This window comes from Quercus suber, unplaced genomic scaffold (assembly GCF_002906115.3).
Source record: "Quercus suber isolate HL8 unplaced genomic scaffold, Cork oak 2.0 scaffold_333, whole genome shotgun sequence".
Classification (NCBI taxonomy): domain Eukaryota; kingdom Viridiplantae; phylum Streptophyta; class Magnoliopsida; order Fagales; family Fagaceae; genus Quercus; species Quercus suber.
In genome coordinates this window covers 461,146-533,234 of record NW_027069786.1, presented here as the reverse complement: position 1 = coordinate 533,234, position 72,089 = coordinate 461,146, and the positions used below count along the sequence as shown (strand labels likewise).

Below are 72,089 nucleotides of genomic sequence, written 5' to 3'. Positions count from 1 at the left end.
ATCCCGTTATAATAAGGCCCAATGTTTATCCCACTACATATTATAATTGATTATTTTAAGTAAGATCTTATCAATTTTAAATTTGAAAATCTTTTTTTTTTTTTGCATAAACTGCTGGATATATTTCAACAATTTACTTTTACAATAAAGCAAAAGGAACAACGCATAGATCTAAGAATAAGCAATAACACAAATAGATGTGATAGACAAAAGCAATAAACAAATATTGAATATATATAGAAGAAGAAATCTACAAATAATTAAAAACTCATAGACTAAATGCGTGAAGAATGAATGATTCAAATCAAGTCTTGTATTTGACACAATCTCCTTAAAGCAGATTTCACCCCTCACACAATCACTGTGGTGCTTTGAGACTCATGGACGCCTGCCTCCCAAGATAAAATGATCTACAGCACGAAAACGAAGCACATAAGGTTGTGCTCTATGAACTACTCAATGTCTCTTTCTCTCTCTGTTTGAAACAAAATGAATGCACAAAATATTCTCATTTAGAGAGTTTTTCTGAAAAAATTAGTTTTTATGAATGAGGGACTATATTATACGTTACTGAAGAGGCACTCCATTTTAGTAATAACTGCTATGCACAGACTAACTGACTCAAAAATTAAAATAATAAAATATTATTATTTGGACAAGTAGGCCCAGTCCACATATGCTAAAGGCCCAACCCAATGTCCAACTCATGAGCATATAAACTCATCATATATTATCTATTTCTTTTCCTATGTGAGACTCATGATTTTTACTACTTTTAATAACAATAATAACATCTTCAAGTGAACATAGAAAACATCAATTTCTTATTCACTCTATGCTATTTTTCCAACAATCCCCCACATGAATAGAAATTGATAAACATAATGCAAATGATGATACAGACATAGAGAGAGTAGAAGAAAAGTTACTATATCGAGAGAAGTAGCTTGTGGCTTTGACCTTTCCTTTGTGAAAGACTATTGGATATACTAGCTAATCAGTGAACACGATGTTTTTGAATTGTCAGCCATTTTTGTATACCAAGACATTAGAATTCACACAGCTCCTTTTCGGACATATTTCGTTCTTATAGTTGTGTTCATTTCAGCCCTGAACATATCCTAGTAAATTCATAAAGTACTTTAGAGAATTCAGCTTAGAAACTTTCATGGAAGCGGCCCACTTCACACTCATATATATGACTCTTATTAAGAGTATTCTGCTATACCCCACTTGGAATTCCGAGATATAATAATCATTAAAAGCAAGGCTTACCTTGAACATCGCTTACAGGCATTACTATTTCATCATAGGAATGAGAGGGAGATGTTATCTCCATAGTGATAAAAATAGTCTCCACAATTTTGTTGTCTCTTTGAAAACCTAGATCTTGGGATCTCCAGTCAACTAGGTGGGGTTACCGCCATGGAAACTTTAGGTCATAGGCTTTAACTCCATTCCCCTCGATGAACATGCAGTTTATTTGCTCTCCACTCAAAAATTGATTACGGATCCATTTTATAATCTAGAAATACTTCCATTTGAGAGCAACTGTCTCGTGGTATTATGTCTCCAACAAATATGTTGAGACCTACCATAACTCTGTGCCCTACCAATATATACAAATAGGAGGCGCGAGTATCCAACAATGCATGTCTATTTAGATTTATTGACTTCCCAAAAAATACATATGCTCTTTGCATAAGGTGTTCGTACTAGACTATCGTCACATTTCTCATGTGATTGAGACAAGACAAGTCCAATAGATGTGTTAGAAATTTTCATTTCTTGTATCACATCTACAACACTTACATGAGCATATCCCATAACAACATAGCCTCTTGTGATATATTTCACATTACACACTAGTCACTTTAAATCTAAACTCATTTGACATCATCTTATTGTCAAATTTCTCATGTCATTGCATTGAAACTTGCTTCAATCTATACAAAGATTCAACAAGCCTACACACTTTGTTTCCTTGTACAAGAACCATAAACCCCTTTGGTTTATTGTGTACCAAGAAAACTCATATCTTCATTTCCTTTATAGCCTTCTACAACAAGTCTTTCCTTGTAATAGTCAATAATTCCATCAACTCTTAAACTCTTAGGTGGTAGATCCACCAATTACTATGCATAGATTTCCAAGATGGATTTATTGCACTATTAACAATCTCTTTTCCAAGAAGGCACTTTAGGATTTTGCTTTTTTGAAGCTTTAAGTTCATCTTCTAATATATAAATTAGAAAATTTGGACCAAACAACCATGACATTTGTCCTTTTACTATGCTTAGGCTCAACCTCTCTTTCATCAACTCTTGATCATGAGAGATACTAAACGTAGACTCAAACTTTCTTTAAGAAAGTTTAACACTTGAAAAATATTCTAATTAATTGTTATGCATATAAAAATAATACATTTATAAATTAGAAAGCACTATGCACTACTGTTATGACTATAACCAATGAAAACACAATCAATGGTTCTTTATCATTAAGGAATAGGAACTACAACCTTCATTAAACACCCCCACATTTAAAGAATTTATAGAAAGGCGATCACTCTTTCCATAATTCACAAGGTGTCTTAGTGGTTTTCTTTTTAAGGCATCTCAATGAACAAATAATTAGTGGAAATAATTGCTCCCCCCCTCCCCCCCCCCCCCCCCCCCAAGTTCTATGGTAATCAAGAGCTTATTACATTCATTGAGTTATTTCTCAACTTCATTCTTATAATGAATGAAACTCTGATACCTCATCCTTGCTTACTTATAAGCACTCATAATAGACTCCTATGCATTCCAAACATTAGACAACTTAAACATATCAACTAAGGCATGTAACATATACTTCAACCAAAGAAATATTACAAACATATATTAGGATTAAACATATTAATATCCTATCAAGCTCACACATGCCCAAAATATATATACATGCATGTTCAAATAAGGCTATACATACTCAAAACAAATTAAAAGGCTATACACAACAATCATGTATTATTCATATCAATACAAACAATTGAGCTTTAAAATTTATAAATAAATAACACATTTGGCCAATGGGTGAACTATACACTCTCTAACTTAGAGTAAAACCCCATAATTACAGCCCCACTAGTGTGCAATTGGTCTCATTCTTGGGCTTATTTCCACACATTTGAAATTATTAATAATAGCTCTCATAATACCATTTTAATTATCAAATAGAGGACCACTTGATGAATTAGTAAAAGCTAACCAAAAACTAAAAAATGGCATCCACGCCCAAAATTGAATGCATTTAAATGGAATAAAATAAAATAAAAATTTCCTCCATCAAAATTTCCAATTTCCTTTATTCATCTAGCTCATACACCTTTGCACATAAAAAGGCCAAGAACACCCTTTTGAACAAGCACCACCAAACGTGGTCATCATTATAAAGTTTAAGGTTAGATATCAATATAAATAATTCATCTAACAAATAATCATTGAAATATCTCGTAAGCAAATGCCAAATGAAAATAAGCATGTCATCATTTATATATACCAACATATATGACAATTTGAAACAATTTTAAAAAAAAAAAACGCATCTCTTAATCAAACTGTTAAATGCCAAAAATTTATCAAATATCATTATCCTCAAAGATTTACAGCACAGTATCTATATCTCCAACCAAGATTTAAAATACCGTATTGCAGGCATAATTCATACAATGAGTGAACAAATGTAAACAAACCTCAGCCAAACAATGATTCAAGGAAGACAAATTAGCCTATTATAATATAATTTAGGCAAGAAAGCAAATTCTTTAATAGACTATGGACTCTATACTAACAAATCAGTATATAAAAGGTTCAATTGTCAAACACGAAATTCAACGTTTTCTTCTTCTTCTTTTTTTATTTTTTATTTTTGAGAAAAAAAATTCAACGTTTTCAAAATATTGAAGTTCACAATTTTATAAGAGAGATATACACGTAAAACCAATTGTCGATAAAGCGTTTTTTAACAATCACAAAATTCCTTTAACCGTGAATCACAAAAATAAATTAAGATATATTTTGATTTTGCTTTAAGAATGTTGGTTATATTTCAACAATTTACTTTTTTGATAAAGCAAAAGGAACAACACACAGATCTAAGAATAAATAATAAAACAAATAGATGTGATAAGCAAAAGTAATATTGAATATATATAAGAAGAAATCTGCAAATAATTAAAATTAAACTCATAGATCAAATGCGTGAAAAATGAATGATTCAGATCAAGTCTTGTATTTGACAAAATCTCCTTAAAGTAGATTTCACCCCTCACACAATCACTGTGGTGCTTTGAGACTCATGGACGTTTGCCTCCCAGGATAAAATGATTTACAGCATGAAAACAAAGCACACAAGGTCGTACTCTTCGAACTACTTAATGTCTCTTTCTCTTTCTTTGACACAAAATGAATGCACAAAATATTCTCACTTAAAGTTTTTTTGAAAAAAATTAGTTTTTATGAATGAGGGACTAAGAATTATTATACGTTACTGAAGAGGCACTCTGTTTCAGTAATAACTGTTGTGCACAGCCTAATTGACTCAAAAATTAAAATAATAAAATATTATTATTTGGACAAATAGGCCCAGTCCGCATATGCCAAAGGCCCAACTCAAGTCCAACTCATGAGCATAAAAACTCATATATTATTTATTTCCTTTCCTATGTGGGACTCTTAATAACAATAATAACATCTTCAAGTGAACATAGAATACATCAATTTCTTATTCACTCCATGCTATTTTTCCAACATAAACCACTACAATAAATTTTGTCAATAGAATATTATAAGAAATATATGTATTTATAAAAGGATTTAGTATTTATTTATAATCAAGAATTTTTATTTTACATCTTTAAACATTATTATGATTATTTTAATTTCTATCTTTCTGTTGTACTATTTCAATATATTTTAAAGTTTGTTTTTAATGAATTTCTAATTGTTTGTGAGATTATATATATATATATATATATTAATAATAACTTTATTAGGAGATTCTATTGGAGATTCAATTAAAATTTTTATTTCTTCTCTTATTTTTCCTAAATTTTCATATCCAAATTGATATTTTTAAGTAAGAATTCGTAATTAAAATAGTTACTAATAAAATAAACCTGGTCTATGATATAAAATTATGATATGATAAGATTAAAATAAATTATACAAAATATTAGAATCTATTTTATCACGACATCACTTAATAAAGAATTTCCCAACAATGTCAACCTATCCAGATAAAAATTTCCCAATAATGTCAATCTACCCAAATAAAGACGAATTAATATTAATAAAACAAAGATGAATTTTATATATAAAATCAAATATCACTATTACTTTACAAAAAAAGAAGAGATGAAAATTATAATTTTTATATATAAAAAATAGACTTTTAATTTACCTTAGTTAAGGGCTATGCAAGTGAAGGAAAGCTAAATTCTAATTTCCAATTTTGATTTTGGTGGAGAGGAAGAGATTGTTTGGTATGTGGTCATATGGTAAGTTGTGTGGAAGACTTGTCTATAAAAATTGAAACATTAAGTTTTATTGGATTTTTTTTTTTTTTTTGGAGAAACTATTGGAAATTATTATTAGTGATGACTCAATATACTTCCATCAATTTTTTATTTTTATTTATTTATAGTTTTGGATTTCAATTATATTTTTTGATAAGTGAAATTATAACCTGAGGCATTCCAAGATTTAACTCTTAGGTTTTGCTCGTGGAATAGGTCTACACTTAAGCTGACGAGTAAATTATGAGAGAAACGGAAGACCCAAAAAAAAAAAACTGAGAGCAGTGACTTGATAGAAGGAAGTTGTGAAGCTCACCAAGGGGGTAAACCATAAAAAAGCTACGCCGTTATGGCTGAAGGGAATAAGACAAGTTGAGATCCTAAAGTAACGGTCTTAGTGAAACTTTGGCTTGGTCACCAGATGAGTATATAAGGAAATGACTTTATCTCACGCTTAATGTTAGTATCCTACAAGGAAAGGATTCCGTAATATACGCTCATTAGGTTTCCTATAAGGAAAGGACTTCTAGCCAAGGAAGAGATGGTCAACCTTTACTACTATAAAACTCCAATACCTTCACAAATCAGGGTACTCATAATTAAAACCTCTCTAGCACTCTAGAGTTGTAAGAAGTTCTAACTTACTTTCGGAGGTATTTGGCCGGCACCACATCGGTGCTCTCTGTTAGGTTTCTCTTTTCTTTGTGCAGGTGACGTTTTGATGTACGAGCATTGTGTGGCTCACTGGTGATATTTTCAGCATCATCAGTTGGGCCTCTATGGGAAACACTTACGTAACCATACTATAGTTTCCCGGACAAGAGAGTTGCATGGTGCTCACCCGTCAATGTAACTGCAAACGACTTCGAGAAGAGGAACCACCCACGACCGCCCCGAGAGACAAGTTCAAACTCTGTCGCTGCCATGGAAGCCTCACAAGCAAAACCACGACTTGGAAGAATAGTTGGGTAGAAGAATGCACACCGAATAACCAGAAGATGATAAGAGGGGACCAGCACCGAGAGAAGGAACTAGGGGGGACCGAAGGCAGAATGCTCCAACCAAAAGAACAACAGGAGACCAGCCGACCCTTCGTTTTGACACGGCCCCCCTTACTGGTCGTGGAGATGCAATTGATGAAGGAAATGATGGATCTTATGATGAACACCTTTAAAGGACGGGTGTCTAGCACCTTGAAATTTGGTTCACCGAACCGATTCCCTTCACTACCTCTGTCAACTCCTTCCCCCTCCACAGAAGTTTCGCATGCCGCAGATTGAAGCTAGATGGAGCAAAGGACCCGCTTGATCACCTAGAACCTTCAAGACCTTGATGCTCTTCAAGGAGTAGCGAACGAATCATGTGTAGGCCTTCCCTACACTTGAAGGGCCCTGCGAGAATTTGGTTCAGCTGGCTGACACTCAACTTATAGCACCTTTAAAGAGCTAAGCACCCAATTCACTTCGCCTTTATTGGAGGGCATGGTACAAGAAGTCTACCCATGCTTGATGAGTATAAACAACGGAAGGATGAAAGTTGAGATCTTACATACCCTTTAATAAGGAAGTACTCTCGATTGATGAGGCCGACGACAAAATACTCGTGGCAGCTTTTACAATGGCTTGAGGAAGGGAAGTTCTTATTTTCACTATATAAGAATGACCCGAAAACTATGTCAAACGTACTTTAAGGGCCACCAAGTACATGAATGCCAAAGACGCTTACTAGCTCGCGAAGAAAAACCTAAGAAGAGAGAAAGGCAGGAAGATACCGACAGGAAAGAGGGGGAAGATGGCAAACCGAAGAGCAAAAGGATGATAGGCGCTCTAAGCCCCCTACGGGGAGGTTCACAAACTTCACCCCACTAACCACCCAATCAACCAAGTCCTAATGCAAATCAAGGACGGGGGCATTAACTTTCCCTGGAAAGCTGAAGGGAGATCCCAACAAGGGTCCGAGATAAATATTGTCGCTTCCACCGTGACCACGGACATGACACAGAACTGTTTTGACTTGAAACAGAAGATTGAAGCCCTCATTAGGCAAGGAAAGTTCAGAATTTGTTAGCAAGGAAGGAGCAGATCTGCTCCCTCAAGACAAGCCCCTCGACAAGACAATGAGCTCGAGACAGCCCTTAGGAGACATAAGGATGATTGTAGGAGGGCGGTGCAACGGCTTAAAAAAGGCTCGAAAGACTTATCTTAGAATGGTCCAGAAGTTTAGCTCACGGCGTCACCTCCAAGATGCCGCGAGTCGACAACCCCCTCATCGCTTTTCGGAAGAAGATGCCCGACGCCTCCACCATCTCATGACGATCGTCGTCTTAGCATCAAGTAGGGGACTATAACATGTACCAGGTCTTAGTGACAAAGGAGCTCATGGATATTCTCTACTACCCAGCATTCCAACAGATGCGGATCAAACAAAGCAACTAACCCGGCCAATCTCCACTCTTCGGGTTCGGAGGAACTAAAGTGTACCCCTTGGCGCGGTCACATTGCCAGTTACCATTGGAAATTACCCTCAAAAATCACTAGGGATGTTAGTTCCTTGTGGTCAATTGCTCCTCTCCTACAATGCCATTATAGGGGACCTACCCTTAACTCCTGAAGCCGTAGTTGACCTATCACCTGATGATCAAATTCCCCACTGAGTAGGAGTAGGAGAATTGGAGAGGACCAAATAGCCGCGCACGAATGCTATATTGCAATGCTGGAGATGGACGACCATTTGCAAACCATGAGCATAGAAGAACAATGAATAGGGGCAGAACCCGTAGAGAGGCTCGAAGAGATACCCCTCGATAGCTTCAGGACGGATAGGACCACTAGGCTTGGTACTCTCACTAGCTCGATGATTCGCTTAGCACTCGTAACTTTCCTTAAGGAAAATCAAGATGTGTTCGCCTGGAGCAATGAGGACATGCCAGGAATTGACCCTTCAGTCATGGTGCATAGGTTGAATGTCGCCATCCTGTCCACCCGTCCGATTGAAGAAGGGAGTCTTCGGCTAAGAGCGAGACCGAGCGATAGCAGAAGAAGTCAGTAAGCTACAAGAGGCAGGCTTCATTAAGGAGGTGTACTATCCCGACTGATTAGCAAACGTGGTAATGGTCAAGAAAGCCAATGGGAAGTGGAGGATATGCGTGGACTTCACTGACTTGAACAAAGCTTTCCCCAAAGATAGCTATCCCCTCCCACGGGTCGACATTCTAGTAGACTCTACGGCCCAGCACAAGCTGTTAAGCTTCATGGACGCTTTCTCTGGTTACAATCAAATTCGAATGCATGAAGTTGATCAGGAGAAAACTTCATCGTAACTAGTGACTCTTCTATTATAAGGTGATGCCATTCGGCTTAAAAAATGTGGGCGCGACGTATCAGAGGCTTATGAATAAGATGTTCGTGTAGCAAATTAGGAGAAATGTCCAAGTCTACGTTGACGATATGCTGGTGAAAAGCCGAAGGGAGGAAGACCACTTGGAAGACCTCAAGGAAACATTCGACTCTCTTTGCTCTTACAACATGAAGCTTAATCCAAGAAAGTGCTCCTTCGGAGTGACGGTAGGAAAATTCTAGGATTCATGGTGTCGCAGAGAGGCATCGAGGCTAATCCAGACAAGATTCAGGTCATAATGGAGATGGCACCCCCAAAGAATGTGAAGGAAGTACAAAACCTCAACGGCAAAATAGCCGCGCTGAATAGGTTTATGTCAAGGGCAACAGACAAATGCTTGCCTTTTGCACACTGAAGAAATCTTTCGAGTGGACTATCGAGTGTTAGCAAGCATTTGAGGAGTTGAAGACTTATCTCTCTTCCCCGCCATTACTAAGTCCTTCGCAACTCAGTGAGGAGCTTTTCCTCTACCTGGCCGTCTCCCCTGCCGCCGTCAGCGTCGCCTTGGTTAGAGAAGAGAAAGAGTGCAGAAGCCCGTGTATTACACTAGCCGGCACTTCGCGATGCCGAAGAAAGATACCCGCCCATGGAGAAACTCGCCTTCGCACTAGTCACCGGCGGCACATANTGGGGGAGCTGGCATCGTATTACTGTCAGCCGAAGGGGACGCAATCGAGTGTATAGTCCGCCTCGATTTCTCTACCACCAACAATGAAACGGAGTACGAGGCTTTAATAGTAGGGCTTGATCTCGCCAAAGCTGCAGGAGTTGCAAACATGGTCATTTATTGCGATTCTCAAATGGGGACTATGAGTGTCGGGGCGAAAGAATGAAGAAGTATCTGGACCAAACAAAAAAGAGGGTAGATGAGCTGCAAGCCAAAATCATACAAATCCCCCAGGGAGAAAACGAGCAAGCCGACCGCCTGGCCAAAGCCGCCTCAACTAAACATATGACCACCCTGGATAATGTACTTTCTTTTGTTTAGCTCTATCTGCTGATAGATTCCATCGATATGCAGGAAATAGGCTCTGAAAGCAATTGGACCATGCCATTAGTCTTTTACTTGAAGAACAGTGTATTGCCAGACGGAAGGGAAGCCGCAAGAAAGCTGAAGGTCTACGCAGCGAGATTTGTCTTGAAAAGAGACGTCTTGTACAAAAGAGGTTTCTACCACCCATACCTAAAATGCTTAGGACCTGAAGAAGCAGACTATATCATGAGAGAGGTACAAGAGGGAATGTGCAGAAACCACTTAGGGTCGAGATCATTAGTGCACAAACTAATGCGAGCAGGGTACTTTTGGCCCACCATACAGAAGGATGCCGAGGCTTATGTCAAGACCTGCGATAAATGCCAAAGGTTCAGCAATATCATTAGATGACCAACCAAAGAGTTAACCGCAATAACGGCCCCATGGCCGTTTGCTCAATAGGGACTAGATATTATGGGACCATTCCCTACAGCGGTATGATAGCTAAAGTTCCTGATAGTAGGCATCGACTACTTTACAAAATGGGTGGAAGCTGAAGCCTTGGCCACCATCACGGAGAAGAGCGTGCGGAGTTTCGTCTGGAGATGTATCATATGCAGGTTTGGCATCCCTAGATTCTTAGTCTCGGACAACGAGAAGCAATTCGATAACGACTCCTTCCGAAACTTTTGCTCGTAGTTGGGGATATGGAACCACTACTCCTCCCCAGCCCACCCTTAAGCTAACAGACAGGTCGAAGTCACAAATCGATCCTTGCTCAAGATTATCAAGACTCGGCTTGAGGGGGCAAAGGGTATATGGCCTGAAGAGCTGCTAAGCATACTTTGGGCATATAGGACAACGACGAGGATGCCCACAGGAGAGACACCATTCCGAGTAACATATGAGAACGAAGCGGTCATCCCAGCCGAAGTCAAACTCACAAGCTACAGGGTGCACAACCATAACGAGAGCAAAAATGAAGAAGCTATACGTCTATAGCTTGATCTAATAGACAAAGTTAGGGTGACAGCGGAACAAAGGCTCGCGAGTTACCAGGACCGCATGGCCAAGCATTACAATTCCCAGGTCCAACACAAAAACTTCTAGGTTGGAGATTTCATTCTAAGGAAAGTCATGGGTGTTGTAAGAGACCCAACCCAAGGAAAACTCGGTCCAAATTGGGAAGGACCTTATCGAGTCACGGTGTGGTAGAGAAAGGGCACCTAGCACCTGGAGACACTAGATGGACGGAAGCTGCCACATCCTTGGAATGCTGAACACTTACGGAAGTACTACTAATAGAGATGACGACAGGAAGAACAACACCCCCTTTCATTTTATAGTTTACCGCAGCAAATTTTAGTTATACTCCTCAAATTTATCGTTTTAGTTTTTGCTACAATAAGCCTAAAAGGCAGTTTTTTTTTTTTTTTTAAAAACTACTTTTTTCTATAAATGCATGGCAATAAGAGGAGTTTATTCAGAACGGTTGATGTTTTTTAGTTCGCAAAAAAGTAGACGACCTCAAGTCCATAAGAAGTGAAAAGATTCTAAGTCCCTAAAAATGGACGACCTTAAGACAGCGAAAGTATGTGACTATGAGCCTATGAGGCAAACGGATCCATCCCAAGAGGATGAAGCATGGCTAAAGCCCTTGAATGGACAAGAAACCAAGTCTAAACACAGACAAATCCATAAGAAGCAAATGACTTCACTATCCAAAAACTATATAGCACCAATTTATCCCAAAGGGATGAAAAAATGTCGGCTAGCTAAGCTAATGGGCTCATCAAAGTGACGAGTTCACCAAGCCCATATTGTAGTTATAAAAGCCAAGTCCCGTAAAAGTGACGGTCTTGTCAAAAGAATGGGATTATAAAAAGGATAAGTCCAGGGCATAAACAAGAAGCCGACGGACGACTTCACCTCAAGAGTGAAAGACTGATTAAAAATCCCTTAAAAGGACAAAAACGGTAGTCAAAGCTGATGGCTTCACTAAGCTGACGGCTCCACTAGAATACTCAATACAAAAACGGTAGTCAAAGCTGATGGCTTCATTAAGCTGACGGCATTAAAATAGACGGGTCCGTAATCATGTATAAAGATGGCAAATCGGTGCCATAAAATCATAACTCACGATTAGGCTGACGACCCCAGCCTACGACTAGGAAGTAGATTTAAAATCTATGAAGCAAGAAAACGAAGCACATGGACAAATGGCCATACATAAATGTTCAAAAGCGAGGGGTACTATGTATCACAAACAAAAGTAAATTACTTACAAATAACAACCCAAGAAATTAAGGGGCACTTAAAACATTGTTTGCAAATGCGACAAAATATAGCAGTTACAAAAAACAAAACTATGGCTGGGTAGAAGGAGCGTCACTTGAAGCCTTTTTACTTTTTTGAATGGGAGGGCCTTCTATGTTTAGGTCCTCCATAGAAGGATTGGAAGTAGTGACAAGAGGGTTCGCAGTAGGCTGGGCTAAAACAACGCCGCTGCCTTCAGGAGGAGAGGCATCCTCGAAGTCGTCATCTTTGACAATGACGGTGTCGTTAGTAGGCGTCACTGGTTGGGGATCATCCATAGTAATCCCAGATAGGTCCAGCTCAGGAAAAGCTGACGCAACCTGCTTAAGGCAATCGTTAAACCCTATGTCGTAGTATGCACCACAAGAATCAATGAAGGAATCTAATGCCGTGAATTTCTAGACCGCGTCAGCCCCAACCTGCTCCACCTGCTTACGAAGGGCCGTCAGCTCTTGCTTTAAACTCTCCTTCTAACGACCCGCCTTTTCCAGCTTCTCCCTAACCTCCTTCAAATCGACGTTCAGAAGACGGACGACCTCCTTGTACTGAGCCTGTTGGTTCAACAAGTTGACGTTGTGCTTTCTAACTCGAGTAATAACACCCTCCTTGGCCACACACCGGTCTTGGAGTACTTTCACACGTACCAAGGCCTAAGAAGGACACAGCCGTCAGTCAATAAGCAAGAAAAGATAAAAAAGAAAGATAGCTAGGAAAGGCAACTTACCCATGTTAGGTCGAAAATGGTTGACGCCCCTAAATCCTCCGTCCCCAACTGAGCACAGGGATCTATATCCGTCGGTTTATGAGTGACTCCACTTCTTCGACAGCATAATCCTTGTGTATCAATAGGCAATGGTGCCCCTCAAGGACAGGACCAGAAGAATTCATCACCCCCTTTCTAGCCCTATGGCCTGATTTGGGGGATGACTTCTCTGAGGGCTCGTCCCCAGGAGTAATGGCCACTTTATTAAAGGGACGGACATCTTTCCCGTAGGTTTTCCTCTTCAACAGACCCTTAGTGACGGTCTTGGGAGCTGACGAAGATGTTAACTCCCCCTTTGCCCTCTTCTCCTCCTTTTGACAGGCAGCAGCAACCCTTATCCGTTGCTTAGCTGCATCCATCTCTGCAAAAATATCAAACAAGTATAAGAAAAATTGATGGCAAAAGGCTAAAAATGATGGGACTATAGGAAACAACTACTCACAATGGCAAGAAAATTCTTCCAACTTGCAAGCTTTAGGCGTCAGTTTTGGCCCCCCGCAGTATGTGTAAAGAGCGTGAAGAGTAATTAAATCTCGACACTTTCGCTCCCCTAAGGGAATCTCTAGAACCCGACGGATAAAATCCCTCTACCCTTCAGTTATAAGAGGACGAGCATTGGTTGAGGAGAAAAACAAAGACGTTAAGACACTTTAAATAAATAAATAAATAAATAAACATAAAAACTGACGGGGTTAAAAGCTGTCGGCTAAAACTTGAATCCCTAACAAAAGCCAAAGTGTTATCAAAATAACCACGGGGCATCGTCTCCCATTCTTCCTGATGGCACACTTAGTCTGTCCCTTTAACAAAAAAGAACCTACTCTTCCAGTCTCTATTTGAATCTGGCATCTCAGACACTAATCTCAAATCCCTCTCCCTAACGGCAAAATGGTACATCCCCTTAGAAGAAGCAAGGTGCTGGGGCCTATAGCAGTAAAAGAACTCATCCAAAGAAAGTTGACGGTGTCCTCCACTCAGACGACCCCACAAGATCTCAGTACCTACAAAGATCCTCTATGAATTTGGAGCAATTTGGCTAATGGACAACCCTAGAAAGTCAGCCAGTTGACGGTGTAAGGCCATCAGAGGTAGTCTGAGCCCCGCAACAAACATAGCGTCGTACATACCGACGTCCGCGGTTCTCCCCGTATAGCACTTTTCGCCTTTCTTGGGGAGACGGATGGGGATATAGTTTGGGATTTGGTAACGGCCGCGCAACTCTTTGAAGACCCTGTCACTCATTTTTGGTAAAAATTTATTGACAGCCCATTCCTCGGGAAGGATGAAGGGACGACTACCACCAGGACTCCTTGAAGTTCCCTCATAGGACTTCTCGTCACCTTCATCTCCGTCACTATACCTCTCTTCTTCCACCTCAACTTCACCCTCCTCATCTACCATTTCCTCCTGACCTTCATTTCCGTAACTCCCTACCTCATCGTCAGGAGACTGGGCTGAAGTCTCCCTTTCTGACGACCAGGAAAAGCTCCCGGACTCATAACCTAAACCAAATACCTCATCGTAGCCTGCTCCATCACGGACCGACGACTGATCGCTCGACGCGTCACTTGACATCTGACTACCTACAAGTGATGGGTTTATTCTAAGCACCTAAGATGATGCCTCGTTATAAGGAAATCAATCGAAATAAAAGCATATACAAAGAAAGACAAAAGAAATTACAAGTTTCTTAAACGGGTGACAGTTTTGAAATTGACGGCAGCAACACAGGCGACGATGTGGGTGAATTGACGGAACAAAGGCGACGGATCTTCTCTCAAGAATCAGTAAAGATGAAATAGGAGAAATGAGGAGAAGAGATGGGTTATATATAAAGAGGTAATGCACAGAAGACGAAGCGACGCCCTTGTTTAGAAGCGGAGCCAACCAAAATGTGCCACGTGTCCAAGCATTTAGTAATGACTACTCGAGGATCGCCTATGAATTATTTTCTCTCTCTTGGCCAAAGTGGAAGTTAGCAATGAAAAAAATAACTCCATAACCCGTCAGTTCAAACTGACGGAGATATGGAGTAGGGGGCAACTGATAAGTGAAATTATAACCTGCGAGGCATTCCAAGATTTAACCTTTAGGTTTTGCTCGTGGAATAGGTCTACACTTAAGTGAGGGTAAATTATGAGAGAAAAAAGACCCAAAAAAAAAAAATGACGGAAGTGACTTGATAGGAAGGAAGTTGGAAGCTCACCAAGGGGGTAAACCATAAAAAGCTGACCGTTATGGCTGAAGGGAATAAGACAAGCTGACGATCCTGAAGTTGACGGTCTTAGTGAAACCTTGGCTTGGTCACCAGATGAGTATATAAGGAAATGACTTTATCCCACGCTTTATATTAGTATCCTACAAGGAAAGGATTTCGTAATATACGCTCATTAGGTTTCCTATAAGGAAAGGACTTCTAGCCCAAGGAAGAGATGGTCAACCCTTACTACTATAAAAGCCCAATACCTTCACAAATCAAGGTACGCATAATTAAAACCTCTCTAGCACTTTAGAGTTGTAAGAAGTTCTAACTTGACCTTCGAGGGTATTTGGCGGCACCACACTGTGCTCTCTGTTAGGTTTCTCTTTTCTTTGTGAGGTGAGTTTGATGTAGAGCATTGTGTGGCTCACTGGTGATATTTTCACATCATCATTTTAAATCATCAAAGTCACTATTAGAGAATTTTAGTTAATAATAGAATCATATAGAAGCATCAACTTGTTTAAGTAAAGATGGATTCAAACATAACAACTACCATTTACTTTTTCATTCATTCTTGGGATATGTAAAGAAAAAAATAAAAAATAAAAAATAAAAAATAAAAAATAAAATAAAAAATGAATAATGCTACTGTAAATATTACATGGTGACTTTATATTTTTACATAACTTTATATGAACGTATGTGGGTGAATTTTGAGAATTAGCTAAAATGTGATTTTTTTTAGGCTAAAATGTAAATTGCATTCTCCAAGTTTAGTTGAAATTCATGTTAGTTGTCAAACTTACTTTTGTTCAATTAATCCTCTAAGTTTCAAATTTATTTAATTAAGGTTTTTTATCCAATTTTGATTAAAAAAATTGGCATTAAAAAAAATATTATTTTCACCTAAAAATATATAAAATTAATAAAAATATTTAATGTGAGAATTTTTAATTTTTTTTTCATTAGTGAATTGCATAATTTTTTTAAAATAGAATTAGACAAAGGGAAAAGTTTTGCTGCATATAGGATTATGTAACTATAAAAAGAAAAGTGACAAGTGTTTAAGGATTCACTTGATCATGTGCATTGCACATCACCCTTGGGCACATGTTACTTTATTTTTGCTACTACATAATCATGTATGTAGCAATATTTTTCCTTTATACAAAGAGAAATGATACGCCTACAATAATTTTACAATATTTTTATAATAAATTACAGGTGGTTAGTTAAAGAATTAGTTGAACTAAAATAAATTAAAATTTTGAAATGAATTTTGATCAAACTTTATTTTTTTTTTAATTTTTAATTTTTTATAAATGATATGGGAAGTAAAAAAAAAAAAAAAAAAAAAAAAGAAGAAGAAGAAAAAAAAAGGGCCGTGAATGTGAATGTCGTGGTTTCCACTTCAACGTGGCCTTTTGCCTCCATAATTCAAAAGGATAAGATTCAAAAAGTGCAAATGGGAGTAGAACTTCTCCCTCGCCGACTCGACCCAAACTCAATCCCAACTCACAGAGTCAACTCGTTCCCCATGCAACTCACCAATCTCCTATTCGCCTCCGTCGCCCTCAAAGCCCCTCCAGTTCTCTTCCCCAAAGTGAAAGCGCTCAATTCCAACTCGCCCGAGTCACTCACTCTCTCACAGACCCTCCAATCCGAAACCCTCGAAACCCTAGAATGGCCCTCACTCTGCAAACAACTCTCATCGTTCACGTCCACCACCATGGGATTCTCGGCCGCGCAGAAAGCCAAGATCCCCTTGGGCCAAACACCGGAGGAGAGCCACATGCTTCTCGATCAGACGGCGGCGGCGGCGGCAGCGTCGGCGATGATGGATTCTCCGCCATTGGATTTCTCGGGGATCGAGGACGTCTCGGGGATTTTGAACTCGGCTGTTTCGCGCGAGTTGCTCTCGATTTCGGAGCTCTGCGCGATTCGGCGAACGCTCCGAGCCGCGAAGCTCTTGTTCGAGAACTTGAAACAGTTGGTTAATACCGGAGATTGCTCTGAAACTGAAAGGTACTTTACTATTATTATTATTAGAATTAGAGAAGGATTTAGTTTAATTTAGCTTTAATGAAACCCTAGCTTTACACCATCTAATTCTAATTACAATTTTGCCACTTCAATTTTTACAACTTTTATAGCATAAACAGCTTCATACTGAATATTAGGGAAAATTTGCAAAATAATAATATGTCTTAATTTATAATAATTATTTAAATCGGCAAAACAGTTATTTGGGAATATGGCCTTTTCTTTAGAATCATATTTCTACGATTTCAACTAACTTAGCTGAGCTGAATTATAAGCGTCAAAAACACAATTTCAACATGAAACATGATTTTAATAAAAAGGCTAGATTTCCAAATAGTTTAAAAACAATGTGAATTTACATAATTATTACTAAAATGATATTGTTATGCAAAATTTCCAATGAATATTATCCTAATAATATGACTCCCTACTATTGGGTTCCAGTTAGCTCAATTACACTATCATCGAATAAGAAAACTAGGATCGACTACACCATAGGTTCAATTTTTTTTTTTTCTTTTTTTGCCACTATTGTTGTGTGTGTGTGTATGTGTTTGGGTATTTGTTTGGATTTTCAGCTCAAAGTCAAACCAAATCATTTATACATTTTTGGTTTTCCTGACTTAAAATATGCGTGGTGCTTAAAAATTCATTTTTATTTTAGATGTTATAGTAGGGGCATGCACTATTCTTAGGGTTTGTTTAAAAATAAGACCCTCTTATTTTGCTGAAATTGAAATTTTTTTGCTGAAAGTACCATAAATAAAAGTAAAAGTTAGCTAAAATAGTACAGTGAAATTCATGAATAGTACCAAAAAGTGCATCGAGGTCTATGCTATGTTGCACGGACACTGACACGGACACGGACACGACACGGACACGGACACGGAGATACGGCAATTTTTGAAAAATAAGGACACGACACGGCGGGGACACGGCGGTTAAATAATTAATTAAATTTTATATTTAGGCATATTTTTTAATATTTTTAGACATAAAATACGTTTATGTCTAGAATTTAAATTATGTAAAAATTACAAATAAATAAATTAACACCCAAATTAATACAATAATGTACATAAAGTATTTATATTACAAACCAAAAATTTAAATAAACTACGTTTAAATACTAATAATAATACTAAAAATAATAGTCAAAATAATAATATAAATTATTTTCTCTTGGACCAATTGCATATTAATGACACCTTGGCATTGATATATGGTGCTCAAACGTTTAAATTTGAAGTTGAAACTTTCACGTGAATTGGCAGTTGACACACAAAACAAAGAGGTAATATATAAAAAAGTATTATAAAAGTTTAAATGAATAGAAGAAGACAGAAGGCAGTGGTTCTGCGAAGAAAAAGAAAACGAAAAAGAAGCAGAAGAAGAAGAAGAAGGAGAGAGGAGGAGCTCGTCGATCGGAAGGGACAGGGTACACCGGCACAGCGTCGACGTCTATGGAGTTCTCCGATCGGCCCGATCTAGCTCCGGCGAGGGCAGCGGCAGCGGGCAGAGGTCAAAGAGAGGGTACGCCGGCACAGATTTTTTTTTTTTTTTTCGTTGCTGGCGTGTCGGACGCGTCGGATCCGCGTCGGCGCCATGTCGAAGCCGCGTCGGCGTCGTGTCGGAGCCGTGTCGGAGAAGCGAAAAAAAAAAAAAAAAAAGGGACACCGCCGGACACCGGAATCTGGCGCGTCGTGGCCGTTCCGGTGTCCGATACGTGTCGGACACCGACACGATGCCAAAAATGGCGTGTCCGTGCAACCTAGGTCTATGAATGTAGCAAAAATAAGCTGGTTTTTTAATTTGGAGCCAAATACATACTTAATGTCTTTTGAGAATAGTTTATTTAGTTGAAAATGAAAACTTTTTGCTGAAAGTATATAGATAAAACAAAAAGTAATTGAAATAGTATAGTGGGGTTCAGGAATAGTACTAAAAAGTGTAATGGGACCCATGAATAGTAAAAAAATAAGTGAATAGTAAAAAAAGTTGGCTTTTTAAGCCAATGCCAAACACACATTTAGTTTTGATAGTTTGCGGTATATTCATAGATTTTATATTTTAAAATTTTACATAGGATGCTGTTTTAGAGATTGAATAATAAATAATATTCAATTGACTTGAAATTTGAGAGAACATATAATCCAAGTGTGAGATTTTGAAAATCCTATAAAATGCTATTAAGCAATAATTCATTTTTTTGGGTAATTCAATAGTTGGGGGTGCGGGATTTGGATTGGGATATCTTTGTTGGAAACACCAAGAGGTGTCAGTTAATCTTACAAGGCTCTTGGCATTAACAAAGAGTTATATCATTTGGAACTTGAACTTTATCCAATAATTGTATTGAGTCTATTGACTATTATCATCAATATATTTGTAGTTGGAATTGATATTTTGGTCTGATGAGTTTGTATGGCATGTCATATATTAGAGAAACAAAATGCAGAAGCAATGGTGATTAGAGTAATTATCCTAAAAGTTGTAAAATTTTAACTTTGCGAAAGATGGAATGTGAGAATATGATGAAGCTGAGTGCAAATGTAAGAAAATAAATAGATAAGTGATATAACTTATAAGCTTTATAAGAAGTGGGACTTTGAGAGTGGTGAGAGGGGGAGGGGGTAATGGTGGAGATTATTAGGAGAGCTATTTGTGGTGTTGCAAGTTCATAATGAGTATTGTATTCCTGATGTATGGATGCTTTTTTTTTTTTATTATAAATTTTCATATATTTGTCTGATCTTTTTGATGAGTAAGTAAAAACTGATTGGAGTTAATTTTGGTTTAAGTGGGAGGTCTTGGTTTTATTGGTCTTCTTTAGTTGGTTTTTGGGTTTTGTTGATGTGTCTTTGTTTTGTTCTTTGGGTGTTATGGTTTGCATTCTGATTATAACAAATAGATGCATTTTGAGAATTTATTAGTAACCAAGCTGTTGATCTAAAAGGTAATAGATTTTGGAAAGAGATATGGTAAAAGCATGCTATGGATTGATTGTTAATCTTTTTCTGCTAGATATATTCCAGAAAGCCTAGAGGTAGAATCTTAGAGGTTAGGAGGTCCTGCATTGACATGGTTTGCTGCATCAAACAGTGCCTAGAGTTAGCCTTTATTTTAAAATGGTTCATGAGTTTGAATCTTCACAGTTATTTTTTCGACTTGGTTCAAGACAATAAAGAGGATATTGTTTTTTTTCCAAAATAGGTGTCTCAAGGCTCTGAAAGCTGCTGCTTCTATGTTAAACAATTTTCTTTGCTACATCCCTGGATAGGTTGTCCTTATTGGTTGGCAGTCGGGGAGAAGCATTTATCATAAGGTAATGAGTTCTCATGTCACAGTAAGGGTGTCAGTATAAAAATTTGTTTTAAGGGGACTGTCACATATATAGTGCTGTGCTTCTTTTTCTACACTTTCATACAACTGAAAGCAGGAGCTTCCTGCATGATTTTGATGTTATAATAAGGAAATGAAAATTTATGTTTCTATTTGCATTCAAACAGGTACTTGCCTCTGCTTGAAATACTTAAGCACTGCAATTTCCAAGTGGAGTTAGAGCATAAAATAGGATTTTGCATTGATTGCAATTTGTTAATGATCCTTGATAGAGCTAGCGAAGATTTGGAGATCATTAGGTTAGAAAGGAAGAGGAACTCAGAAAGTTTGGATTCTTTGTTGAAGGGAGTGTCATCTCAGATTTTTCAGGCTGGGGCAATTGACAGACCTCTCATAACCAAGCGTCGGTCTAGAATGTGTGTTAGTATTAGGGCTTCCCACCGACATCTACTTCCAGATGGTGTAATATTAAATGTTAGTGGTTCTGGTGCGACATACTTTATGGAACCCAAAGAAGCTATAGAGTTGAACAACATGGAAGTGAAGCTTTCAAACTCTGAGAAAGCTGAGGAGATAGCAATTTTGAGCTTACTTACATCTGAAATAGCGGAATCAGAAATAGAGATAAGGTATTTGTTGGATAGAATTTTAGAAGTTGATCTTGCTTTTGCAAGGGCTGCCTATGCTCAGTGGATGAATGGGGTCTCTCCAATTATCACTTCACAGGGTTGTGAGGCAATAAATTTTAGTGAAGAAGAAGATTATGCTCTGTCAGTAGATATTGATGGTATACAACATCCTCTGCTCCTTGAGTCCTCTCTGAGAAGTTCTTCAGATGTCATCACATCCAACTCTGGCAATTCAGTTCACTTGGGTGATGGAAATGGCACAATGACTTCTTTAAGTATGTTAAGAGGTGCATCTGATTATCCTGTGCCAATAGACATTAAAATTAAATGTGGAACCAGGGTGGTTGTGATATCAGGGCCAAATACAGGAGGGAAAACTGCTTCCATGAAAACCTTAGGTGTGGCATCTCTTATGTCAAAGGCTGGCATGTTTTTACCTGCTAAGAACCGCCCACGAATTCCGTGGTTCGATCTTGTTCTAGCTGATATTGGAGATCACCAGGTATTTGTTTACCTTGTTTATGGCGTATAAATTCTCAGTTCTTTTAGTTGTTCCTGCTTAGTCTTACTCTGGTTTTTTATTTTAGTCTTTGGAACAAAGTCTCTCAACTTTTAGTGGTCACATAACACGGATCTGTAACATCTTAGAAGTGGCCTCAAGAGAATCACTTGTCCTCATTGATGAAATTGGTAGTGGAACAGATCCTTCAGAAGGTGTGGCCCTTTCCACCAGCATCTTGCAGTATCTCAAAGACTGTGTTAACTTGGCCGTTGTGACCACTCATTATGCAGATTTGAGTCTCCTGAAAGAAAAGGATAGTCAGTTCGAGAATGCAGCCATGGAATTTTCACTAGAAACATTACAACCTACTTATCAGGTCCTCTGGGGAAGCACTGGGAATTCGAATGCCTTGAGTATTGCTAAATCAATTGGTTTTGATCTAAATATAATTGAACGTGCGCAACAATGGGTGGAACAATTAAAGCCTGAAAATCAGCAAGAGCGGAAAGGTTTGTTATATCAATCACTAGTAGAGGAAAGAAACAGATTAGAAGCTCAGGCCAGAAGAGCTGGATCTCTTCATGCAGAAATTTTGGATCTATATCATGAGGTATTTTTAGAAGTTCATATCTGTCAGAGAATGCTTAAATTTCTAGATAGGGTCAAGGTTAATGTTTTTAAGTCTAACCTAGTCCTTGCAAGGTTCTGAGCACTGACAGTGGGAATCAAATAATTTATTAGGTGCACCAATGGCTTTGCTAATATTAGCACTGATGGCCCACAGTAGGGCCATCTGCTGTGCCTCTTTGTGCAGGCATTGAACCCAGGACCAGGTTTTTGTTTTGGTGTTTCTTGTGGTTGTCAAATTATCTGTAAGTTCCCATTTAAATGGTTGAGAGTTAATTTAAGTAGGGTGCCAAACTACAGTGAGGAGAAACTAGGATGAAGTAATTGGGTTATTTTTTAAGAACTTGCATTTTAAAAAAAAATTGTCGAATCAAGGCTATTCTATTCCTTTATTAACTTTTTCATATTTCTATAAAAAGAAAATTTGAATTTTTAATAGAACTTAGTGGTATTGTCAAAGTTAGACTACATGTCAAAATTCAAACGTAACTCTTTTGTTTCTAATCGCAGCAACTTGGATTTTGAATGATTTGCCATTCTTGAATTAATTGTTGTGATAGTTGTTTGATAATATTTTCTGCTCCCCCCACCCCCCAAATAATTTTATGGGTGTAGATCCAAAATGAAGCAGAGGATCTTGGTGGGCGTGAGACAGCTCTTAGGGCAAAGGAAACCCAACAGGTCCAGCAAGAATTAAAGACTGCAAAATCTCAGCTGGATGTTGTGATACAGGAGTTTGAAAATGGACTCAGAATTGCCAGTGCTGATCAGTTTAATTCACTGATCAAGAAATCAGAATCAGAAATCGCCTCTATAGTTGAAGCTCACTGTCCTCGTGATGCTTATTCTGTCAATGATACAGATACCAAATCTTACACACCTCAAATTGGAGAGCAAGTCCAGGTGACGGGATTGGGACGTAAGTTAGCTACTGTGGTTGAAGCACCTGAAGATGATGAAACTGTTCTAGTACAACATGGTCAAATAAAGGTCCGTGTAAAGAAAAGCAACATCAGATCTATTGCAAGTAGCGAAAGGAATACTGAAACTAGATATGCCCCACGTTTGAAAAGGCAGGTATGTACTAAGTAGTGCTTTGCAGAAGTTAAGACATTTCTCATCTAGATTAGTTGTTAACTGAGCATAAATTGTAGGGCCTAATCCCTTTTGCACATAAAAGGATTTGGCTAAGCAAGTAGGGGCATTAGGCGAAATGATCCCAATGAATTTGATTAGTTTGACTTTGCCTGAGGAAGTTAGGCCCCTTTGTACACAAGCACATTCTTCCATGGTTCCACCTTGACATCAAGGGTTTCCATCTAAGCTTACTTTCACATACCATCCTCCTGTCATGGGTGGCATGCCGCTACAGTCATTTTCTACTTGTTTATAATGAATTATGTGTATTGCATTTGCATCAGTTGAAGCTTTATGAAACTGTAACACTTGACTGTCTCTTTCTCTCGACGAGTTTACTACTTTGCATAAGCTATTCCATGTTTTTTCCAGGCTCTTGTTTCATTGGAGTATAATCTTCTCATATTTATAGTCACACTTCTAATTACCCATCAATTTTATACTCTCAATACCACTCAACTCACCACAATCCAGACTGCATGAGTTCTCCTATGTGAAACCCTTCGTGCAATCCTGTTTTTTCTAGAGCAATGTATATAAGGCCTTGGAAATGATATTTTTTTTTCACTGTTATTATTATACATTTTTTCTCGGGTGTTCTTGTCCCTCTAATGCCTTTTACATGAAGGAAGTCTCTTCTCTGCACACCGCACTGTATAAAATTAACGGCAGTCAGTTTCTGTTCTTGTAGACATTTGTTTTCAAGTTATTCCTACCATTTTTACTTTATTGGTGAAACCTGAACGATAAGTTCCTTCCACAAGCCAAGTTAAAGTTTTAACTTCAGTTCACATAATTGAGTACAGTGTGACATTTAATCATCGCGTTTAGTTCTCTTCAAGTTCTAACCCAGAATATGGCAGTATTTTTTTATACAATTACACATATTGCACTTCAACTTGTTGGATCCTATTCCTTTTAGTTAAGACAGATCTTAATCATGATGTAAACACATAATCCTACTTTAACTGTTTATTCTGAAACTTGAAAAAAAAAAAAAAGATTTATCCTTGAACATTGGTTGGGATTGTGTGGCAATTGTTTGAACTAGTCATCTTCATTGACATTTTACTGACATGAATCTGATTGCTTACATCAAATACTGTAGGGTCAGCAGAGCAAAGAGCTCCAGGCTCTTCCAGAGCCAAAAAAGGGCGAGGAGGTTTCATATGGCCCATTGGTGCAGACATCAAAGAACACAGTGGATTTACGTGGTAAGCGAGTGGAAGAAGCTTCGTACCACCTTGAAATGGCCATCTCTGCAAGTGGACCATATTCGGTTCTGTTTGTCATACATGGGATGGGCACTGGGGCTGTTAAGGAGCGTGCACTTGAGATATTAAACAACCATCCACGTATAGTCAAGTGTGAACAAGAAAGTCCAATGAATTATGGATGTACAGTTGCTTATGTTAAGTGAAACCTCAGTTGCTTGGTCCAATGAAGTATGTCATACTTGTGACCAGTTTTGAATTGTATATATACATGGGTTGAATGACTCACAGTCAGTAATCATAGTTCATTGAGTTTGATTCCTTCATGCCACTTCTAATTCTCTACCTTTTGTCTCCACAACCTTCATGAACTTGTTTCATCTAGAATTAAAGCCAATATGATCACCACAATATGTATTTAATCAGCATCTAGGTATGTACAGCTCTGGTCCCGAAAGAATGTTATCATGTTTGGATGATACACAGGTCATTCTTTGATGTTATATTTGTAGGTAAAAAGATGGGAAGAATAAGAAGGCAAACGAAAAAGGACCAAAAATGTATGTACCTATCCTTCTGTTTTCCAGAATAGTTCATTCATTTTACTATTATTCGAAACCGTTAATTGAGTTTTGTCTTTATTTATCCGATGAACATTTGACTGTTGAATTTAACAGACACCTCCTGATCCTGAAGCATAAACTAGAGACTTTTGGTTTTGGCACTATGCATGCTGCATGTCACAGGCATAGCAACCTTGGCTAGACACTTGCACATTACACGTATCACTCGAGCAAACCTTACAGCTGCCACATGCATTACTACCAACACAGCACTCTTGTGAGGTAGCAAACTTTGAATCAAGTACTACAACAAATAATGATAAGTATAAAAAAGAAAAAATAATAAGAAGAAATATAAAAGCATCTATGAAGCTCACCTCTATTTAATTCACCGAAGTATGTGTATTAGTTTCTATTCAGAGCAATAGCTGTTTTTGAAATTTTTCTCGGAAGTTTTGCTTGAAAATGTTGGCTGTTTTTGAGAAAGCAATAGGGAACCCACCAGAGGAGCTGAAGCTTCCTTCAATGGGGTTAGAAACTATGAAATCCCGGCAAGATATAGTTGAGATTGTTCGGTCATTGTGGCCAGACTCCACGGTTTACAGCCTTGCAAATGGGAATTATATGGCTTCATCACAAGAAAATGAAAGTCCATCACAGCCCAGGTATTACATAACAATATTGTTATTATTATCAACCAAAAAAAAAAAAAAAAAATTCAACATTCAACATTTGCTAAGGTGGTAAGTTTGGTAAATTATGATTGACTGGTGTAAATTACTTTTATAAGAGCCCACCATCGACACTACTTTTATTTTACACTAACTTAATTTGTCATCATTATGAAAAAAAAAATTATAAAAATTTTATGTTACTAGATTTATTATTTTACAAATATAGTTGCTACCAAATTGGGTAGTAAAATCCATGGAAGAGACTTTATTGAAATCTTTATAAGGACCAACAGTGTCACCTTATCACATCAAATTATCAATTTTATAAGGAGTTTTGAAAAATTAGATTGAGAAAGTTACATTTTCAACCTCATAACTTAAGGCTGATTTCAAATTAAACTATATATTTTTAAAAACCATTCAATTCAATTAAAATTACACGGTGACGTAGTTAATGGAAAATGCTTATACAAAACAATGATAGAGTGCTTTTCTTGCTTTTGAAAATAAAAGTTAACCTTGTAAGCTTCTCAAAAAAAAAAAAAAAAAGAGTTAACCTTATAAAAGCAAGCTTGAAGTTTTGCTAGAGATTGTCAAATTATCTGAAACTTTAAAAATGAGTATGCCAAAAGTCTTATAGTTCAACTGATAACTTTCAGTGTTTTCAATGGAGATATCTAATTTCAAATTCCCTATACCCATTGTAACTATTGAATTATTTAAAAAAAAAAACAAAAAAACAAAAAAGAGTATAAAATAAATTTAAGTGCACTAAATTAACTGGCTCATTTCTATGTTATAAGGTCTACTGTAGTCACAGATGATATCTTCTGCATTATTACTGGGGCTCTAGAGAACACAACTGTACTAAGACGACATTATGGTCTTCCAAGACAAGCCACGGATGCCATGGTTATAGTTGAAGCTTATAAGGTTCTAAGAGATCGAGCACCCTACCCATCTGATCAAGTCATTAAAGATCTTGAAGGAAAATTTGCATTCATTCTCTTTGATGCTAGATCTGGAACAATTATTATAGCCCGGGTGAGTTCAAGCCTATATTACTTAATTTGTATTGGTTTGTAGATTAACTTCAACAACATTAGAACTAGATTACATAAATTATATTTATATATAGCGATTCATTTTGGAATTTTTCTACAATATCAACTTACCTTGTTTTCTATTCAACTTTTTTTAACTCTGAACATGACATTGTCAATGTTTTGGACCTAGCATGCATATGCTTGTACAACACTTTCGAGTGATGTTTCCTCTTCTCTTACATGAATGATGTATCCTATCATGAATTTTATTAGTGAGATCTTCTATTACGTGAGAGGAGGGAGTGTTTCTCCCAAAGTATAGAATAAGTTCTCTAGTAGAGATGGAATTGAATCACTGCATTGTACTTGAACAATGAAATGAAAGTTAATCTCTGACAAAGACAGACCATAAAAAACGTGGTCATCACCAAATTTTAAATGCAAAGGGAACAATAATGACTTATCATCGATTGCGATGGTGGATGCTATGCTATAATTTCTATTAAATGCCATTGTATTACGCTTGAATCACTTTTTTGGGGGGTCGGAATGTTTAATTCACATTGGAGTCCTTTGCTTCACATGAGATGTCCAAGGCAGCACACCCTTTGTAATAAGAAATGCTAGATACTAAAGAGAAAAATATTATGTGACAATACTAGTAATTGTTGCTACCATTTTTAGGACCGTGAAGGATGCGTAGAACTTCACTGGGGAATAACCGGTGATGGATCCTTGGTTTGCTGCAATGATCTCAATATTACAGGAGAGGCCTGTGGAAAATCTTGTGCACCTTTTCCTCCTGGTTAGTTCAGCTCACTCTTTTTTGCATATTGCTCGCTTGGGTAGCACCTAGCAATTAAAAACTCAAGGAAATTGCTAAAAAAATAATCTCAACCAAGCTTAAATGATATCTTGTAAGTCATTTCATGAATTCTTAAGTTTTGTAAAGTTCTTTCCTCTACAGGTATAGGCTACATGTGCTATTTTGATATGCTGACAAGTGGTTTTTCCTAATGGCTAATGCATGGCATAACAGGGTGCATTTTCATGAATGGAAGTGGGCTTAAAAGCTTTGATCATCCACTTTACAAGGTTAGAGCAATTTCTCGTGAAGATGACAATGGCCTCATTTGTGGAGTTATGTTTCAGGTGGACTTGTACACAAGGCTCCCTAGCATTCCACGCACTGGAAGTGCAGCAAATTGGGCAGAAAATGCTGCTGTCCCTGGGGAAGAAAATATCTAAGATTTTGCAAGCTGGTAATCAAACTGTGTTGTAATAATGCCAATGTTCTAGAAATGTGTTAAGAGTTCATGTTTGATGCAAAAAGGAAGGACTACATCATGTTAGTTTTCATTGAAATAATGCTATAGACCCAATAAATTTCACAGTTAGTTTTCATTGAAATAATGCTATAGACCCAATAAATTTCACAACTTGTTAAGGTGGTTGCGATTGGTACAATATCACTTTTACATGAATTCACCTCTAACATGATTATTGTATACTAGACAACTTGCCAACTTAACAATTATGAAAAAGTTGAAAAATTTATTGTGTAAGTAGACTTACTACATCTTTTTTTGCTCTTTCCACCAAGTGAATATTTAGAACTTCAAAAGGCTTTCTTTAAATTGTTTGGTAGTTTCACCCGTGTCCAATAATTCATGCCTGATTCAGAAGTTTACACTAGACAGTAGACACCATTTTTCAAGAAGGAAAGGGCTGCTTCTTGTACTATTTCTTTTTCTTCTAAAGCTAATCTTTATGATCCTAGGCTAAATGGTTACTAATTAAAGTAATTTAAGTGGCAATTGATTTAAGAGGACCAAACAATTTACACATAGCGTAAATGTAGATGTGGGCATATTGACAGTTGTCCTGTTATCTTACAACATGCTTTTAGGATTACACCTTACCTTAAGAAACATGTGATTTAAAATTTCGGATTTCAAGTAACATAGGTCTAAATATCTAGGGGAAGTATGTTGTAATTCATCCAACAATCGACTCAGATTTTGCTTTAATTTAATTCAGAAATTTATTGGTTTTTTTTTATTTTTTATTTTTATTTAAATGACATTATATATTCCTAAATATATATATATATATATTATTTTTTTTTTTGAAGAGATATATAAGGATATACAATATTTCATTTTTTAAATGATTAGATTTCAGAAACTATAATATTCAGTCATCGGTTGGATGTATAGTAAAAACATGGTTTGAAGATTTTATTAAGAGATAAACAGCAGTTAATGCTTACAATAGTTATGTTTAGCTAACACACTTATTTTGGTTATATTATTTGCTGAGAGGCCTAGCTAGCTAGCCCCTGGTCCAACTACCCTGACTCTTTGGCTATGGCATCCTCAGTGGTAGTGTGCTTTTGATCATGATGATGATTAATTATGTCCTGAATCCTTGCCAGTGCTTCCATGAGTGAACCCTTTAGGCCACTAAGATCCTCACCATCATGGACCTTAATTGAACCAAACACAGGTGTATAGTTCCCACAATCAACGTACAGTTTAATTGAACCAAATTCAAGACGACTCACTAATGTGTATTGTGCATAGTGGTGGGCCATCCAATCCAGAGCCAAAACCAGGAAGACCTACCAATGGGATTGTCCCCCAACTCACATAACCACCACCACTTCTAGACCCAGTGTCAAAACCAGTACCAGAAGAACCAGAACCACTGTCTGCACCATTGCTAGAACCTTCATGACCTTAAACTTTTCCACTGTCAGAACTAGAACCAGAATCAGTACTACTAGTTCCACCTCCAGCTGAACCACTAGCTTGACCCCCAGAACCACCAGGTCCAGCATCTACACCAACCCCAGAACCCTGACCACTACGAGGACCAAAGATAGTACCACTAATCCCACTTGGACTATACCCAATGCTGCCACCACCACCATTTCCCCATGACCATATTCCTTCAAATCTTTTTTGGATGCCAAGACCACCTGATTCATCAGCTACTGGTTCATCCTTGAAAGTAAGAACTGGTCTATGAGCACTGCAAAATCCCTAGCTTAGGAGAAAGTAGGCTAAGCATACTATCTAATCGCTACCATTTTTAACTAATTCCTTGCTCAAACTGCTCTGGCTCGTGCTCGTGAAGGGTACTATATAGTGACTGGTATGCAAGGGTGGTTGATTTGCTTTGAGTGAACAAGGCGCTCTTAAAGAATGAAGTTTTTTTTTTTTGATGAGAAAGCTGAATTCATTCAAACCGAAATTGGAGTACAACAAGGATGAAATACACATAAAGACTCAGCTCAAGATACAATCAAAGATGGATGAGAATCTACATTACATTCAAGATGGAGGAGGTGTTTCACCACAGGTGGTGAGACTCCTTTCCAAACCTGACTGTAGGGTTGTCCACGGGTCAGGCCAAGTTGGGTTTGTGCCCAACCTGGACTCGACCTGACTAATTCGGGTGGTTGAAAATTTGACCCGAAATCGACCCGCATGATCTAGTCGAATTTTCAGTTTGAGTCTCATCGGTTTCGGGTGGTATCGGTTCGGGTCTCGGGTTTCATCGCCGAGGACGAAATCTGGCCGGATCCGTCGAGATCTAATCGAAATTTGGCCAGATCCATCAATATCGGACAGAAATCTGGCCGAATCCATCGAGATATGGCCTAGATTTCGTCGGATAATGGTGAGATCTTGCCGGATCTCGAAGGATCTCGCCGGATTGGTCCAAGATTCCTAATATTTCGCTAGAGAAGATGATTGTTTTGGTTCAGGTCGGGTGTCACGGGTTTTGAAACGTAAAACTGGCAACCAACCCGCGTGGGGGTCGGGTTAGAGAGTTTGGACCCACGTCTGACTGTCGGAGACGTCAGATCGGGTGGCGGCAGGTCGGGCTCGGGCGGGTTGGGCGGTTTGGGCGGGTGACCAGGTGGGTTGGACAGCCCTACCTGACTGATTCCATTACGCCTAGCATATTGAGCAAGATCATGTGCAACCTTGTTGTAGTCCCTTTTCAAATGCTTAAAAATCCAGCTTCCAAAAGAGTCCGTGAGGTTTATGATACCTTGGCAAAGATGGCCTAGACCCCCATCAGTATTAAGAGCTTGTAGACTTTTGATAGCCAAGAGAGAATCAGACTCAATGATAACTTGGTGTAGCTCTAATTCTTTGGCCAGCAAAACTCCCTCTTGAATTGCTATAAACTCAGTTTCAAGACTCGTGTACTGTCCAGGGAGCATTTTACTAAGGGTTGCCACTACTTCTCCGCTACTATTCCTGATTACAACCCCAATGCTTAACCTTCTGCCATCATCTGATGAAGCTCCATCCACATTTATTTTATGGAAATCCAGTGGAGGGCCATCCATCTTGATCCTTCATGGGCATGTTTCCCATTGATAGAAGCAAAGACTTCTTTATGTTCAGAGATCATTCTCCTTGTGTGGTACCAGACCTGGTTAGGCGAGTGGATCTTGTCTTCAAAACATTTTTGATTCCTACTATACCAGATGGACCAAGCAGCTACAATAAAGAGCTCCAAATCCCGGGTAGCACCTTCATTAAGGATTCTCAAAGCGGCTTCAGAGAAATCTATACAGTTATCACCCAATTTCACTGGGTAGTCCTCCCATTTATTCCAGACTTGCCTAGTTGAGCTACAAAGCATCAGAGCATGAGCAACCGATTCAGCCTCCTAATCACACATTGGACACAACACATCTAAATTCACTCCTCTTCGATGTAAGTTCAGCCTAGTTGGAAGTGCGTTCATGCATGCACGCCAGGCAAAGATCCTGATTTTTGTCGGGATCTTTAGATGCCACATTCTTTCCACAATGGTGCTCTTACATCTCCTCTAGAGCATTTCCCTTCCTCATTGGTCTCTACCACTTTGAGAGCAATGTAATAAGCGTTTTTTTACAGTAAACTCTCCCTTTTTATTGCCAACCCAAATGATCTTATCTTCAGGCAAATTGTAACTCAACGGCATATTTAAGATAGTATTAGCTTCAAAAGGAAGAAACAGAGACCTTACCAAATCAGCATTCCAGCTTCTTGTTTCATTATCTATTAAAGTAGAAACCATCGGAAAGTCATCAAGAGGCCGAGCTGGGGATATAACTTTGTAAGTTGAAGGAGTGGGTACCCATTTATCCTTCCAAGTATGAATTCTTCTTCCATTACCAACCTTCCACCGAGTCCCTCTTCTTATGACATCCAAACTATTAAAGATGCTACGCCATGCATAAGACGGATTACAGCCCAGTTTCGAATTTAGGACGTCTCCATGAGGGTAATACTTGGCTTTATAGATGCGAGCAACCAAAGAGTGTGGATTGGATAGCAATCTCCAACCTTGCTTAGCAAGCATGGCCAAGTTGAAAGCTTGGAGATTTCGAAACCCCATGCCTCTGTTTAATTTTGATTTGCACATACTATTCCAACTAACCCAAGCTATTCTATTCTCTTGCCTCCTCTGTCCCCACCAAAACTTTCTCATCATTCATTCAATCTCCTCACACAACCCCTTGGGAAGTTGAAAACAACTCATGGTATAAGTCGGGATGGCTTGGGCTACCGCCTTTATAAGGACCTCTCTTACACCAATGGATAGGAGTTTCTTTTTCCACCCCATTAGTTTTTTTGCAACCCTTTCTTTTACTTCAGCAAAAACATCTTTTTTTGACTTCCCAACGATTGAGGGGAGGCCAAGGTATTTTCCATGTCTTGTATCTTGCATTGGTCCTAATAGCTCCATAACTTCATCCTTACTTTCATTTGGTGTGTTTTGGCTGAAAAACACCGAGGATTTTTCCACATTTATTTTCTGACTAGAGGCAGCCTCATAAAGTTCAAGGATCTCCTTAAGTTTTTGGCCCTCTTGCCTACTTGCTTTGCAAAAAAGGAGGTTGTCATAAGCAAAGAATAGATGCGTGACCATAGGACATCCTCTACATATTGACACACCATTGAGCATTTTATTCCTAGCTGCCTCATTGATCAATGCTGAGAATCCATCTGCACATAATAGAAAGAGATAAGGTGATAGGGGGTCACCTTGCCGCAGCCCTCTAGTTGGAATAATACTACCAAAAGCCACTCCATTGATTAAAACTAAATAAGTCACAGTTGTAATGCAATGCATGATAAGGTTGATCCATCTTTCATGAAACCCCATGCGTTCCATAATTTTTTCAATGAAACCCCATTTGACCCTATCATAGGCCTTACTCATGTCAAGCTTGACAGCCATGTTGTAATCCTTCCCCTCCCTTTTTTGATCAAGATAGTGTAATAGTTCAAAAGCGACCAACACATTATCAGATATAAGGCGTTTAGAGAGAAACGCACTCTGGTTTTCTGAGATAATTTGGGGAAGGATAGTTTTAAGGCGATTGGCTAAGACTTTTGAGATAAGCTTATAAATAACATTGCACAAACTGATAGGCCTAAATTCAGTCATCTTATTGGGATTTTTTGTTTTTGGAACAAGAGTTATATTGGTTCTATTTATTTCAGCCATTGACAAGTTTGAATTTAAAATATTTAGAACCATACAGTTAACATCATTACCAACAATGTCCCAATACTTTTGGAAAAAGATTGCAGACATACCGTCTGGTCCAGGAGCTTTGGTAGGGTGCATTTGATGGAGTGTTGCTTCAATCTCTTCCCTTGTGAATTCATAGATCAGGCTTTGGTTCATCTCCTCAGTTACTTTGGTGGGGATGAAGCTTGTTACCTCAGCAATCCTAGTTGGGAAGGAAGTAGTGTATAGCTTCTCAAAATATGAAATGGCAGTATTAGCAATATCTTCAGTAGTCTCACACCACCTGCCATCCTCATCCCACAAGCCCATTATCATGTTCTTTCTCCTTCTTTCTGACGCCTTAGAGTGGAAATATCTAGTATTTCGATCACCAAGTTCCAACCATCGTGTCTTGGCCCTCTGCTGCCACATTATTTCCTTATTATCTAGCAATTCATTGATTTCTTTTCGGAGTTTGTCAGCTTCATTGCCCCTGCTTCCATCCTTGTCTTGAAAAACAAGCTCACTTAGTGCTCTTCGTTTCTTCTGAATTTGCTTAGGGATCAGCCCAAACACATACTTATTCCACATGGTCAAGTCAGATGCACACCGCCTTAAACCTTCATCCATACCACCAGGGATGTTCAAATTTGCCCCGTTTCTCCAGCATGCTTTTATAACCTCTCTACAATCCTCCCTCCTCGTCCACATTGCTTCTAAATGAAACCAGCGTTTTCTTGAGGACTGTGGGCCAAAAGAATCAAAAATTAGGAGAGCACAGTGATCGGAAGTGGAATCTACAATATGATGAACCTGAACATCCTTGAAATAATCAATCCATCTAGTGGTGGCTAAGGCCCTGTCAACCTCAGATACACTCTATCTTCTCCTTCCTGCATATTGCACCATGTGAAGTCTGGACCTGTGTATCCCAAATCCCTGAAGCCACAACAATCAAGAGTAGCAACAAAATCATCAATCTGTTTTTGAGGTCGTCTGGCTCCCCCCATTTTTTCTCTTGTTGAGGATATCTCATTAAAATCACCAAAACAAATCCATGGCAATTGAAACTTCCTATTCAATGCTTTTAATTGATCCCAAGATTCTTTTCTTCGATACATTTCCGAATGCCTATAGAAACCTGAGATTCTCCATTTGAAGCCCGATTGAGATTCCACAATGATAGCATCAATGAAATTCCTAGCATAACCCATAATCTCTAGCTTGATATCTTTTTTCCACAGCATTGCCAATCCCCAACTTCGATCTAACTTTGGGATTATCAGACTATCAGTGAAGCCAGCTTTTTCTTTTACTTTCTCCATACCTTTTTTATTTAGCTTCGTCTCCGATAAAAAGACGATGTTGGGATCCTACCGCTGTACCAGCTCGCGCAGCGCCTTTATTGACCGGAGGTTCCCAAGCCCCCGGCAGTTCCAGCCAAGGGCAATCATTGCTCCTGGTGGGGCTGTGAGACAGCCACCGCCGATATCTCATTTGCTTCTTTTTCATCTGAGAAATGCGCTTCGCAAACTCTTTTCTGAACTCTGCCTTCACTTTCTTCTAAGCCTTCAATAACACCAGCCCTTTTCTTACCTCCAATAATAACTTGGGCCTCCTTGTTTAAATATTGACTCTTACCCATTTCCCTTGCCACTTTTTTCAAACTGCCTTTGGCCTTGGCCTTTTTTCCCATGTCTGAGCTCAACACTTGGGCTTTGTTTTTTATTTCCTCCGTTGTCCCACTCTTTTGTATTGTTGGGCTTTTTTCTCCATAACTTTCGGAATTGGGCTTTTGGGGTAGGCCCGCTAAAGAACAGCCTTCCTCATTACTTTTGAACAATTCCTTGACTAGATCAGGTTTAGTTCCCTTTTGCTTATCACATATTTCCTTTACATGCGCCAGAACTTTCTCCACTTTTTCCATATTGTCCCATCCATCCTGCACAGTCCGCTCAATGGTGTTTGACATCTCAGTATTCATATTTTCAAGATCCTGATCCCTTGTCCTTGCCTCGTTTCTTGCCTCGTTTCTACCGCTTACCGTTTGGACGGATGTGTCTCTGTTTTTTGGCACCCTTCCTGATCTTAGTTCTGCACCTTCTTCCACCATTGATTCAAGGCTTCTGCTACTCATGGATCTTGCTTTATCAGCACTACCTTTTCCCTGACCACCTGCCCTTATCCACTCACCATATTGTTGATTTATTTGCTGTCCCTCTACATTTTGTGTGCAATGTTTGATGTCATGTCCAAGTTTCCCACAAATGAAGCAGAAAGTGGGAAGTCTCTCATACTTAAAATTGATCCAAAATCTCTCACCTTTTGCATTAGTAATATGGGCTCCTCTTCTTAGAGATTTTTGAATAGGAAGGTTTACCCTTATCCTCATAAATTTGGCTTGGTCAGCTTGCCAAGAATGTTTATCAACTTCTAGAACTTCACCAAGTTTACCTCCTATTTCTTTCCCTACATCCTCAAACATAAATTCAAATGGTAGACCCCATACTTGGACCCAAAAAGGACTGTGAGTGAAGGTGATGTTCGCCGTTGTCATTCCTTTTTTCCATCTGCTCAAGAGAAGAAGGTTGTTTTCGAAGTTCCATGGGCCACTTTTCTCCACCCATTCCATTTGGTACTTGGAGTTGAACTTGAATTGGAATATGTTGTTTCCCACCTCTACAATTCTTACCTCAGATCCCATCTTCCACGCTGACCTTAACATACTCTTGAGTGCTCGTTGGTTTTGCTGACGTTCAGACAGCAATCGTCTAAACAGGCTGAGGTGACATTCCTCAAGAAGCTCCTACCTACTTGCTACAGTAATGGGGATGTCTTCTTCTTCTTCCTTAGTCAGTTGAAGTTTATGAAGTTCTTCCATTACTAGTTGATCCATTTTTGGATTTGGGAGATATTTTTTCTAGAACCTGTTGTAACCACAACTATGAGTGTGCCGAGAAGAGATCCCTAGAAAAGATTCTAGGGGAGGGAAAGAGCTCTTACTACAGAGAGAGCGACAAACTCCTACAGGGGAGAGTAAAGACCTATAGTTTAAGAGGATTGATGTTGGGTTTCTTAAAGAATGAAGTTGGTTGTGGAAGAGTGAGATAGGGCAAATAATGAGGTCATATATATACATCATGCATTTTGTAATGGAAATCAGGTGTCACTCATGATGTTTGTGTTGAGTGACTCAAGAATTACGTATTGTTAATTGCACTATTTTCTTTTAGTTTATGTTTGGTTAGAGGGAATGGGAGAGAAGGGAGGAGAAAAAAAATTTCTTTTTTCTTCGTTTGGTTAGAAATAAATTAAAGAGGAGAGATAAAGGAAATGTGGATACTAAATCGAAACGAAATGGTTTCAAGTGATACCACAAATTTTTTTTTTTTTAAAAAATTGCTCTAAATCCATAAAATTAGTTAATTACTCTGATATCCTTGAAATTTATTGAATTTTTTTCAATTTTTTTTTTATATTTTTATATTCTTGTAATTAATTATTAATTTATAATTTATAACAAAAATAGTAAGATAATATTTTTAGTTTTCTTTCTCTTCTTTATCTTTCCATCTACATCCCAAATACACATAAGTATAGAGTATGGGGCATTGACTTCCTTCAAACCAAACATGGTCTTAGTGAGTGCAAGATCATGAGGGAATTTGGGGACTAGCATAGTAAAGGTCTACAATATAGTAAGTTAACACATGTTTGAAATGTTTTAGCAAACTAGCATTTCGAGTTTTAGAAACTCGAGATCTATATAAAACTTGACTCTCAAAGACTAGTTTTGTATTGGATGACTTGGACAGAAAATGCCACATAGATCTCGAGTCTTAAAGACTCATTTTCTATAAATAAAAATCGAGTTTTAGAGACTCGATTTTCTTAGGAAAAAAAGTTTTTACAACACATAGATCTCGAGTCTATAAAACTCAAAATTTAATTTAAATTTACTTAGATCTTGAGTCTTATAGACTCGAGTTTTGATGGGAAAAAATTTTATAAACACAGATACACATCAGTCACTAACTCAGCCCTCACTCTCTCACCCATAACACTCAGCCTCACACTCCTTACTAACTCACTGCCTCACTCACCCATAACTCTCACACTTCTCACACCACATTGCCTCTCACTCTCAATCACCACACTGCCTCTCTCACTGCTCCTCCCTCTCAACAAATTCATATCTCAGGTAAGGGTTTTTTGATTTGATTGTCATTATAGTTGGGTATTATTTGTTGTGGGTGTGGGTTAAAGAGTTTGACTATTTATTTTGTAGGTAGTTAACATAACTTAGTTAAGATACCAATATTGTGAATTATAGAATTTTGTTTTGTTAGTGTTAATTTTTTGTGTATTTATTTGCCTGGTTTTTGTTATCAAAATTTATTCATCATTTCTAGGCTCTTATTTTTATTATGATATTATTTTGACTTTATTCATCATTGTTTTGGGTACGAAATAGGTAATGAATGAATTGTAATGAAATAGGTATGTAATTCATGCCCTTTGAATGGGTATGATATGGGTATGTAATGAAATGAGTGACTTACTCATGCTTTTCGAATGAATTGTAATGAAATGGTTTTTTTGTTTTTGTTTTTGTTTGTATTGGGTATGTAAATGTTATGGGTATGTAATTAGATAAAATGTTGTATATTTTTACAAGGATTTTGGGTTTTTATTATTATTATGATTATTTTTTTATTATTTATTTTTTTGTATTTTGGGTATGCAATGGGTAGTCTTAGCATGACAGAAAAAGGATTTGGGTATGAAATGTGCAATGAAATTCATGCCCTTTGAATGAATTGGAATTTGTATTTTGTGTAGTTTGACTAGATAAAATATATATATATATATATATATTTTTTAATTGAAATGGTTTTTTTTTTTTTTTTGTTTGTTTGTATTGGGTATGTAAATGTTATGGGTGTGTAATTAGATAAAATGTTGTATATTTTTACAAGGATTTTGGTTTTTTTTTATTTCTTTTATTTTATTTTATTATTATTTATTTTTTTGTATTTGGGTATGCAATGGGTAGCCTTAGCATGATAGAAAAAAGGATTTGGGTATGAAATGTGCAATGACATTCATGCCCTTTGAATGAATTGGAATTTGTACTTTGTGTAGTTTGACTAGATTATATATATATATATATATATATTTAACTAACATAGTAACTTGACTTTAACAGGTTCATAATGACTGTAATTGATATAAACCTATACCACGGTGGTCCGATTAAGAATGTCAATGCGAACAAGGAATTGTCATTTGAAGGGCCGGGTATAAAGTGCTAGTATACCCAAATTGATCGTAGGTTGAAGACCCTTGATGAATTGAAGATGATAGTTATGGAAGAATTGTGTGTAAATCCTGCTGTGCACAACATACACATTACTTATCGTTTGCCACATGAAGTCTTGAAGTATTGGATTAATTACAAGTATATGGAGATAGAGGTAGACAAACATGTAAAGATCATGTTTGACAAGTTGGAGAGAATTCCTGAAATAAATGGTATTGAGTTATAAATACAGTTGGAGCCACGTGCAAAAGTTGATATCAAGGAAATCCAACAAAAAACCACAAGTTTACAGGTTACAATTCCGGATGCTTAATATGAGTATTCTACACGTGTAGAGGATGATGATGGTCATGACGATGATGTTGAGGATGATGATGACGATGATGACGACAATGATGATAACTATATTAATGAGACTGCCATTAACGGTGAAGATTTTGTCAATAGAGATAAGTATAAAGAGAGGATTGAACAAGGGGACTTTGGGGACTTTGAGAGGGACATTGAGAGAGACAGTGATGACGATGAGAAATTTGACCGTATTGAACCTGATAATGTTATTGGTGTCCAAAACATTACGAACACAATCCTTGCCTACGCACCTCTTGCCTTGTCATTTTCTGCAAATACTTGGGAAAATATAGTTGATCCTTCAAATATTGAGATACCATTTGTGTCTACTTGGAGAGAGAGGATGAATTTATGCCCTCAAGGAAAAGTGGAGAGAGAGGATGACTTTTGCTAATAAAGTGGAGGTGAAGTGCACATTAACAATTTGTGCCCTCAAGGAAAACAAACATTTTATGATCAGTACGTCGACGAAGGTCAACTTTGTGCGAAATGTGTGGATGAGTCATGCAAGTGGTATGTCGTGGCAGTCATGAAGCCCAATCTCCATGGGCTATGGATGGTCACCGCGTATGTGGGTCCTCACACGTTTATACCGATTAGGGTGCGAAATGACAGTAGAATGATGAATTGTAATTTTATTGCATCAGACATCCTTAAGAAGTTATGTAAGGATCACACTACCCCAATTAAGCATCTCAGATCTATGATAGAGTCGAAATATAATGGCCATAAGCCTTCTTACTACAAGGTATAGGATGCGAAACAAAAGGCGATTGGAAGATATTTGGGAATTGGGAAGAGTCTTACCAAAGGTTGCAAAAGTTACTAATGGCATATATTGATCATGATCCAAATACCCAATCATTCTATTGTACCACACCCACTAGTGAAGATGACACTGTATTTTTGCATTATGTGTTTTGGTCTTTCGGTCCGTGCATTGATGGATTCAAATATTGCAAGTCGGTTATCAATATTGATAGGACCCATTTGTATGGTAAATATCAAGGAAAGTTGTTGGTCGCAATGACAACCGATGCTAACAACAAGGTATTCCCTCTCGCATTTGCTGTTGTGGATTATGAGTCAAGGTCTAGTTAGAGGTGGTTTTTACAATGCCTCAGAGATACAATTGGCGATGCGATACTTGACGAAGGCATTTGCATAATTTCTGAACGACATGCAGGTATTAAAAATGCCATTGCACGTTGGCCTAGAGGGGATGATGGAAGAACATGGGTATTTCATAGATATTGCCTTTGACATGTTGCTAGCAAATTCAACACACATTTTCAAAACTCGACTCTAAAGTCAGCAGCATTGAAAGTGAGATATGCTACTCAGACAGTTAAATTTGATACCATAATGGAGTCCATTAAGTAGGTGGAAATTGAGGCCATTAGGAATAAGAAGAAGGTGACGTGGAAGGATGACAAGGAAAAGGATTTTCTTTCATACACGTACCTAATGAGCGAGTCTATGGATATGTGGACCCAGTCACACGATGGTGGGAGACGTTTTGGGCAATGACAACCAATATATTAGAGTGCTTCAATGGTGTATTGAAAGGTGCATAGGGCCTTCCTATTGTCGCAATGGTTGAGTTCACTTGGTCCAAACTTATTGAATATTTCCACAATTGTAACAAAGAATTTACTAGTCTTTTGATGAAGGGTAAGAGATGAAGTACATATACCTTCTCCACGTGGTTGGAAAATAGGCGTAAATTTGAGAAACACTATCTCAGGGCATTTAGCAATGAACATATGATATATCAAGTAGTTACATCACTCAACATGTGTAGCACTGGAGGAGGAAACCACAGTTATAAAGTTCGGTTACTGGAAAGAACATGCAGTTGTGGGAAATGACAAAACATTAAGATCCTGTGTTCACATACAATTAGAGCATGTGATGTGCTAAAGATTTATTCGATCATATATATTCACCCATGTTATAGTTTGGTGTATGCCCTTAACACTTACTCACATGCATATGCGGTTCCTAAGTTAGAGTCACTGTGAAGGGATCCCATGGGGCCAAAGTGGTTGCCTAATCTAGCATTGTTGCAAGCCAAAGGTCAATCGGTGAAGTCAAGAATAAGGAATGAGATGGATGGAGTGAGGAATAAGGATTGAGAACCGGGATGGCGGAGAAAGGACGCAGATTTTATAGAGAGTCAACCTAAGCAGACATGTGGACTATGTCATGCTTCCGGGCATAATCACAGAAAAGGTCTGCAGTCTTATGGCACTTTCACAAGCAGTCATGTTCCAAGCTAGGTAGGTGAAAGATGGCAAAAAGTTCTGGATCGGTTAAATAATTGTTGTTCATTCTATGCTTACCTAATGTTTACTATCTTGTCTCTTAATGTGATTAGTCTACGTTTTTTAGGCAGGCTTCCATTGACGTCGTTTTTGTTGCCCTGACTGCTGATCTTAGAAAAATTGACTACGACTACGTTGTATCGGTACAATTAAATTTTTGGTTTTTGCTGAATGTACTTGTAATTCTCTAGCCAATGTATTTGATTAAACTTTGTGATTTGAGTAGTACAATTAGAACTGAAAATTAAGCGTGGTTGGACATGTTTAGAATGTTGATATATTGAGAATGTCTTTTGCTGTAATTTAAGTGCATTTACATTGTAAAACTATGTTTATGCAGAGAGTGTAACAATTTCTATAGTTCAGTGCCTATTGAGAACGCCTTTTGATGTAATTTAAGTGCATTTACATTCTCAGGTTCTCTGCCTCTCAATGAGTGTCTGTAGATTACATTTTCAACTTCCTTATCTTTGTTTCTTAGCTTCTCAGTAGGTGCATGCACACATTTTTGTTTTTGGTTTGCTTGCACGTCCCAAAAAAGAAAAATCCCAGTGAAACTCGAGTTTCATAGACTTGAGTTCCAATAGATCTCAAGTTTGTAAAACTAGCTTCTAAGAACTCGAGTTTTATACACTCGAGTTCCACTGGTGTGAATACTCAAAAAACAGGGCATGCTCTCTGCCTGAAACCCTGATGTCACAGTCCTCGAATACTATCTTGAGTTTTTAAAACTCGCTTTCCAGAAATCGAGTTTCAAAGGCTCGAGTTATTCTCAATTTTTTTTTTAAATCTCACTTTTTTTTTTCTTTTGTACTAGTTGTTTGATGGGGCACAAATTGATAGCAACATTTCAATAAAAAAAGCTAGAAACAAAGCTCCCCAAGGCAAAAGATTGGAACATGCTTTTGATTTTATACCAATGGCATTGCCTAGAAATTGTTTAGTATTTACTTCTATTATCCCCCAAACATTTTATCTTGAAACCTAGTTTCTCATTCAGCTTTTGTGGGTCCTAATAATGTAAATGTGGTCTAGTTTCAGTGGCTGAGCCATTGGCACAGAATCCTATACATAGAGGTTCTTTTGCAAAGGCAATTACATAGGAACTTCATTATCTAAATTTGACATGAAGGGGGAGGGTCCCTTCTAGCACTTCCAAAGGATAACAAGCACACTAATGAGACAGCAGGTACTTTCCAGTACCTGCAAAGCTTGATCATGGCCTAAAACTTAAGCAGATGCTCTAGGCTCTCAACTATTGAACGTGTGATAATAATCTTTATTCAGCATGCCAAACAAAATTTTTGTATATTATTACCAGGCCCGGCTGCATTCTAACTAATTGCTCATGATAGTGGATCAACGCCATGCTAGATGGTCTACTCTTCGGGCTTGGCACCCATACCCACCTACAGTTACGAGCGAATAACATAATGATAGGCCACAATCTGAATGACCCCTTGTGATTAAACAAATTAATTACTAAGCCAAGTTATTAATTAATCAATTTATCATGCAATTGCGTGGAAGCACAAACAAATCACCAAAAACTAAATATGTAACGGAAATTAAATAACATGGTGATTTGTTTACGAATGGGGAAAAACCTCGCGGCAAAAACCCTACCAGGTGATTTTCAGGTCACCACTCCCGAAACTCCATTATTATCAAATCAAGCAGTTACAAGTAAAGGAATCCCAAGTGCCTTACCAAACTACAGTTGAACCCTTACCCCAATACCCAATTGTACTTGATCTGTAGTGACAATTTCCACCTTTGATGCACGGCTCCCAAGTACGTGACTAACCAATGCGCGGATCCCAGTATGCAACTTCAAAACACCAACTTAAGGAAGAGAGGTTGGCTGCAAAGTTCTTCAGTTCATCCTACACGATGAAAATCAGGAAGATGCTTGGTCACAAAACCTTTTCGTGCAAATACACAGCAACTTCTTCAAAGAAGATGAATTAGGTCAAGAACTTCGTCTTTGATTACAATTTGCTTAAACAGAGATTGCTCAATGCTTTTTCAACTTGTGTACCACTTGACGGCTTTTAAAACAATCCTTTTATATGTTTAGGGTTTGGAGAAAAGAAGGCCCAAAAGCATATTCACGGATCCCAAGAAAATCAGATCAGAAAATCTGAAATTATAAATCTCGACAGATAGCAGGTGTCGAGGTAGCTATCGAGAAGGTGTCGACCTTTAATGAATTTGCAATTCAGCTTGCTTTTTCTTGGACAGACTTAATGACTTCAACACTTGACCTTGAAATCTTGTTTCTTAAAGTATTAAAAACACCTAGAACTACCCAATTACAAGTAGAGTGCGTTTTGTCAAAGGATTTAGCCAATTTACATAAATAAGTGACATATGTTCTTAGCAAGTGAAAACACATATGTCCTAACAATCTCCCTCTTTGACAATCCATGACAAAACCACAACAAACAAATGAACATATGAGAGAAGTCATAAATCACTAAACTCATATTCACTTGTTGAATACAATAAAATCTATCCTAACACAAAATCTTGAAAAACTTTGCAAGAAGAGAGTTTATGGCAAGTAGACTTTGACAATCTGTATTTCTGAAACACTTTAAACAAAACTCATCAAGGCATCTTGTGTGAAACAGAAATAATAGATTGCATACAAGTATAAAGAACATGTGTATAAAGATAGAAAAGAAACAACACATGAAGAGAGAGGTAAAAGAAACATACATCCATATATAGAGAAAATAAGTACAATGTATGTAAAACTGGTCAAAATAAAAAACCTCATATACAAGATCAATTTATCTATAAAGAATAGAAAAGAAAAGATACATCAAAACCTCACTACATCCGTAAAAAATATCATCACTCCCCCTATCAAAAATGTCCTATACTAACTCTCCCTCTAAAATGACTACTCTCATAACCCAAAACCTACTCCCCCTTTTTGTCACGAGTGACAAAGGGTAGAGTGTCATGTAGACATCTCATCAGTAGAGCTAGCATCTCCATCATCATCATCCAAAGCGTCATCATCATCACCATCCTCAGAGTCTGAAGCCGCTAGAGAAGGTGGTGAAGGAGTAGCCTCTGGAGCAAAACCACCCATGGTCACCTGCTGTCGTGCAATACGACCAACACGAACATTCACCTGATACAACTCGGAGGAGAGTGTCTCGAGGCGAGCATCCATATGCTGCAGCTGCGCCATGATGTCTCCAAGAGATACATCGCCCGTAAAGGAAGAAGGAGCACATGTAGGTGGAGTAGATCTGGATGGAGTTGAACGGGAGGAAGGAGTGGAATCCGTCTGTCTTGACCTAAACTGAGCCTCACTACGTTTTACGGTAGCGGCATCTATGACACAGATGTCTGTGAAGTGGTCGGACACAAGAAAGGGAATAGAAAAATGGCGTAAAATCCTCGTGATAGCGGAAGGAAAGATAAGCTTATCACGGGATGCCGAATTAAGATGAACATCTATGACAGAAAAGATAAAATGAGAGGGAAAATCTATAGTAAGATGTTCTAAAAGAAATAACAAAAATCGAGCACGAGGCTCTGTGATAGAGTTGTAGTGAGAGATAGGATGGAGTACAAACATCATCACCATGTTTAGGAATCTAGGACCTTTAGCAAAAGGCCTACATGATGTGTACTGATGCTCACCCCAATTAGCAGGGCGCTGACAAAAGGCAGAAATGAGCTTATCTTTGGATACAGTCCTCAGACACTCACAAGAAAGATAGTCAGGAAACTCTATCCTAGGAACCCTAAGCACATCCGCAACGAGCTGCGGTGTGACAGGGATACGCGTACCTCGAACGTGAGTGAAAAAGAGAGGTACTGAACGATCTATCCCGTGCATGTTGGAGTAAAACTCCTGAATCAGCACGAGAGGACAAGTGACCGGGACGTTACACAGTGACTCCCATCCCCTACTGTGAATGACAGAGGGAAGTTCAGTATCAGCGAAGTCCGCCAAAATGACTTAGTGTTCCGAATGAACACCTCATCGAGAAAAGTTCTCCGAAAATGCCTTGTGGGCATCTCCATCACGGAACCGAAGGTTAAGAGGAGCAGAATCAGAAGAAGAGGAAGCTCCAGAACGCAGAGGGTTTCGAGCCGGAGTGGATTTACGTTTGGGTGCCATAGACACTACTAATGTAAAAGAATGAGAAAGAGATAGAGAGGGAGACAATCAGAAAAGTCCCAACACAGTTCATACATATCAAATATATTGAACAAGAAGTACGTATGCATGGGAATGCATGATCCTGTGACATGTAAATTGAAAAACATCATGGCCTCAGCCCAATCCAATCCTACCAGCACATAAACATAGAGCACACATCTAAATGCATGTAAATATCATTCTAATGCACATGAAATGCAATGTATGACATTTTGAAAACATTTAAGTAAAAACCCAACCCAAAATTTCAAGAAAAACTCATTAATTTTGAAAAACCCTAAAATTTTCCAAAAATCCCAAAAACTAGGTTTCAAAACATGAAATGCATGAGAAAGGAAGGGAAAACTGAACATACCAAGTGATTGAAACCAAGGGAAGATCGAAAATTAAGTGGGTTTGAAGATTTGAGTGAGAAAAGGGTATTTGGGAGATGAACTACCTCGAATAGATCGAGAGAGATCGAAGGAATGAGAGAAAAAATCGCGACAGCTCTTATATAGACACCTCAGTAAATCTCGACAGCTGAGATGTCAAGAGGTATCAAGGAAGCTGTCGAGGAGGTGTCGAGGAAAATGGCCATCGACAGCTGCAGGTATCGATAGGTGTCGAGGAAAAAGAACCAGTTTCAAAGCACAGAAGCTCGATCGATCGACCAGGTATCGAAGAGGTATCGAGGAGATAGGAACTTTCTCGATCGATCTATCAGGTGTCGAAGAGGTGTCGAGATTGCGATAAGAAAAAGGCTTGAGAAGCTCGACAGATAGCCAGGTATCGAGGAGGTGTCAAGCCAGGTTAAAAAAAAAAAAACAGTTTTTCGAGAAGAGAAAAATATAGACATGAATGCAATCCAACATACACCTCAACCATTGATCCAATCAACATATAAAGCTCTCAAAATCATCTCTCAACAAGGAATTAAGCACATGGATCCTCAAAAACACACACACACACACTAAACAAGCCTAACCAATTTTATTTTTCAAAAACAAGTCAAGACAATTTAGTGAGCATACATTAGCACATGTAAACACTTGTGATGGCCAAATCACATTGTACCTGCTCATGTATCAAAAGTAGCAAAGAATATTGCGTGTTGTATGTGAAAAATATCGCAAGATTGCATATGTGTATACATGTTATGACGATCTGAGATATGATAAAATAACTTTAACTCACACACAATCATAACTGTTTGATGGGGACTATCACCTTCGAGGTACATCCTATAACTTCCACATCTCCTAGAATACACGCTTGCAACCATATTTAAAGCATTTTTAATCTTTTTGCTTTTTTTTTTCTTTGCATATTTTCTTTTATTTTTAGCATATCATACATGGGCATAAAAAGAGAGAAAAGAAATACCTAAGATGTTAAGCATTTGACATCGCACTTTTGCTATGCCGAAGCATACAAATGTCTTTGACACTGCACTTTTGCTATGCCGAAGCATACAGGTGTCATATAATGATTGGTGGGCAACAGTGGTGAGATGGTTATTTATGCATTTCTCTTAGAATTTTCTAGTCCTACCCGTCAAAAGGAGTGATACGAGTGTTAAGTTTAAGAGATAACTTAATCTTACTCATCACAAACAAAAGCTACAAATCTCACTTACTTAGTTGTGCATAGAGATGCTCATCTAAGTTACAAGATATACAAAGTTTAGAAACTTTGTTTCAATGGCCATCCAAGGTACACAAGTACCAAAGTACACAAAACACACACTGTTTTTGTATTTTTCTAATTTTTCAAAATTTTTTTATATTAAAAACAAAATAAACAAAACTGAAAGTAAACACATAAAAACATGTTAAACAAAGCATAGCATAAAACTAGATGCAAATGCATGAGGAAGAGGGACAAGAGAAGGAGATCAATCCATGGAGATGACACCAATGTTTTGACGAAGGAATTCAAAATGTTTGCTGTCAAAAGGTTTGGTGAATAAGTCATCCTTCTGATCATCAGTGTGGATAAACTCAAGAGTGAGAGTACCATCTTCGACAAGCTCCCTAATGAAGTGATGTCGAATCTCTATGTGTTTGGTTTGAGAATGCTGAACTGGGTTCTTAGAGGTATTTATGGCACTGGTATTGTCATAGTAAATAGTGAGATGCTCTTGACAAATACCATAATCGTGAAGGAGTTTTTGCATCTAGAGGAGCAGCTACCGGTAGCGATGTATTCAGCTTTTGCAATGGATAAAGAGATGGAGTTCTGCTTTTTGCTCATCCAAGAGACAAGATTGTTATCCACATAAAAATAACCCCCCAAAGTACTCTTTCTATCATCAGCATTGCCAGTCCAATCAGCATCAGAGTTCCCAACTAAGACACCATTAGTGTCCTTGCTATACCACACACTGAACTCAGCAATGGTTTTGACATACTTTATAATTCTTTTTAAAGTAGTCATGTGGGATTCTTTGGGATTAGCCTGATATTTAGCACAAACTCCAACACTGTAACTAATGTCAGGTCTACTAGTAGTAAGATAAAGAAGACTACCTATCATACTTCTATAAAGAGAGGGGTCAACACTCTTACCTAACAAGTCTACAGTGAGTTTAACATTTGGGCTCATAGGGGTTCTAACAGAACTAGCAGATTTCAAACCAAACTTTTTCACAAGGTTCTTAGCATATTTAGATTGAGAAAGGAATATACCTGAATCTTGTTGGCGAATCTGCAATCTTAGGAAGTGAGTCAGCTCTCCAATCGTACTCATCTCGAACTCGGCTTGTATGAGTTTTGAGAAGCCATGAGCAAGTTCATCCTTAGTCGACTCAAAGATGATGTCATCAACGTAGACTTGAGCAACCATCAACTCACCATCTTCCTTTTTTATGAAGAGAGTTTGATCAGCCTTTCCTCTTGTGAACCCATATGACACAAGATATTGTGTGAGTCTATCATACCAGGCTCTAGGAGCTTGCTTCAACCCATAAAGTGCCTTTTTAAGGTACAACACATGATCTGAAAAGTGTGGATCAATGAATCCTTTTGGTTGAGGCACATAGACATCTTCTTTGAGTAACCCATTTAAGAAGGTAGCATTTACATTGATCTGATAGAGTTTAAAATTCAGCTGACATGCTAGGGCAAGCAGAATTCTGATTGACTCCATTCGGGCAACTGGGGAAAATGTTTCATCATAGTCTACTCCTTCCATTTGTGAGTATCCTTGAGCCACAAGTCGAGCCTTGTTGCGAATCACATTGCCTTCTTCATCAGTCTTGTTGCGGAATATCCACTTTGTACCGATGATGTGCTCACCTTCAGGTCTAAGTACTAGAGTCCAAACATCATTCCTCTGAAACTGAAGTAGTTCATCATGCATTGCTTCGAGCCAACTTTCATCTTGTAATGCTTCCTTAACTTTCTTGGGTTCAACCTGTGACAAATAGCAAGAATAAGACACAAAGTTAGTAACACATTTATCAAATATACGTTTCCTTAATGTGAGTTCATTCATGTTTCCCACAATAACATCAAGAGGATGATTTTATTTGATTCTAGAGGAAGGTCCTTTTTCTTTATGAGACTCAGAATCTGGTGAAGTAGGAGCATCTGCATAGTCTTCCACAATACTGGGAGTACTTAGGGACACAGGTTCTGGTTTAACAATATCTTGAACTTCTCTAGGCTCAGGAGGGAGAATTTCTTTAGAGAGTTCCTCAATGCCTTTCTCAGAACTGGAATTTGAAGACTCATCAATGACGACATTTACTGTTTCCATTACCTTTAGAGTTCTCTTGTTGTATACCTAATAAGCCTTACTTGTAGACGAGTATCCAAGAAATATGCCTTCATCGCTTCGAGAGTCAAACTTTCCCACATTTTCTCTATCCTTAAGAATGAAGCAAGTACTTCAAAATATCCTGAAATATTTCACATTTGGCTTTTTTCCTTTCCATAACTCATAGGGAGTCTTTTTGGTGCCGGGTCTGAAGTACACCCTGTTAACCGTATGACATGCAGTGTTTACGACTTTTCCCCATAAGTTTCGAGCCACATCTTTGTTATGCAACATGGCTCTGGCCATCTCTTGAATAACCCTATTCTTTCTTTCTACCACACCATTCTGCTGAGGCGTAATAGGAGCAGAGACTTCTTGAGATATACCAGATCTTATGCAGAAAGACTCCATGTATGAGTTCTCAAATTCTTTACCATGGTCACTTCGAATTCGATCAATCTTTAAGCTCTTTTCATTCTACAGTCTTGTGCACAAAGCCTCAATGTGCTCAGGAGCATCAGACTTGGATCAGAGTAAGATAACCCAAGTGTATCTCATGAAGTCGTCTGCCACAACCATGATGTATCTCTTACCACCAAGAGACTCGGTTCTGGTTGGACCCATAAGATTTAAATGCAAAAGCTCCAATGGTCTGGAGGTAGCTGATGTCTGAGTGCCTGGATGCTTAGCTTTCGTCTGTTTCCTAAGCTGACATGGTCTACACACCACATTGCTCATTCTACTAAGCTTCGGTATCCTCAAGACTGATTCATGCTTAGATACAATGGATAGATGCTTGTAACTAGTATGTCCCATTCGCTGATGCCATAGATCTTTATTAGGCAAACGAATGCTATTGCACACTATATCGGCATCAGGAACCAATCCATAGCAGTTGTCTAGAGTGTGAACCCCACTAATTAGCTTCTTTCTAGACTCATCCACGACAAGACACTTTCCTTTTGAGAACAGCACCATGAAGTCTTGATCACATATCTTACTTATGCTCAATAGGTTCACCCTTAGACCTTCTACATAAAGAACATTTGCAATGTTTGGCAGTCCTGGTAGAGATATGATTCCTTTCCCTTTTATCTGTGATTTGCTTCCATCACCAAAAGTTACATTACCACCTTTCTTAGGCTCAAGGATCTTGAAGAGAGATCGGTCTCCAGTCATGTGTCTTGAGCAACCACTATCAAGATACCATAGGCAAGTATCCATTACTTTGAATGCAGACTTCATCATGAAACACGTTTCATGCTTGGATGACAAATCAGAGGGAATGGGTCTTTCACTCAACTGCCTTTGATGAGCTAAGCCTTTAACTTTTACTCTTCTTAGACGAACTCCTTTGCACATTTTCATTCTGAAACAGTCTAGTTTCTTCTTAGCCAGACTGAGATCCTTTCCAATAGTCATTATAGAAAAATTCAAATAACTTTTAGACTTGTATTTTCTGAGACACTCAAACAAATAATGATTAGAAATACAAGATGTATTTGAAAACAAGGATCTCTTCAAGCTGGTTATAGCCATGACAACGGGGGTCAATGGATCAACACAGCAAAGATTAAACCTAATCAGGGTGTGCCAGCTCTGATACCACTTGATAGGCCACAATCTGAATGACTTCTTGTGATTAAACCAATTAATTACTTAGCCAAGTTATTAATTAATCAATTTATCATGCAATTGCATGGAAGCACAAACAAATCACCGAAAACTAAATATGCAGCGGAAATTAAATAACACGGTGATTTGTTTATGAATGGAGAAAAACCTCGTGGCAAAAACCCCACCGGGTGATTTTCAGGTCACCACTCCCGAAACTGTACTATTATCAAATCAAGCAGTTACAAGTAAAGGAATCCCAAGTGCCTTACCAACCTACAGTTGAACCCTTACCCTAATACCCAATTGGACTTGATCTGTAGTGACAATTTCCACCTTTGATGCACGGCTCCCAAGTACGTGACTAACCAATGCGCGAATCCCAGTACACGACTTCAAAACACCAACTTAAGAAAGAGAGGTTGGCTGCAAAGTTCTTCAGTTTATACTACACGATGAAGATCAGGAAGATGCTTGGTCACAAAACCCTTTGGTGCAAATACACAGCAACTTCTTCAAAGAAGATGAACTAGGTCAAGAACTTTGTCTTTGATCACAATTTTCTTGAACAGAGATTGCTCAATGCTTTTTCAACTTGTGTACCACTTGACGGCTCTTAAAACAATCCTTTTATATGTTTAGGGTTTGGAGAAAAGAAGGTCCAAAAGAATATTCACGAATCCTAAGAAAATCAGATCAGAAAATCTGAAATTATAAATCTCAACAGATAGTAGGTGTCGAGGTAGCTATCGAGAAGATGTCGAGCTTTAATGAATTTGCACTTTAGCTTGCTTTTTCTTGGACTGACTTGATGACTTCAACATTTGACCTTGAAACCTTGTTTCTTGAAGTATTAAAAATACCTAGAACTACCCAATTACAAGTGGAGTGCGTTTTGTCAAAGGATTTAGCTAATTTACATAAATAAATGACATATGTTCTTAGCAAGTAAAAACACATAGGTCCTAACACATAAGATAAGATAATACCACTCAGTTACTAAGAAGAGTACATTATATAACACACTAAATATCATGAAAATACTTGCTTAAATGCAAGTGGAGCTTTTGGCCATGGGCCATAATCACATCCAGGTGGGGGCTCTATCTTCAGGCACAAGAATGGCAACCTCACCCATGCCCAATACTGGACCAATTGCAATGCCCCACCAATTTGCAATGTCTCTTTATGGCTTTCTCGGCACAACTCTCTGTACAACCATGCCAGGCAACCACTACCCCAACTATACTGTGGTGGATCACAAAGGTTTCGCAGGAACTCCAAGAACATCAGATGCACCCTATCTCTCAACTTGTCCATGAAAATCTTATCCCCTAGTAGCGCTAAAATATAACACTGAGCATACTGATGTATTTGAATCTTCGTTGCATCATGAGGCAGTGTCTGTGCAATGCGCTTAACAAGGCGGCTAATGATAATTCTTTGCCCCACCAAAGTTTTTTTTGTCATTTGTTGGAACTCCAAAACCAAGCAATTCCAAGCACAGTTGGCTCCAATCCCCCACAGCAGTTGGCCCAACCAAGACCTCACCATCTATAGGAAGCCTCCACAACTTGTAGGGTGATTAACATCTCACCATGTGGAAGATGGAACGTATGAGTCTCCGGCCGCCATCACTCAACTAGGGCAGATATTAGGCCACGATCTATCTCTCTGGAAGGGGCCTAAAACAATCCTTCTAGCCCCACCAACTTGATAATGTCTATTACCCGATTATCTTGCATAGATATGTTTTCTATCTCTCTAGTGTGACCACGGCATTGAAGTAGGCTCGGGTCCTGCAAAATCAATAAAAATTATAGCGGTTGTTAGAACTAGATATACAACTTTAAAAGAACTTGCTGAAAGTCAAACTCGCTTTGTAAAAATTCAAGTGGCTGTTAGAACTAGATATTTCACCTTGCCATTCCAAATCTCGATTGATCGATGACTTGTTTGTTGCGCCAGCAATGAAGTATTTTCTGGACTAGGGCGCATGATCTTTGGCTCTTCATCGATCTGAGGCTCCATACTGCAAAGAGTGCTACTGTGAGATCATTAATAGTGTGGGGGCAAATAACTTCTTGTCATTATGTAACACTAGTCAAAGACTGAAAAATAAATTTAAAAAAAAAAAAAAACTTGGCTTTATATGTACACATAATACTGTATGTATACAACTATATCCTCAAAATTCGAGATGAAACAGACTTCTACCATCTTCCATTAATTTCAGCTCAAGACAATAATAAGTGACACATGCCAAACAAATAAAACCCGAATCTCCTTCACAATGAATCTAAGGATTTGACCCTTATGTCCAACTTCTTCTTCTAATACCTAATTATATAGACCTAGATGGAAATTAATTTAGCACATAATGTTTGTAAATATGCATGCTGCAATATCAATAAAATAACACACACACAAAAAAAAAAATGCAAACTTTACATATTAAAATCACCACATTCCTTAATGGATTCTTATTTAAACCTGCATATGAATGCTTGCAACCCCAGATTTGCAAAGTATGTGAAATGTTGTCATCTTTAAGGAACAAATAAGTTCTTTACACAAATTTACCACTGTAGCTACAAAGATCCTCAAAATTACAAACAAACTTAAATTCAATGATACTTGTTCTTTTAATTTATATGAAAATTTTAAATACATTACAACAATATTTTAGCTAAAAATTACCAAATTTATTACAAAAAGAACAAATTAAATAAAATAAAAAGAAAAGATTTTCAAAAATGAAAAAAAAAAATTTGAAACTACCCAGCTGAAAATGTAGGAAAAAGTCATTAATTCCATAGCAGATTACTCATATCAAAAGCTACAATCTCACAAAATAAACCAAAAAAGGCCAAATTTTGTAGGAAAATAAAGAAATTGAGATGGAATAATGATTTAAAAAGCTCAAATTTTTTATAAGAAAAAGTAGCTTTACCACATCACAAATTATTCCTCATTTCTCAATTCTCTATAAATGAACATACAAATGAGAAAACATACCTTCAAACTTGAAAAAATCTGAGCTTCCGTTGGTAGGTACAAAAGGGATTTTGAAGGTATGGGTGAGGGGATCGTCTGAAGCCGATTGTGAGGAAAGAGGAGAGCTTTTGAGGGCGAGGGTTAGTTTTGTTGCACGTCGAGGGGTTGAGGGTGACTGATTTGGGTGTTTGAGTGAGAATGTTTGAACTTTGAGAGAGTGTTTGAGAGACTGAGAGATTGAGAGTGTTTGAGAGATTAAGACTGAGAGTGTTTGAGTGAGGCTTTTGAAAGTGGCTGAGTTTGAACTTTGAGAGAGTGTTTGAGACTAAGTTTGAGAGTGTTTGAGTGAGGCATTTGATTTTAGAGACTGAGTTTGAGTGAGGTGTTTGAAAGTAGCTGAGGGTGTATAGTGTGCAGATTTCGAGTCTTATAAACTTGATTTCTACGTGGCTAAATCTGGTCCATGTGGAAAAATTTGTCCACATAAGGGTTATGACAAACACCAAAAATTGAGTTTTTAAAACTCGATTTTTAATCGGATCTCGAGTTCTAAAAACTCGAGATGTTAGTTTCCAACATTGTTTTGAAACATGACAACTAAAAAAAATCTTTGATATTTAAGGCCATTTGGAAAAAAAATTCGCAAGATCATTGCGTTGGCTTCCATTTTAGGAGTAATTTTACTAAAGTAAGCATAAAGATTGGCTTTGTTAGCTCCAGCCGGTCCTAGGCTTTAGTTCTTGGGGTAGGGCTCCTACTAAAGTTTGCCTCTAAATGTACGGGATAACAAGTGATTTGTTTTATTAAAAAAAAAAAGGGAGTTATATGTTTTTTTCTTCCAACATTTTTAATGCCCAAAAGATTGAGTAGTGCTAGAAATATTATAAATTTGGCTATATATACATATATCCTACAAATTGATATGTCACCAATCATAAAAAGTAATTTAAATAATAATTTATTACCTTGTTAATGTGTCACCAATCACACTCATTGTTACATTAATTTGTAAGCTTTTTGCCGTCAAATTTGTAGTAACTTTATACTAAAAAAAATATTATGGCAAGCGAATTAGTGATATTAAAAGTAATAATAATAGAATTTAAAAAAAAAGTAATTGTGGGGGATTTTTTCCCGCCGCAAGCTCTTTGTCCACTTTCGGGAGCCAAGCCCGCACGGTTTTGTTCTCAAGCGGTGTGGGAGGTCAGGATTTTCACCTTTGAGGCTTGACATCTTAGTCCCACATCGGCAAGAGAAGCGCCCCACTCATGCTTTATCTGTGCTTGGCACTTGCATGAGTGTACCACTACTACACATGTGTGTACCACTACTCATGCTTTACATAATACAAAGAAGCACAACCACCCCCCCCCCCCCCCCCCCCAAACACCCCCCCACATGACATGTGCGCGCATAGAAGGTTGGCTCAATATTTTTTAATTAATGCCTAGGGATAAGGCAACAAATTTAAGTGAAATTTTTAATATTTAAATATCAATTATATAATAGTTATTTAAATATCGTTCTTATTACCCCTTGAGATGCAAAGTTACTAATTAAGTTCTTGTATTTAAGTTTTATTCGCATCTCTTTTACAATTGATAATAGTTAATTACTTGATTTTTTATGACATAATTAATCTTAAGTAGGATTTCATCAATATTAATTTAAAAAAAAAAAATTGTTCTATAGAAACAACTGTAATAAGCATTGTGAGTAATTTATAAACAATACATGCATTTGAGAAAAGAACTAGCCTTTATATACAAACAATAATATATGCTATATTACATCAAACTTGATGATGATAATTTTCATTTATTATCTTTTTGTTGTATTATTTTAATTATCTAAGAATTTTGAGATTTCATCTAAATTTTTTATAAAAAAAATCACCTTTAAGTATGCAATTAACTAGTGAAAAAAGATTTTTTTTACTCACATAAAAAATCTATAAATTATTTCATTATTTTTATAGATTTTTTTTCATGTAAGAAAAATATTTTTTTAAGGTAATTTTTTAACAAAATCGGACAAAAGACTGAATTGAATAAATTTGAAATTTAATTGAACGAAAGTAAAGTTAAAAGACTAAAATAAATTTCATCAAATTTAAGGGGTGCAACTTGCATTTTAGCCAATTTTCTATTATATATTTTTATATTACTAATAACAAAGTGAGCCTATTTCTCTTTTTGGGGGCGGGGTTGGAATGGGGCTCTGGTTTGTAGGGGCCACCAATGAACTATACAAATACTGATCTTAAGTCCAATGTAACATGTAAAAACTTAGGCATACTGTCGGGACTCACGGTTAGAGTCAGACAAAAATGTGCATTGCATAACAATTGAAAATATACATTTTCCTTCTACAACTCAGCTTTTATGAGCTGTGGCGATTTAAATGCAATTGGCGTTATTAGTTTTAACATATTACTAAAAATGTTTCTTATATAACTAACATAATTAATATTTTTGCTCTATGGTGTTAATGTATTTTTCTTTATATTTGTGCAAATATGAGATTGGAGGCTACATTTTTTTGCGACACTGCTTGAACTCATTTTTATTTTTATATTGTCATAAGACATCTTTTATCTTATGTTGTGAACAACTTAGTTGTATGGATGGTTTCTATTTATATTTTGGATTGTATGGATAGTTTGTTTATGGATGTGTGGTTGAAAAAGAACAAGTTAATGTAATGAACATAAACAAATTAAAATTAAAATTAAAAACAGTTTGGTGAAGAAAATTTCTGGGACCAATGTTGAACTAAAAAATAATTGGCAACAAACTTTTTTGCCACCAAAATGTTGAAAAATAAAAATTCGTGACGAAATTTATCATCTCTAATAGGTTGGACTAATAAAATAGAAACAATTGGCGATGAAAGTTTTCATCACCCAATAGGTTAAACTAAAAAAGTAAAAAGAAATTGGTGATGAAATGCTTCTTTACCAATAGGTTGAACTATGAAAATAATGACGAAACAATTCATTGACTTATTTATTGAAATGAGAAAAAATAATTATAATTAGTGATGAAATATTTTTTCAACTAATATGGTAAAATATAAAAAGTAAAAAATTTTAAAAACATTGGTGACGAATTTATTTCATCACTGAATGCTATGATTAGGAAGAAAAATATTAGACCCCGTCACCTATGAATTTTTTTTTAATAATCAAATAATTTGGTGACGAAATTTTTGTCGCGAAGACATTTGGCAAATTGAATTTGTGCAACAAAAGGCGTTTCATCGCCGTCTTTCTTAGGCAAGGAAAGAAGGAGATTTAGTGACAAAAATTTTCCTCACTATAGGCCTTGCATGTTGTAGACTTGTGATTTATCCAAAGTTTCTATTTGAAATTTAATACTCTCTCTCTCTCTCTCTCTCTCAATGTTTTTCTCTTAAGAAGAATTGATGATACTATTGAAATATAGGACTCTTTGATGTATCTTTTTATTATATTTACAATGAGTTAAGGTAGCATTTTCTTTATTTTCTTTGAGTTGGATACAAGTTCAATTCATTAATTGTTATTTAATTTTCATTCGAGAAAGTTGAACAACATATATAATACATATTTCATTAATGAATAATTAAATTATAATATATATATATATATATGTAATGAATATATTCGTCATGATTAGTTAAAATGCTGTTTTTTTTTTAGATTGCTTTATCCATAATGATGGTGAGCTCTAATTAGTATAAATTTAGATGGTTTAACATTATTTATAACTCCGAAAATATTATACGAGAGTTTTAACTTATGGTATTCGCTTCTATGATTTTCGCTCTTTATCATCAGACCAAGTCATCAATTGGTTTTTGGTATAGACAGTGATTGAATCTCAAATCTTTTATTCAATCATTAGAGACTTTACCAGTTGAGCTAACTGAAACTTACAAAGAGTGACAACATTTGAAGTAGCAAAAACAGTAAAACTCTTTCACTTGATATTATTATGTAACTGTTTTAGGGTTTTTTTTTTTTTTCCTTTATAAATTTTTTGTTCAAATTAGAACTAGATATAATCTTAAATCTGATATATTCATTGATGATGCATAGAAAATCAGTAGGCTAAATGCTTTGGGCTTCAACGAGCTAATGGTTGCTTGGAAGACCTGAAAAGAAAGAAAAAAAAGATCAAAGGTGACTGCCTAACGGGGTGAACCGGCCAAAACCCTCTGATGCTTAAGTTAGTTTTCCCTCGTAGAACTCAAGAATTCCAACTTTACGAGTAGTGGAAACTTACTTTCATTTGATGTGGATAAGTCCTTATAAGTGAGCTTTGGAGTGGTTACTTGTTTGGTAACTTCCTAAACGTGTATGGAAGTTAGAAGGTTCAGACTTAACTTCCACAACTGCTATAAAAGTTAGAAGATTTAATCTTATCTTCTACAACTGCCTTTAGAAGTTAAGAACTTAGTGGAAATTAGAGTGATGAACAAAGATTTTGCTCATACTTCAAAATAGTAGAACATGGTTTGAATTATAAGCTTTTGTACATGAATTCATTCTGAAGATTTTCTAAGTGTTGAGGGGTCGTCCAGGTGTTTCCATGCTGGACGACCTTCTTTATTTGGATGACCTTTTATATTAGGACAACCTTTTTGGACTTGGACGACATTATGGACGAACTGGAGATGACCTAAATTTTGTTCACCATCATTCATGAATTGCATTTTTTATTTAAAAAAAAAAAAAAAAAACTTGCATGTTTTTCTCCAAAAAAAAAAAAAAAAACTGCTTGTCTACTAAAATTGGCTTCAGTTTCATATTTTAAACTAGTTTATTGGTCGCCAAACATCCCTGTTGGTTACCATTTATCTTTTAGTTTTTTTCTAGGCTTTTTCTTTTTAAAAATAAGTAATTTTAAGAAGCTTGTATTAGATTAAGTGGCCGAGTACTATTGTGAAAAAGTGATTTAAAATAAGGCAAATTACAACATACCTACCTATGATTTGGTCAATTTTTTTTTTTTAATATTTTTTTATACAAGATAGAAATTCTACTCTAACCTAATTTAAAGGTTTGACCGAAATTTAAGTTGCCTACTTGTGATTTGAAATTTAACACTTTACCCATTTAAGGTTAGTTCAGTTAGATTTCCTTAACCTACCTCAGTTAAAAACATAGCTAAATATGTTATTTTGCTTTACTTTTATGTTTCTCTCCTCCAAAAACACAAAAAACAAAAAAATACAATATCAAATAAGATCAAAAAGAATCCAGTGGAACCCTTGTATCATGAGATTTCAAACCATAGGTAGGCAACTTAAATTTCGGTCAAACCTCGGATGAGTAAAGTGTCAAATTTTAAATCATAGATAGGTAACTTAAATTTCAACTAAATCTCAGATGGGTAAGTTGTAATTTGCCCTTCAAAATATTACAAATTTTTAATAAGCTAATTTTTTTAAAAAAAAAAAATTAATTTTTATATAGAGATATAAAGCCTAAAATAATGTTTGTATTCTTAAAGTTTGTATGAAATTTCATTTAGGATCCCAACATTTTATAAAAGTTTATTTTCCATTCCTAAATTTTCTAAAGAGTTTTTCCCCCATAAATTAGGATGAAAATAGGGATAAAAAATATATATTTTCAATAGTTCAGGGATGAATTAAAAAAAAAAAATTAAGGACAAAATATGTAGCATTTTCAATAGTTTAAGGATGAAAAAGAATTTTTTTAAGTTTAAAGGCAAAAAAAAGAAAGCTATGCAAACTTTAGACATGAAAATAATATTTTATCTTTTATTATATAAACTTTACAGTTTTTTTTTTTTTTTTATAAGAATAAACTTTACAAATTGATATGTCATTAATTATAAAATAATAACTTAGATCCGCTTGTGTCTATGCTTAGTGTCATCTATTTGTCACAACTAGTCCTAAGTTCGGGAAAAGGAGGAAGGTTGCGGTGGGTTAACGATCAGCGTAAAGTTTAGTCACTTTATTATGAATGATTCTAATACAGACACTTGTAAAGACATTCCCTAAATATATATATGATCAATCCTAACTAATTTGTTAAGGATCATAACTAACCCCAAAAATTTGTAATTATGATGATGATGTTGTTGTTGTTGTCATTGTTATATTTATGAGTAAAACTTAGGTACACTAGTTATTATTTAGGTGTAGCATATTAGGTTTTCTAATTAAATTCAAACTAATAATTGTTGAAGGACCTAGTAAATGCCATTGTCTGGACGAATAGTTACAAATCAGCAAGAAGACCATTGGGATACCCATCAAAGCCCACATTGAATGAGCCCAAAAGCGTTACAAAAGAGGCACTTATGCCACCATAAATAAGATACAATAGCTAGAAGAAAATATATATATATATATATATGCATTTCAAAACTAAACAAGGTACATACACATAAAATACTGATACTTTTACTACTCATTTTAGCTCTCACAACCAAGCCCTCTCTGCCAATTCCATTCATTGACTTTATCATCGGAGACTCTATGGCCGGCACCACACCAGTGTCCACTTAGAGAGGACTCTATTCTTATCCTTGCAGGTACGAAGACGAGCTAGTGCTCACCTATCTGGATGAACCTAATCAATTGAAGATCTTGGCATCATCAGTTTGGCGTTGTCTATGGGGATGACAATTTCGTACTTAGATTCGAAAGTGTAGTTCTATTCAACTTTAAAGTCCAAATGGAGTCCAGCACGCCCTAAGATTCTATAGCACTAGCCCTGCAAATCCAGACACTTATAGCCAGCATAGAGGAACTTACAAGACAAAACTAGGAGATGAGATTGCAACTTCAGCAGGAAGATAATCGCTACAGGACTTACTGGAATGATGATGAAGATAGCCATAGAAGGAATGACCACCAACGACCAAATACCCTTGAGGAAGCGAACTCAGACCTCCTTAGAAATGAGAAGAGAGATGGACGAGCTGAGAAGTATGATAAGGGAGAAAACATATCAAAACTTAGATGGAATGGTTAGGAGGACAGATTCGCCTTTCACAATGAGGGTCCTGGAATGCCCCATACCTTTAAAGTTTCGTCTCCCACAGCTCAAATCATTTGACGGTCTGAAAAATCCACTGCATCACATCATCACCTTCAAGACAACTCTGGGTCATTAATAGCTCCTTGACGAGATATTGTGCCATTCCTTCCCCACCACTCCAAAGGAGCAGCGCGAGTATGGTTCAGTAAGCTACCAACATCGTCCATTGACAACTTCGAGTAATTGGGAAATTCTTCTGTACGCCATTTTGTTGGTGGACAATACCCAAAAAGGCCTGCAGACCATCTGCTCACCATCAAGCAAGGGGAGAAGGAGACCCTGAGGTCATATGTGAAGTGTTTCACTAGAGAAATCCTAGAAATAGATGAAGCATGCGACAAAATACAGCTAATGACCTTCAAGGCTGGATTGAAATCCAGAGAGTTCGTGGTTGCACTTACAAGACGAAGAGAAGCCCAGAGAGAGAGAAGGAAAAGGCGAAGACCGAAGGGGACGTAAAAGAGAAAGGGGAGACCATCAGGGTACTAATGGAAATAAGTGAAGAGACGAAAAAACTCCTTAGACGATAAAATTTACCCCTTTGGTTATGCCCGTTGACAAAATTTTAATACAGATTAAGGACGAGCATTACCTTAAGTGGCCAAGGCTGCAACATTCATCACCCAATGTGTGTGGCAAGAAGAAATACTACCATTTCCATAAAGACCACGACCATTACACTGAAGATTGCAAAGACTTAAAGGAGTAGATAGAAGAACTCATTCAGAAGGGGAAGCTACAGAAGTTTGTGAAGAAGGGGGAATCTAGCAAATCTAAAAGTGATAACAAGGAGAAGCACAAAGTTGTTCCCAGGGATAAGGACAACACGATTAACTATCCATAAAGTGTGATAGGAGAAATAAAAATGATCATAGAAGGACCGTCCATAGGTGGATCTTTTAAATCCCTCAAGAAGTCATAATAGAGGCAAGTAAACAATGTCCAAAAGATACCACCCCTTAAGCAGAGAAGGACAGATAGGGACACCCTGCTTTCAGAAGAAGATGCCAGAGGTGTGAAGCAGCTGCATTATGACCCCTTGGTTATCATGTTCATGATATAAGGATTTAACACCAGAAGAGTCCTTATAGACAATGGCAGCTCTACAGATGTTATCTACCTCTTTGCCTTTCAGTAGCTGAAGGTAGACTCCGAAAGGTTACGACCTTTTGAGCCCCCTCATCAGCTTCAGTGGAGATCGGGTATACCCTAAAGGTATAGTGGCATTGAAGGTCACAGCAGAGTTTCACCCCCAATAGTTAACTCATCAACTCGACTTCCTGGTATTAGATTGCCCCTTCTTATATAACGTGATAATTGGAAGGCCCACACTCAACCGTTGGAAGGCAACAACGTTCACCTACTACCTAAAGGTAAAATTCCCAATGGAGAATGGCGTAGGCGAAGTAAAGGGAGATCAAGTGCTGGCTAGGGAATGCTACCAAGCGGTGTTAGCTACAAAGGAGAACCATACATAGATGATTGAAGAAAAGGAGGAAGAGAAAGTGGAAGCCTTGGAAACTGTGGAATTGGTAGATAAAGAACCAACGAAGACCACGAGGATAGGGACTACTTTGAGCGATCAAATGAAGAGAAGGCTAGTTCAATTCCTTAAAGGCAACTTGGATGTTTTTGCATGTAGTCATGAGGACATGTCAGGCATAGCAACTGAGGTCATCTAACACCACCCGAATGTAGATTTGGAGAGTAAACCCGTCCAGCAAAGGCGATGAGTTTTTGCCCCTGAACGAAATAAAGCAATCATGGACGAGGTAAACAAATTGCTAGTGGCAGATTTTATTCGTGAGGTCAAATATCCAGATTGGCTGGCCAATGTCATCCTAGTAAAGAAAGCAAATGGGAAATGGAGGATGTGCATAGACTTAGCAGACCTAAATAAAGCCTACCCAAAAGACAGCTTCCTCCTGCCAAGAATAGATCAACTTGTGGACTCCACAGTAGGACACAAGCTCCTTACATTCATGGACACATTCTCGGGATACAACCACACAGGGGCTCTAATGCTACAAGGTAATGCCCTTCGGACTGAAAAACGCAGCAGAGGTTAGTCAACAAAATGTTCAGTAAACAGATTGGGAGAAACATGGAGGTATACATGGATGATATGCTTGTGAAGAGCAAGGACGAAATTAATAGGAAGAATTGCAGCTTTCAATAGGTTTATCTCTAGAGTGACAGACAAGTGCCTACCCTTTTTCAAGACTCTGAAGCAAGCTTTCATCTAGACGGAGGAGTGCGGAAAGGCCTTTTAGGAGATAAAACAATACTTGAGCAACCCACCACTCCTGAACTTGTCAAAAGAAGGAGAAAACCTGTATTTGTATTTAGCGGTATCAGCCACAGCCATGACTGTGACCTTGATTTGAGAAGAGAATAGAACACAATTCCTTATCTACTATGTTAGTCAAGCCTTCCAAGAAGTTGAGGCAAGATACCCATGGATCGAAAAGATTACATTCGCTTTGATCGTAGCCTCATAAGCTGCGCCCCTACTTCTAGGCAAACCCTATCTTGGTAATGACGGACCAGCCTATACAAAAGTCAATGAACAAACTCGAAGCTGTAGGAAGAATGGTGCAATGGGAATCGAACTTAGCCAGTTCGATCACGAATACCAATCCAGAACAGTAATCAAGGCACAGGCATTGGCAAACTTCATTGCCGAGTTCACAATTCCTAATAAAGAAGAGGTCAAAGACGACTTAGAAAGATGGACGATAAAAACTGATGGTTCGTTAGCTTGAAAGAGAGGGGGAGTAGGGGTCATCATTATCACCCCAAAGTGAAATGTGCTCAAGTATAAGGTGTAACTTCAATTCCATGCCACCAACAATGAAGCAGAATATGAGGCCATACTGACGGGGCTGAGAATCGGGAAAGCAATGGGTGTCAAAAACCTACTCCTCCAAAGTGATTCCAACTTGGTGATCGGACAGATAAAGGGTGAATACGAAGCAACAGAGGATAGGATGCAAAGATACCTTAGGCTGACGAAGCACTTGGCTTAAGAATTTAATCAGGAAGACTTTATGCAGGTCCTTAGGAACCAGAACTCGAGAGCAGACTAGGTAGCAAGGCAAGCATTGTCGGAAGAAGGATTAATGCCCCCAAACCTAAAGGTAGAAGTCTAAAAGTATCCCGGCATTGAAGAATTCCTCACTCTCAGGGTTCAAAGTCAAAATGGCTGGATGGCTCCAATCCTATCTTTTCTTAGAGACAGACGACTCCTAAAGGATGTTGATGAGGCCAGGAAGATCAGAAAGAGAGCGGCAAGGTTCACGATCCTGAATGACACCTTGTATAAAAGAGGGTTCTTTATGCCCTACCTTAAATGCGTTGAAGAAGACGAAGCTAAATATATCCTCGAGGAAGTCCATGAAGGAATATACGGCAACCATATAGGCCTGAGATCCCTGGTAAGCAAGATCATTGGAACAGGTTACTTCTGGCCTACCATGCAGAAAGACGCAAGGGAGTTCTTTGAATGGTGCGACAAGTGCCAAAGATTCGGGAACATCCAGCGCATCACAGGAGAAAAGATGACAACCATAACATCCCTGTGGCCATTTGCTCAATAGGGATTAGACATCGTGGGTCCATTTCCTCAAGGTAAGAGACAAGTAAAGTTTTTGTTAGTTGCCATTGGCTACTTTACAAAATGGGTTGAAGCAAAAGCATTACCAAATATCACAGAGGCAAAGATATAGAACTTCATGTGGAGAAATATAGTTTGCAGGTTCAGGATACCATAGACAATAATATTGGAAACGGATTGCAGTTCGATAGCCAAGACTTCAGGAACTTTTGCTTGGGACTGAGAATCAAGAACCAGTTCTCATCTTCAGGACATCCGTAAGCCAATGGATAGATGGAAGTGACAAGCTGAACACTACTAAAGATCATCAAAGTTCAGCTGAAGGAGATGAAAGGTGCATGGCCGTAAGAATTGCCTAATGTCTTGTAGGCATACAGAACTACAACGAGGACTCGGACAAGAGAGATGCCCTTCTGGCTTACCTATGGCACCGAGGTAGTGATTCCATTCGAAGTAGGAGTCGCCAGCATGAGAAGAGAGGCTTTCAATGAAGAAAGTAACAATGATCAATTGAGAGTCAACCTGGACTGCTTGGACGAAGTAAGAGATGAAGTGTCCTAGAAGATGGCGAGATATCAACAAAAGATGGCTGACTATTACAACAAGAGAGTGAAGCTTAGAAGATTCAACATAGGAGTCCTCGTCCTACGCAGAGTCACACCGGTGAGAAAGGATCCAACCCAAGGGAAGCGTGGACTAACCTAGGAAGGACCCTATAAGGTTGTCCATTACTCGAGACAAGGCAGCTACCACCTGGAGTCAATGGACAGGAAAAAGTGACCATGGCTATGAAACATCTAGCATTTGAAGAAATATCATAAATAGACGTAAAGTACCATTGTATTCACGAAAGTAACATCTTCATTTGAAATAAAGCAATAAAAGCACTATTCAGCAAATGTTCCAATGGATTGTGTACAAATATAGAAAACCCAAAAAGGCTAAGTGATAAAATTCGTTAAATGGATGTAAATCACCGACGAAGCCAAAGTGATAAGAATCCTTAAATGGATGTAAATCACCCAAAATGGCTAAGTGATAAAATTCCTTAAATGGATGTAAATCACTGGCGAAGCCAAAGTGATAAGAATCCTTAAATGGATGTAAATCACCTAAAATGGCTAAGTGATAAAATTCCTTCAATGGATGTAAATTACCTAAAAATGGCTAAGTGATAAAAGTTCTTATACGGATGTAAATCACTCACGAAGCCAAAGTGATAAAATTCCTTAGACGGATGTAAATCACTGACGAAGACAAGTGATAAAATTCCTTAAGTGGATGTAAATCACCTAAAGGAGATCAAGTGACGAGATTCATTAAACAAAGGTAAATCACTAATGGATATACGTCATTAACAAAAAGCGTAAGAGAATTCTCGCAAAAACACAAGTCAAACGCAGAATGTCAACATGACAACCATGAATGAATAGAAGAAAAACCATTAAAGGTATGAGAATAAACCATAGCATAAATATGTAAGTTTTCCCACGATCAATGATTAAAGCCCAAAAAATATTGGGCAAAAGGCATTGTCTTGAAAGAAAAATATAAAGCCCAAAAAACATTGGGCAGCCAAAAAATATATATATATATATATACTGGATATATTTTTAACTAAGCAGCAGCCTCGTCACCACCAGCTGCATCAGTATGAGTGTTCTCAGGGGCATTCCCTTTAGGAGCAGCAGCCACGGACTGAGAAGCCTCATCCATCTCCATCTCTTTATCCACCTCCTCGAGATCTAGACTCCTAAGTCCATACCAGAAGGGTGCTTGACGAGGTACCACCGGAGGAGTTCAAAACCCTTGTAATACCAACTGAAAAGAATAGTGTTGTACTCCTTCGTTTGTTGAAAGGCTTCAACAGCCTTAGTGGCAACAATCTTGACCCTCTACTTCGTAGCTTGGAGTTGCTCGTCCTTCTCCACAATCAGCTGCTTCTCAACCCTTAAGTCGTTGGCCAAAGCCTTAGCCTTCTCTTTGGCAATATTAGCTTCGTCCATAGCGGAGATGAGATCCTTCCTTAGCTTGGCATTCTTAGCCTCTAGAGCCTCCACTTTGGACCCCATTGATGCAGCATTCGCCTTGGTCTTAAGTACTCAGACATAATTTGGATCGTCTCTCCTAGCACCTGAAGAAGAGATTATGTAAGTCACGAAATCGTTAGATTCATGCGCAAAACCAGAAAAAGAAGAATAAGTGATACATGTACATCACCTGGTTGTGGATATGACAATCCATGATCTCATTGGAGGGCATACTCGAAAACACCTTAAGTTCCTCCGCGGTAAAAACATCATGCACCTTCGTCAAGGCCAGACCTGCATCGTCCTAGATGTTGGACAAGCGAGAACCCACCTTTTCCTTACCCTTGTCCGCAACACGTTGTCTCTTTGGATGAGGGGTGATTTCCTCCACCAAGGTTGCAGGAGAAGCAGCCCTCGTGGTTTCAGGGACGAAGGTAACAGGAGTGATCAGAGTTCCCTTCTCGACCACTCATACCATCTTTTTCCCCAAACTTGAGAGGGGCTCATTCTTCCTAGCCAGCATCTTGGCGTACAATTCTTGATTGAATTTGGTCATTATTTCTATGAGAAGATAAAGGATTAAAACCTCGGTGGAAAAAAAGAAGAAAAAAAAGAAGAGAACACTTACTCTTTTCTTCAATTTCCATAGCACACAGAACAAAAGGGGAAGGCTCTAGACCAAGGTAGTGACAAGCCAAAGTTCTCGAATCAACCAAGTTGTTGAAGTCGTCAATCTTCTTAGCGTATTCAATAACAGCTTTGATGCACTCCTTGTACCTGCTCTTGAGCTTTGTTGGATGCTTCTTAACTACATAGAAGCAAAAAATAAGAGGTTAGTAACAAACCAAGGAAAACAAAGAAGGAAAAAGGACATGCAGAAAAACAGTGCACCTAGACTTGGGGCTCTCCAACGATGAAGCAACCTAGGGACTTTGCCCCAAAATTCATTAGAAAGAGTTTCCTGATAATAGCTTAATTTTGCATATTTATATCATTATTAGAATGTGTAGGGACTCGGTTTAGGAAGGTTCCCCAACAATACATTTTTAGAGAGTGGGTCGAAGGGTTAGGCCCTCACAGACTAACAACGAAGCACAAGCCACCTTTTTCCATTGAAGGGGAGTGAGCCCAACTTACAACTAAGGGCAGCTCCTCGGCCCTCGTCCGAGGAGGTTTCCCCCCTTGAAACCAACATGACCTCCGAGTCATTCTATGTCCTCCTTTTGAGTAATGAAAAATCCCCCCTTAAACTGCTTTGCTCGCCTTTCTTATATGGTTCTCTCCCTCCTATCCCCTTCTTCCTTCTGTTGATCATCCATTGACCTTCCCTCTGACCGTCCGTCCTATCAGAGGCCTCATCTGTACTCGAGTGGCTCACAATAATCAATGTTACCCTGTCAAGGGGTTACATCCCCATTAATGCGGCCAGGGGGGTTAGATGAGCGCATTTAATGCAGAGGTGACAGCTCGCCTAAGGCTTGCTCCTTCGCCGTGCTCCCGGCACCGACGCGTGGCACTGGACCCTCTTCTCCTCGGATATTCAAGAAGTTCCCTCTTTGGCGGGGCGGTGCTCGTGTTCTTCCGAGGTCTCGGATGTCCGAGGACGGGGCCATCCTCGGATATGCTCCTCAGGGGTCGATCCTCACGCTTCCATCCTCGGACCCCTCATGCATCCTCGGAGCGGGCCCTTGGGCCTGGCCTGGAGTGGGCCAAGGCTATCTGATTTTTTGGCCCCACAGAAAGTATTAGCATACTTATTTCGAGTTAATTCATGCATTTATAGTTGATTTTGGAATAATACTGAATAATCAATTTTGTGCTTAATTGAATTTTAATGTGTGAATTTGTCTTTTATAGGATAATGAAATTAAATAAGTGAATTTGTGAAAAGAAAAAAAGCTAATGGACTTTAATTTTACAAGGGCCATGATGAAGTCAAAGAAGGCCAAACCAATTAAATTCAAGTCCAATTGGAGCAAGGAATCAAAGGAAATTTGCACCTAATCCAAGTCCAATTCGGATTAGGATTCTAGCTTGCACAATAGTTAGTATTTAGAGCATAAATTTTGGGTCAGATGTCCAATTGAGATGATTCAGGTTTGGCTAGAAAGCTAACTTAAAGGGTTACAACTTTGTCGTTTACCAAAAGTCCGAATTATGAAGTTAATTGGGCCAAAAACGTCGGTTAAATGAAACTAAAAACCTGAGATTTTCTCCAAACGGGAATTGAACTTGTAATAGGATTCCTTGACCTATTTAAAGGCTCTTTAGGGCAAAATTAGAGGAGAGCTACTGTAGAACATAATTTAGGTTTTCTTAGAGTTTCTTTACAATTTTTAGAGTTCTATTTGTGTTATGATTTGCTAGAAGCCTTGCTAAGGCAAGGGGTAATATCCAACCGTTTATTGGTATGTTCTTAACAATTATTTATTTATTTTAATGCTTTTGGTTTTATGTTTTTGATTGTTTTACTCATCTAGAAAAGTGTTTAGTTTTTTATAATCTTTTGATTTATCGTAGACTCCGGGCGTGTTAAATGCTTAACATTCTTTGCGAACTAATTCACTAGTTTTGTTTTGCCTAAAATCAATTTATTTCATGAAACTACCTTAGACAATTAATTCTTGAGTTTTTATTGTTAAATCATCCGACTAAGATCATCCTTCGTATAAATTTTAGTTGAGTTATAAAATAAATATTGTTAAGACTACTAATAGATGTGTTATGTGTGGATCCCTAAACCTTAGTGCCTTAATATATTGTTATTTTCTCTCAATTTAAATTAACTTTACTAAACTATCAAAAATCTTTTTAATTAAACTTTATTATTTTAGTTTTATTCTCTTGTGGTTTGCTAATCAATTCCCTTTTTCCTATGGATTCAACCTCGGACTTACCGAGTTATTACTTCGTGACAATCCTACACTTGGGAGCATTATTTAAGTCGTAGCATCTCCCATCCATCCCCAGACACGAAAAAGAACCTTGATTTCCAGTATCGGAAGGGTGATGATAAATTAGTAATGATCCTAGCCTTCCTAACCCAGGGCATAAATTCGTAGTACTCGTACTCCTTTGATTCCTTTAAACGATACAAGTAAATGAATTCGTCCACCCTAATCAGGTCCCCTTCAGTAATGACCATCCATATTTCCATACAACTAATTACAATTCTCCACGAGTTTAGCATAAGTTGCCCAGGAGCGATGTTGAAATGATTCAGGAGCTCCATGATGAAGGGGTGGATGGGAAACCTAAGACTGCACTGGAAAGCTGCTTCATAAAAGCACACTTCCCCAAGCGAGAAATGAGAAGCCCTTTCCTCTTCGTGGGGAAGACGAATTCTAACCCCCATGGGAAATTGGAACCTGTCCCTAAACCTAGAGAGGGTGTTAAAGTCTAGGGCACACACCTCCCCGAGGGCATGAAAAGCCTTAACCTCTTTTCGGCTAGAAGCAGCGGTATCCACCTCCACCTTAATAGGGTCATCGCTAGATGACAACCCAGTCTCCAGTTCACTAGACCTCACCTCAGACATGACTCCTTGGTCACCCACAAACTCCTCAAACCAATTTACAGACTTACACAATAAAGGAAATAGATCAGTCAACACCAAACCTAAACCGTTGCCCCCCAAATACAAACCCTTCAATTGGAGGGCAATGGGTATGGAAAGAACCTAAAGACGCCCCTAAGCGTGCAAAAAGAAACAAAACAGAGGGACAGAGTTGCCTAATTTCAGAACTCCCAAGCATGGAAACTAAAGAAAAGAAGGAATAGATTTCTAAACAGAACGAGAAAAGGCAAAAGAATGTCGCTACAGAAAGAAAAAAGGAAAAGGAGAGAAAAGCGTACCTCTAAAACTCCAAAACTCAAAAATTCAAGCTTAGAAAAAAGGAGACACCAAAGTTTGGGAAACTTAGAAAAAGGTGGAAAATGGCAAGAAGTGAGAAGGTGGAGAAGAAAGCAAAGAGTTTTTAAAAAAAAGAGCCTAGAAAATTGAAAACCAGTGGAAAAACCAAAAGCCCTCGAACCAAACAAAGGCATCTGCCATTGTGAACACACCACATGGCCACAACACATATAGCGCGCCACTATGCATTAAATGCGAATGAAACAAAATCCCAAGGGTCACGTCTAAACAAGAAACCTTCCATATTCTTGTGGTCATCATTACATGTAAGGATGACCACATAATAGGGGGCACTGATGGATCCAATAAATGCCATTGTCTAAACGAACCCATCAGATACCATCGTCCACACAGACCCAGCATGGACAATGAAAGAGAAGCCATAAAGAGGGCATTCAATATCCCGAACGGTTACAAATCAGCAAGAAGATCATTGGGATACCCATCAAAGCCCACATGAATGAGCCCAAAAGTGTTACAAAGAGGCACTTATGCCACCATAAATAGATACAACGGCTAGAAGAAAAGAGAGAGAGAGAGAGATATATATATATATATATATGCGCATTTCAAAACTAAACAAGCTACATACACATAAAATACTAATACTTTTACTACTCATTTTAGCTCTCACAACCAAGCCCTCTTTGCCAATTCCATTCACTGAATTTATCATCGGAGACTCCGTGGCCGGCACCACACCGGTGACCACTCAGAGAGGACTCTGTTCTTAACCTTGCAGGTATGAAGACAAGCCAGTGCTAACCTATCTAGATGAACCTAATCAACTTACAATCTCAGCATCATCAATCGTATTGAATTTAATTATACGTGGGGAAGATTAACACTACTAATATTTTACCGATTAATGCAAGTATGCAAACACATACTCATATTTAATCGAAAAACTTAATTTAATAGCTAAGTAAAATTCACTTAAGTAAAATATACTAGTTGTAGACATAAAAAATTTATGATGCATTCATAACCATCTAATTGATCATGATCAAATTAATTTCTAATTGATGATGTGTCAATGATGGACAATCAACAAATAAAATCAAGCCACATGTCAAGTCTTTGTGTCACCACCACTCACATAAAAAATGACACGTGTCCAAGCCATGTGGTAGCATCAAATGAAGAAAGCCACGTGGCAATGTCAAAAAAAAAAAAAAGATTCACATGAAATGTTCTTATTAAATGTAAGACCAAAGTTAGAGTCAAATTTGAATTTAAATTCAAAATTTGTAATTAATTCTCAATAACTGCTGAGAGAACATTCCAAATTAAATACTACTGAGTTGCTTATAAATAGGGGCTTCTCATATGAGAATGGGGACAGACACTTAGAGAGAAAATTTCTACTGATACTCTGCCAAAATAGAGAGTCATCTCTAAGTCCA

At 37.8% G+C, this 72,089-nt stretch overlaps 3 protein-coding genes across 5 annotated transcripts; 2 read left to right on the top strand and 1 right to left on the bottom strand.

Annotated features, from left to right (window-relative positions):
• The first annotated feature begins 16,612 nt into the window (after nt 1–16,612).
• On the top strand, nt 16,613–25,028 carry LOC111989695 (uncharacterized). 3 transcript variants are annotated; one of them, XR_010623430.1, is made up of 5 exons: nt 16,613–17,233; nt 20,761–21,724; nt 21,810–22,334; nt 22,466–22,596; nt 22,967–23,076. XR_010623430.1 is itself a non-coding variant. In XM_065759579.1 (5 exons), the coding sequence occupies exons 1-5, from the start codon at nt 16,674–16,676 to the stop codon at nt 24,829–24,831; spliced, it is 2,742 nt and encodes a 913-aa protein (XP_065615651.1). In that variant the 5' UTR covers nt 16,614–16,673; the 3' UTR covers nt 24,832–25,028. The 3 variants fall into 3 exon arrangements, 2 of the variants coding, with proteins under 2 accessions (XP_065615651.1, XP_023877261.2); XM_065759579.1 differs by lacking the exon at nt 22,466–22,596 and adding an exon at nt 24,597–25,028 and having other exon boundaries at nt 16,614–17,233; nt 22,967–23,424; XM_024021493.2 differs by lacking the exon at nt 22,466–22,596 and adding an exon at nt 24,597–25,028 and having other exon boundaries at nt 16,615–17,233; nt 22,967–23,428.
• Nucleotides 25,029–25,145: 117 nt separating this feature from the next.
• Nucleotides 25,146–28,550, top strand: LOC111990143 (stem-specific protein TSJT1). The gene is made up of 4 exons (XM_024021936.2): nt 25,146–25,930; nt 26,743–26,983; nt 27,670–27,790; nt 28,025–28,550. Exons 1-4 carry the CDS (start codon nt 25,731–25,733, stop codon nt 28,231–28,233), a joined length of 771 nt encoding a protein of 256 aa, XP_023877704.2. The 5' UTR covers nt 25,146–25,730; the 3' UTR covers nt 28,234–28,550.
• A 6,416-nt stretch (nt 28,551–34,966) lies between these two features.
• LOC111989727 (uncharacterized) lies at nt 34,967–36,220 on the bottom strand. The gene has a single exon (XM_024021524.1). The coding sequence runs from the start codon at nt 36,218–36,220 to the stop codon at nt 34,967–34,969; it is 1,254 nt and encodes a 417-aa protein (XP_023877292.1).
• Between the last annotated feature and the right edge of the window lie 35,869 nt (nt 36,221–72,089).

Coding starts and splice junctions, on each gene's coding strand:
- LOC111989695 (XM_024021493.2), top strand. CDS start 16,674: ATGGGAGTAGAACTTCTCCCTCGCCGACTCGACCCAAACTCAATCCCA. Junction 22,335..22,966: donor TTTTGGATCTATATCATGAG/GTATTTTTAGAA, acceptor TTATGGGTGTAG/ATCCAAAATGAAGCAGAGGA. Junction 23,429..24,596: donor CCCCACGTTTGAAAAGGCAG/GTATGTACTAAG, acceptor CAAATACTGTAG/GGTCAGCAGAGCAAAGAGCT.
- LOC111990143 (XM_024021936.2), top strand. CDS start 25,731: ATGTTGGCTGTTTTTGAGAAAGCAATAGGGAACCCACCAGAGGAGCTG. Junction 25,931..26,742: donor GAAAGTCCATCACAGCCCAG/GTATTACATAAC, acceptor CTATGTTATAAG/GTCTACTGTAGTCACAGATG. Junction 26,984..27,669: donor GAACAATTATTATAGCCCGG/GTGAGTTCAAGC, acceptor TACCATTTTTAG/GACCGTGAAGGATGCGTAGA.
- LOC111989727 (XM_024021524.1), bottom strand. CDS start 36,220: ATGGGATCTGAGGTAAGAATTGTAGAGGTGGGAAACAACATATTCCAA.